General features: G+C 33.7%; 5 protein-coding genes, 1 long non-coding RNA gene and 2 pseudogenes across 13 annotated transcripts in view; 5 read left to right on the plus strand and 3 right to left on the minus strand.

Moving 5' to 3' along the window:
- The first annotated feature begins 4,892 nt into the window (after positions 1-4,892).
- Positions 4,893-9,644, plus strand: LOC107960546 (transcription initiation factor TFIID subunit 6b-like; annotated as a pseudogene).
- A 2,894-nt stretch (positions 9,645-12,538) lies between these two features.
- Positions 12,539-14,273, plus strand: LOC121217006 (receptor-like protein 6). Its single transcript, XM_041092544.1, has 2 exons — positions 12,539-13,763; positions 14,190-14,273. Exons 1-2 carry the CDS (start codon positions 12,564-12,566, stop codon positions 14,211-14,213), a joined length of 1,224 nt encoding a protein of 407 aa, XP_040948478.1. The 5' UTR covers positions 12,539-12,563; the 3' UTR covers positions 14,214-14,273.
- A 161-nt stretch (positions 14,274-14,434) lies between these two features.
- Positions 14,435-15,600, plus strand: LOC121217317 (receptor-like protein 9DC3). The gene is made up of 3 exons (XM_041092842.1): positions 14,435-14,442; positions 14,541-14,972; positions 15,180-15,600. Exons 1-3 carry the CDS (start codon positions 14,435-14,437, stop codon positions 15,598-15,600), a joined length of 861 nt encoding a protein of 286 aa, XP_040948776.1.
- A 3,306-nt stretch (positions 15,601-18,906) lies between these two features.
- On the plus strand, positions 18,907-20,030 carry LOC107961180 (protein PLANT CADMIUM RESISTANCE 3-like; annotated as a pseudogene).
- Positions 20,031-22,403: 2,373 nt separating this feature from the next.
- LOC121217009 (uncharacterized) lies at positions 22,404-23,247 on the plus strand. The gene is made up of 2 exons (XR_005913203.1): positions 22,404-22,445; positions 22,793-23,247. It is a non-coding gene; the product is annotated as an uncharacterized lncRNA (long non-coding RNA).
- Positions 23,248-46,045: 22,798 nt separating this feature from the next.
- Positions 46,046-48,480, minus strand: LOC107902895 (syntaxin-51). Its single transcript, XM_016829001.2, has 5 exons — positions 48,103-48,480; positions 47,055-47,257; positions 46,886-46,986; positions 46,751-46,795; positions 46,046-46,312 (listed from the first exon to the last, which is right to left on the minus strand). The coding sequence occupies exons 1-5, from the start codon at positions 48,315-48,317 to the stop codon at positions 46,181-46,183; spliced, it is 696 nt and encodes a 231-aa protein (XP_016684490.1). The 5' UTR covers positions 48,318-48,480; the 3' UTR covers positions 46,046-46,180.
- Positions 48,481-53,281: 4,801 nt separating this feature from the next.
- On the minus strand, positions 53,282-59,790 carry LOC107903422 (DNA topoisomerase 1 alpha). Of its 8 annotated transcripts, none has more exons than XM_016829465.2 (17): positions 59,578-59,787; positions 58,855-58,963; positions 57,488-58,716; positions 57,167-57,361; positions 56,933-57,013; positions 56,777-56,836; positions 56,568-56,662; positions 56,295-56,451; positions 56,087-56,212; positions 55,448-55,528; positions 55,174-55,264; positions 54,957-55,090; positions 54,588-54,656; positions 54,403-54,492; positions 54,046-54,149; positions 53,786-53,954; positions 53,282-53,709 (listed from the first exon to the last, which is right to left on the minus strand). In XM_016829465.2, exons 3-17 carry the CDS (start codon positions 58,670-58,672, stop codon positions 53,641-53,643), a joined length of 2,706 nt encoding a protein of 901 aa, XP_016684954.1. In that variant the 5' UTR covers positions 58,673-58,716; positions 58,855-58,963; positions 59,578-59,787; the 3' UTR covers positions 53,282-53,640. The 8 variants fall into 8 exon arrangements, with proteins under 8 accessions (XP_016684954.1, XP_016684959.1, XP_016684955.1 ...); XM_016829470.2 differs by having other exon boundaries at positions 57,488-58,686; positions 58,855-58,912; positions 59,578-59,773; XM_016829466.2 differs by having other exon boundaries at positions 58,855-58,912; positions 59,578-59,773.
- Positions 59,791-68,228: 8,438 nt separating this feature from the next.
- Positions 68,229-72,089, minus strand: part of LOC107902160 (probable long-chain-alcohol O-fatty-acyltransferase 5) — a 6,384-nt gene continuing 2,523 nt past the window's right edge. The window contains exon 2 of the mRNA XM_041092843.1: positions 68,229-69,006. Within this exon, the coding sequence (XP_040948777.1) occupies positions 68,274-69,006 (733 nt within the window). The 3' untranslated portion in view covers positions 68,229-68,273. The remainder of the gene's footprint in view (positions 69,007-72,089) is intronic.

Below are 72,089 nucleotides of genomic sequence, written 5' to 3' on the forward strand. Positions count from 1 at the left end.
AATTTCCACATTCATACATATAATGGAAGCAAGAGCAAGTCAATATACTTTGTAATCTCATCACTTCTTCTTCTTTCTTTGGGGAGTTCAAATGAAATACAAATTTTGAGTAAATCAACTATTCATTGACGGTACAAACTAGTTAAAATTTCCAGCATTCATGTCTTTGTTTTCCCTCAAGTAAACGTAGTCAATACTGCAAATGGTGTGGAAGTATTGTACATTGTGGCCCAAATGTCCAAAATTTCCCCATTGCTTGTAAATGAAATTTGGGTGAGAGAGATGGGAGGAAGCAACAGCAAGTGTGAAGTCAATAGACAATTGACAGTCTTTATTCTTTTGTGTGGAAAATTATTTGGGACCAAACTTGACTTGTTATAAGGAAGAAGACTTTGTAATCTCATAAATGTTAATTATTTTACTTCTTTGGTAAAAAAAAAAGTAATCAATTTTATGAATGAAAAATATATGGTAAAGAGGAAGTAGTTGTTGATCACTAATAACATGATGATTGTGGAAATACAAAAATTCCCGTATATGTGTTGAATTCTGCATAATGTAAATGTCCCGCATTGCATGTGAATTCTGCAATAAACTAAACTTTACGTGTTATAGTTCTTTAAACCGAGTTAATGAAAAGTAACCATTCTTATCAAAATTAGTTATACTCCTAATTTATAACAAAGGAAATAATAATTTGAGTTTAACTCAAAGGTTAATATGTCATCAATGGGCGATGGCGTGGTGCTACCATGTCAGCGATTATTTTCTTCTTTGAGTTAAGGTGATTTCACCAATTTTAGGTTACTTTTTTACTTCAATTTAGGTTTATGCTTATTAGCTTCGAAGATTCTAAGTGGGTGCCACAATCAAAGGGTGAGTAAAAAGGGTTAAAAATGATTTTTTTAAAAAAATATTTTTATTTTTTTATTAAAAATTTAGAATTAGAATTAGACAAATTTTGTAAATGTTAAGGCTAACTTTATTGAATTTTTTTTTTCAGAATTTGAACTAAAATGACAAATTTTGTAAAAAGCACTAAATTTGTTGAATTTTTTACATTTAGGATCAAATTGATAGAATGTGTAAATATTAGAGGTTAAATTTGTTATTAGATGAATAAAAAAAACCCACATCAACTTTCCATCACTCATCTAACGACAACTAAAGGGAGAGTGATTAAAATATTTAATTTCAAAAAGTTTAGCAACTAAATTGGAAAATTTAATAGTTGGGTGACTATTTTTATAGTTTACAATTTTTTTGGTCACCTGACTATTAAGTGACACGTTTTAGTTGGTATAATACTAATTTTAGTCCTCAATTTTTATACTTTCTGTCAATTTAACTCTAATTATATAAAATGATTACAAAAGTGAAATTCTTTTTAAATTTTACAAAATTCTAAAAATTAAATGAAAGTAGATAAAAATTTCAAATATAAATAAAGTGAGAGAAAATGAGGAAAATATTATTTTTAAACCCTCCAAATTTTATTTGTATTATCTGTAAAGCAATATCTAATATCCATTCTTTTAGAAAACATAGAAAAAGGTAAAAAAAAGCTTAAGTAAAATTATCTGTATATAATCTGCTTTTATAATTTGGGTTTTTAAAAATAAATTTAAATGAATTGAAAATTTGAATTGAGTTTGAAAAAGAAAATTTTGTGGTATATTTTATATTTTTGCTAGAAAAATAGCATCAAAGTCGATTTCGTAAGCTTTTGTAATATCAGTTACGGATGTTCTTCAAGGGCATAGAACTCAACTTGAAAATTTTACTAATTTGGTTACAAAAAAACATTGAGGAAGCATATAATGATCTAACTTTTTTTTTCTGTTTTTAATTTGTTATGGGATTCTATTGAATGATAATTTTTTTTATTTCCCGTATTTAGTTCTTCAACAACAACATATTCGAGATTTTATTTTTCTAGAATTTTTACATAAAAGTAAAGTTTGTATTTTTAAAATAATTTTGAGTTTTTTATAATTTTTATATAGAATCGAGGTAAATTGGCAAAAAAATTATAAAAACAAAATACTAAAATTGTTTAGTTAAGTGACCAAAACGAAAATCTACCCATAGTTCAGTGACTAATTATGTAGTTTACCCTTCATAATTAAAAAAATAGCTGTTAAGTTTTTCTTGTATTAGATAACATTTTAGATGGTAAAAACCCTCTTTAGTCCCTCTCAATTTTGATATTAAGTAAATTGATCCATTTTAAAAAAAAATCAAAGCAATTTAATCTTTGTTAATTTCGAAAGTGAACAACTAAAGACAATTAATCACAATGTCAATATTTTCCATCAATTGTACATATTTTTATTGGTATAATAACAAATTTAGCTCTCGAAGTTTACACATTCTGTCAATTTGGTCTTGATTTAACAAATTTAGCCCGCAACAATTACATATTCTATTAACATTTACACATAATATATAAACATCGAGAGCTTAATTTGTTATTATATCTGTAATACCCAAATTTTGCCCGGCCCAAGCCCAAGTATCAAAACCCAAATAAAAAATATACATAATAAAAGTCCAATAACATCAGTCCAGATTACAAACCAAATAAATTAAGCCCAAACTCGATTACAAAGTCCAAATTCCCAAGCACAAACTGTTAACCCAACACTCCAGCCCCAAATTATTAGCCCAAAATCAAACCCACTAAGCCTAATCAGCCAACCCTAACCCGAACGGCCCACATACCTAGCCCTAAAACATTTTCAAAAAAACCTAAAGCAACTATTTGCCTCAGCCGCCGCAACAGTAGCCTCCCACACGCGCGCCTCTCATTATCTTGAAGTATCTTTTTGAAATTGATTATTAATTTATGGGGTGCTTAATTATTGATATTAGTATTTGTATGATATGACTAAAATAATTATTGTTATTTGCATTTACCTATTATTTGTTTGTCTTCTTAATGTATGTTTGGGTTGTTATTTATCCTTTTCGTTATGTATTGCTATTCAATCATGTTTCATTTGTAAGAATTGTATTTTTAAAGCACAACAGATCATTCTATTTCATAATTTTCAAAAAGGCCTGATGTTCATAGCTCTCGAGAGAATTGTGCCCTAACTTACTGGGCTTCAATTCTTCTCGATGAATTTGAATAGCCAAGTGTTTATTGTATTAAAACCACACAACTTTTAAAATAAAGTTTTCAAGATTTTAAATTGTTGGATCCTAACTTACTGGATGTGGCATTTTGTTATCCCAATTTTAAAATAAAGGCAATGTTTGACGTTTAAGAACTTCGAGAAATCGAAACCTAACTTACTGGATTCTGATTTCTCATTTGACTTAAATGACCGAATAGCCTTCTCAAAATGCATGAATTTTAAAATTTGAAAATTAAAAAGACATACTTAATTTGACGATTGAATCGTTGCACTCTAACTTACTGAGTGTGGCAATTTATTTCTTTGAAATGAGTGTGTTTTATTATTCAAATTTAAACTTTAAAAGGATCGTATTTTTCGACACTAAGACATTAAACAATCGATTCGGTACCAATTTTGGGCGTTACGAGGGTACTAACCCTTCCTCGTGCGTAACCGACTCCCGAACCTATTTTCTCAAAATTCGTAGACCTAAAATTATTTTCAAGGTGATCCGGTCACACCTCAACAAAAGATCGGTGGCGACTCCCATTTTCATTTTCAAAGTCGATTCCCATTTTTAAAACATAAAAAATGGTTTCGGCAATATCAATAAAAATTATGTACAATTTACAGAAAGCATTAACACAATGATTAATTGTCCTTAGTTGCTCCCTTTCAAAATTAATAATGATTAAATTGCTCTAATTTTCTGAGAGGAACCAATTTGTTCAATATAGAAATTGAGAGGGACGAGAAATGTGTTTTTATCCATTTTAGATACCAACAAGTGTTTGGCGTAGTGGCAAGGCATATTACATTCTCAAGGAGAGAATGCGTATTCAAACGTTGGAGATAACAATGTTGTGTGGGGTATCCACGGATTTGAACACGGACTATAAAACATATATAAAGAATAAAAAGAATAACATCTTAATTTAAATAATTAATAAATTTTAATTTGAAAAAAGTATTTTGAGAAACATAAGTTTTAGTAAGTAGTAAAATTGAATCGATAAAACATGTCCATTATATCAGAATCATAAAAATACAACTTAATTAATTTGAATTTAAACTTAACTCAACTCGATTTTGATTATAAAGAACTGATAATTTGAATCCAAAATGACATGATCTTGAAATGATTTGAATTAATTGTCAAACCTGAACGACAAGACTCGAAATGATGCAATCCAAAAACACAAATAAAATGAACTAAACTATGAAAAAAAAACCTTACACCGACTCAAATCCAAAATAATTTAATCATAAAATAACCCAAATTTTATATAATATAAACTCGAAATAACCCAAAAATTTTTAAATTAAAATTGACCCGACCCAAATTCACACCACCTAAAATCAATCGTAACCACCTAATTAAAAAGCATGAAATGAAATGATGTAAAGAGAAAATTAGAGAAAACCAAATAGAAAGTAACAAGCTTTTTCAGAATTGAAAGCAAATTCCGTACATTCACGACATGCATAAAACAACAATGGTTTATAGAATTTGAGTTTTAGTCCCTGTACTTTAAAAGTTAATTTTTCTTAATTTAAAAATTTTAGTTTAATCATTCATGTTGGTTGTAGTTTCCATTAGCTTAATCAACATGTTAAATTATTAAATTTTGATATAAAATATTTACGAGTTTAATAATTATACTGAGATTTTTAAATAAAAAAGTTGGAAGACTTAATTTCTAACCTTTTAAATATAGGGACTAAAAGCATCTTTTAACTTTGATATTATTATTATAAGCAGGGATAATGTCATCTTTGGCATCTGTACTTTTATAAAATGTCTAGTGGTACAAGTACTTTGAAAATATATAATGTGGCACCTGAACTATCAATATGTGTTATTATTATGGTACATGTACTTTGAAAATGTTTAATGTGGTACCTAAACTATCAATATATATTTTATTATGATACTTGATAAAGATGGACTATTATTGGTAGCTTAAGGGGCTCTTTGTCCCGCCATCCCTGCAAAAAAAAAAAATTGGAGAATTTTGTTTTTTCCTTTAAAATTTTTAGAAAATTTCAATTAAGCCCTCAAAATTTTTGAAAATTTTCATTATACCTTTTAATTTTTTAAAAAATTTTAATTAAGCACTCTTAAATTTTGAAAATTCTCATTAATCTCACAAAAATTTTAATTTTTTTAAAAAAAATATTATTAAACCATTAAAATTTTAGAAAATTTTACCTGCCCCCTCCCCCAAAAAAAAACCTAGTCCCAACCCCTAGGATCCGCCATTGGTACTTGGTATTAACACTGTTAGAAAATTGCTAAATCAACCAATGAAAATTTGACACATAGAACCCTTTTTTTAATTATCAAGTCCACGTGGATAAAATAATAGTGAAAAACTAAATAAAACAATAATTAAATGAAATAAAAAAACAAATAACTAAACATATGGTTAATAAAAAAAAGCCGTACTTTCAAAGATAATAAAAAATATTATTTAAAAATCAATTGAAAATATTATTTTAAAAGGAAAACTCTTTGGAGAAGATGATCATTTGCTTAAATGGAGAATATAATATTTTTGGTTATGCAAGTTTAGTATTTACTTCTTTTTTATTAATCATATGTTTAGTTTTTTTAATTAATTTAATTGTTTTATTTAGTTTTTCACATAATGTTATTTTACACATGCGGACTTGATGAATTAGAAAAAAATATTACGTGTTAAATTTTCATTGGTTGGTCTAATAATTCATTAACGGTGGATTTGTTCTACATTGATGACAAAGATGTGGAGTTTAAAGAAGTAAGAACTTATCAACAATATTCGAGGTTCTGTTGTATGTTGCCTTATTAAAGAAGTCTTCACTTAAAATCTTCTATGTTGCCTTATGTATGTAGGTTCTTGAGTCACCTTTGCCAAAAGCACCACATGATACATCTGTTACATCCCACTGGCTTGCGATTTAAGGCATTCAACCAGTAATTCCAGAAAATGCTTCAATTGAAGGTACCGTCTTAGCTAACCTAAATATTCTCTCGAAGCTATTTGTGTTGAAGACTCTCATGGTTCATGTTCTTTTCTGGTTTTATCACTTTAATCTAATACGAGTTATCTTCATTTCTACATGGAATTGGTATTTTGCTTTCCATGCAGCACCTTCTGATGGTAAAAAGGCTGAATACAAAGAAGATGGGCTTTCCGTTGATGTCAAATTATTTGTTAAACATGTATTATCTAGAGAGCTTCAAGTATGTTGTACATCTTCAGCAACATTTTTATGTTAAAATACATTTTGCACAGAATGATATTAAAAGACTAATTTGGTTGTCATGCAGCTTTACTTTGACAAGATCGTGGACATTACCATGAATAAATCAGTATCAATTCTCTTTAAACAAGCATTACTGAGTTTGGCAACAGACTCGGGATTACATCCTTTAGTTCCTTATTTTACATATTTCATTGCGGATGAGGTTGTCTTAAAGATCTTTCATACCTCATTATATATGTGTGTTGCAAAGAACTTTTGGTTGGTTATCTCAAGCTTACATTTTTGCCACATTTATCTCAGGTTGCACGGAATTTGAATAAATTCCCTCTCATGTTTGCTTTGATGCGTGTTGCCCGGAGTCTTCTCGAGAATGAACACTTACACATAGAACCTTACGTGAGTTTATTATTTCAATCATTTAGAAGTACACGAACTAATGCAAATATGCTAGTGGTTTATTTTCCACCTATCTGATTTTTTAAAATGTTCTTCAGTTACACCAGTTGATGCCATCTATTATTACCTGCCTTGTTGCAAAAAGGTTAGGAAATAAATTCACCGACAATCATTGGGAACTTAGAAACTTTGCAGCAAAGCTAGTGGCATCAATATGCAAAAGGTGAAGATTTCTGTTCTTTTGGACTTATACATGCATATTCGTTTTTATGAATTTCAGGTGTCGAGTTTTTAGTTATAAACTTGGACCTATTCTTCAAATCATGTGTATATCATTTTTATGCTATTTCACACATGCAAAACAAATGGTGCAAGCATGCATGTTATATGCACAGAATTGTTGAAAGCTGGACTGCAATGCAACATGGAGCCAGAAGCATGCAACTGTCGAGACCAGCAGCTATCAAGCTCAGCTCATTTTGCTTGGAGCGCACGAATGGTTTTTGGACCAAATGAAGCAACTGACATTGCTGTTTTGTTTTGATGTAATTTAGTTCAGTTTGATTGTAACTAGCTTTAATAGTTAGTAGGATTAAGTTAGTGATTAGCTGATGTAAAAGCTGATATGGCAGCTCATTTTGTATTTGACTTTAACTTATTTTGGTTGTAAATTAGTGGATGCAGTTAGATTAGTAGGTAACTATCAAATGAACAAATTGTAACTCCTTTTTATTTCAAAAAATTTTGAATGAAACGTAATAATGTTCAGTTACAATTCTGGCTGTACATTCAAGTTTCTTGCTTGCTGCTCTGCTTGTTTTTCTTTTCTGCTTCGTTTACTCTTGCTTCTGCTTGCAAATCTCTTTGTTGCTGCTGCCATTGTTCCAACAAGAATACATAGATTAATTACGTGTGGATCATTAAGAATGCCTATGTATTGGAAATTGGCCAACCATGCTGCTGTTACATTTTGTGTTGAAGTGCATGCAGCTTGATGACATGCTGCAGCACATATGCTTGCTGTAACAGCAAGGTTTCTCTTTAGTTTCATCCTAATTAAACTAGTTGAAAATGAACAAGTTGATGACAACTTGATGCATGAGGTGTTGAATGATTAGTTTAGGTGGCTTGTTTATGTGTACAAGCAATGTTTTAATAGTCCCAATGCTGATTAGTGGGGTTAGTTGACTATTTGGTGATGTATTTGACTATAAATGTATGTTTTTTTTCGTTGAATGAATGAGCTGAATAAGCTATCAGCCATATGCTCCCTTGCTGCACATTTGTGAGCAAGTAAAAATACTTCTTGCATCTTGCTTCATTGTTCTGTGCTCTCTGTTCTCTTCTTTTGCTGCTGCCAATGCTCCAACACTATGTTTGACCATTGTGTGTGGCTACTTTTTTTTTACATGATCCAATTTTCGATATGATATGCTTTGCTTTTAGGTTGAATGCGGAAAAGATTAGAACTTAATTTCCAGCATAATGATTTGTCTTGGATATGCAGATTTTTACATGCATTTCTTACAAGTCAATATTTTATAGATTCGGGCATGTTTATCACAACCTTCAGCCACGTGTGACAAGGACACTGCTCCACGCTTTTTTGGACCCAACGAAAACATTTCCCCAGCATTACGGAGCAATTCAAGGGTTAGCATCCCTTGGACCCAGTGTGGTATAATTCTAATCTCAAATATTTACTAGCAACACAATAAGATACTGGTTTGTGGGATCAATTGGTCAAAGATATTGCAATGATAGCCATCTTTTTAAGTCCATTTCTTTCAGAAAACTGTTTTGTCACTCTTTTCTGCAAGATCCGAAGAAAGAAAGAACTTGGAAATCTATAGTCCAAAAGTGTAAATATGCGGTTTCTCTATAGGTATCTTTATTATGGCATCTGTAAAGTTTGTCTTTCATATGTTTGACTAACGCTTCTTCTTCCATATGTAGGTTCGTTTACTTATACTACCAAATCTTGAAGCGTATTTGCAGCTTTTTGAACCTGAAATAAAAAGACACGAGGCCTGGTGTGTTTATGGGGCACTGCTGGTAAGTTTAACATCAAATTTGGTACCAGTTTATGAGCATCGTTTCATTTATTTGCTGTAGAACTAACAACACTGCATAAAATTTCCACTAACAGCGTGCAGCTGGACTGTGCATGTATGATCGGCTTAAAATGTTACCCAGTTTGCTAGCACCCTCAACTCGTCCCGTCTGGAAAAGCAACACCAAAGTTGCGACAAGTATGATTTCTTCGAACCATCATATTTACACTTAATCCACAAATCTCTTCTCCCCCTTTACGATATTCCTTTTTCTGATCAATCAAGATAAACGAAAAGCAAGCACGGACACCTTGATGCAGCAGCAACCAACTGCCAAGAAAATAGCAACTGAGAGTGCAATAGGTATGATGCCGATAAATTCCATGCAAACTGATTTACAAGGGGCAGTTAGCGGCTTTTCTACCACCGTAGGAGGTTCCAGTATCTGTGTATCATCAATGTCACGGCCGTTATCAAACGATAACATGCTTGGAAGGGAGGTTGGGGGTCGAGTTTCAAAGACATCAACCGTTCTAGCTCAGGCTTGGAACCGGGGAACTTGTTAGCATCATTATTTGAACTTTTTGGTGAAAGTATGTTATCATTTACTCCCAAACCTGAGCTTTCATTCTTCCTTTGATTAAATTTCACCTCCAAAAGCTATGGTTTTTGAAGGAATTTGTGTAATTAATCCCCATAGTTTTTTTCAGTCTTACTGTGTTTATCTTTATAAGTCTTCTTTCTTTTTTTTCCTTGCTCATAAATGTATTGTAGTTATCAAAAAATATATTCTACTTTGGATTTTATTTATATTAAATTTTACGTTAAATTCTGCTATTAGTCTCTGTACTTTACGAAAATGATGGATTTAGTCCTTATACCTTAATTTGATCAATTTTAGTCATTGTATTTTTTGAATTGGTCAATTTTAAACTATGTACCTTTTAAATTTTGAAATTTTAGTCTTGACCCAAATAATAATAATAATAATAATTAAATCTGCTTATTTAAATTCAATTATTAGTTTTGTATTATGTAGACAAATATAGATTTAATCCATATTTTTCAATTGGGTCATTCCAAGTCTTTATACTTTTCAAATTTTGAAATTTCAATATTGATGCAGAATGGGAGTTGTTATTAATTAATTGATTATTTAGCAAGTATATGTAGAAATAACAAGTTGGCATGTCATTATACTTAAAAAAATATATTGGCTTAACCCACCTAAATTATGTCTTTTTTTCCATCTTCGGACCTCAATTTTTTTAGGGTCATAAGTGGTACCTAAACTACTTTTTTTCTCCTTCAAATTAGTATCTTCATTAGTTAAACCGTTAAGTCTATTTAAAAAAGAAAGACTCGAACAACAAATTAATACCTAAAACAATGCTCTTTTTCCCAATGTATCTAATTTTTATTTTGGCCATAAGTACTACTAAAACTATTCTTCCGTTACTCGTTTTACACAAAATGTTATATCGGCTAAAAAGATTGCAACAAATAATAGATTGTATGTCATATAAACTTTTAAAAATAATTATTAATTAATTATTTTTTATATTTTTCTTTCTTATTCCTTTATAATGTTTGACAATGCCGATAATGTTTGAAATTGGCCCACTTGAGGTCGAAACGCTGGTGATTAATTTTGGTTTTGAATTTCACCACCTATTTCTCTGATCTGAGGGGATAAAAAATGTTCTTTCATTGATCAAAACTAGTGTTTTCAAAAACAGACTGATTCAACCGGAAATAGGGGTTGAATCATTGACTTGCGAGCAAAAACAAATCAGTTGAACTAAGCTAAAAAAAACTGGTTGAACTAGTTCTCTCTATTTATATATATAAAAATAATAATAGTCTTTTTTTATTACATGTCAATTTTTATTTGGTTATTTTTTTTTTCATATAAACTGAACGGTTTGACTAATGACGGAGGTACCAAATTATAGTCTAGGTACCAATTTATGGGTTAAGCCTGTTTCTAAAATAGACTTTTGACTAATGGCGGTAGTAACTTGGGAAAAAAAAGTAGTTTATGTACCACTTGTGACCAAAAATAAGTTTAGGTACCAACATCGTAAAATGAGTATAATTTAGATACCGATTTATGAGTTAAGCCTAATATATTTGTAGCATCATTTTTTAAAAATAACAGAACTTAATAAATTTAACGATTATTGTTTGATGATGACTAAAATTTTAAAATTTGAAAAGTACATGAACTAAAAATGACCAAATTAAAGTATAAAGATTAAGTCCACAACTTTTGCAAAGTACAAGGACTAATAGCAGAAATTAACCTAAATTTCATATGGGTCAATTACAAAAATAATCACTAAGCTATTCCTTTGGTTCTATTCTAGTCATTCAACTATAGAGGTGCTCATGAGCTGGGCCAGGTCAGGCCTAAGGATGATATTAACGTACTTTATACTTGCTCAAGCTTGGCTCGGCCCGAAATATGAGCTTAAAATTTCACCTAAACTCATCCATATTTGCAAAAGACTAACGCAAGCTCATTTTAGGCATGCTTATATAATTTTTAGTTTTTGTTTAAATATTTATATTATATTATTTTAATATTTAATAATTTAAACATTTTTTATTTATTGAAAATTTTTATATAGTCATCTAATTAACATTATTTTAATGTTTACATTATAGTATTATTATATATTTAATATAAGTTTATTTTTTAATCTGTTCTAAATTTTATAATATAAAGTATTATACACTTAAAAATGGGCCGGGCTGGGCTCGAGCTTTGAATGTTCAAGCCTGAACCCAGCCCAAATTTTAAACGGGCCTATTTTTTTTACCCAAACCTAATTTTTGGGCCTAATATTTTTATCCAAACCCTCCCAAATTTTGGGCCTTGCCAAGTAGCCCAACTCATTAACAAGTTTACTCAACTATTAATTTTTTCGATTTAGTTGTTAACCTTTTCGAAAGTAAATATTTTAGTCACTCTCCTGTTAGTTGTTGCTAAATGAGTGACGGAAAGCTAATGTGGGTTTTTTTATTAGTCTAATAACAAATTTAGCCCTAAATGTTAACAAAACTTGTCATTTTAGTTCAAATTCTAAAAATTTTAATAAATTTAACCCTTAATATTTTCAAAAATTAGCAATTTAGTTCTAATTCTAAAAATTTTAATATATATTTAAAAAAATATTTTTAATCCTATGTCTCACCCTTTGATTTTTTTAGATGAGCTAAAATCAAAACATATCATTATATCTTTTTGTTTTAATGCTAAAAGAGATAAAAAAAATGAAAAGCTAAAATGACTTTTCGTTTGTAAAGTTAAAAAATGCTAAATAAATCATTATGTCTTTTTAGTTTTAATTTTTTACTTGATTAAAAGAGAAATAATTAACGAATAAAAAATAATTATTCCCAAATAAATTTATCAAAATTTATAATAAATGAGATTTTGAATTTATCAAAATATATATAAGTATACACGTTTTTATGAAATATAAGATTTTGCTAAAAGAAAAAGCATACAAAAGTATACACCTTTTTATGAAACACAAGATTTTGCTAAAAGAAAAATATATGGTAAAAGGAAGACTAAGTGGTGGTTAAAAAATACAAAAAATTTTGAAAATCTAATATCCATAACTTTTCAATGTAAAAGAAAAACAGACTGTAACACCAATGTTGTGGTTTTATTTGTTGCCTATAAATGCCATTCCTATCCTTCATCTTCCTCTACCAACATAACATGGCCTCCTATCTCTTTCTCTGCCTATTCCTCTTCTTTCCCCATCTTTATGCTTCTTTTTCTTCTTCAGGATCTCACTCCTGCTCTTCACTAACCCAGTTCAAGAATTCTTTTTCCATCACTCAGACAGAGGGTGCTTCTTTGTCTTGCAATGAGATTGCTGGCCTTAAATCTTATCCCAAGACAAATTCATGGAAGGAGGGTACAGATTGCTGCTCATGGGATGGGGTCACTTGTGACCACCTAAATGCTCATGTTATTGCCCTTGACTTGAGCTGCAGTTGGCTATATGGCAACTTCCCTCCCAATACCACTCTCTTCCTTCTTCCTCACCTTCAAAAACTCAACCTTGCCTACAATGATTTTAATCTTTCCAAAATTCCATCCGAGTTCGGTGGGTTTACAAGCCTATTCTACCTCAACCTTTCTCATACAGGGTTTGCAGGACAAGTCCCATCCCAAGTCTCCCACCTGTCAAAATTGGTTTCACTTGATATCTCCTCTTCGATTTATGACTATGAGAAATTTACAATTGACAAACATGCTCTGGAGGGACTTGTTCACAACCTATCCGAGGTCAGACATCTGTTTTTGGATGGAATGGACATGTCTTCTGTTAATGCTCATGTCTTCATGAATCTATCCTCTTCTCTAAGGTCTCTCAGTCTTGCTTATTGTGATTTGCAAGGAAAATTCCCAAAAAACATTTTTGATTTGCCAAACCTCAATCTCCTCAACTTGGGAAGCAACCCAATCCTCAGTCTTGATCCTTTGAAGTTGAATCGGAGCAGCAATCTTGAACATTTGGATCTGTCGTCCATGTCCTTCTCTACAGAATTCATTGATTCAGTTGATAATCTACAGGCCTTAAAGTACTTAGATCTATCAGGACATTTTTTCTCTCAACGATTGTCTGTCTCAAAAACAAAATCGGGGTACTTGTTTACTGGAGACGCAAATTTTTTTGGAGGATTGCCTCACTCGATGGGGAATCTTGTGTCTTTGAAGTTTTTAGATCTCTCCTATTCCAACTTATCAGGAACGGTTCCAAGATCACTGGGGAATCTCTTGCAACTCACTCATTTAGACTTGTCGGGGAACCAATTTAGTGGACAAATTCCATCGTCAATTCTAAACCTAACGCAGTTGGAATACTTGAAAATATCTGAAAATTCATTAGAAGGTTCCATTCCAGATGAGGTAACCGCTTTTCCTAATTTAATATATTTATACTTAGATAACAATTTACTTAATGGAATACTTCCGTCATGGTTGTATACTGCTCCCCCTTAAAGAGAATAGATCTCTCTAAAAATCAATTCAGTGGACATATCAAAGAATTCCAATCCAAATCACTAGAATTGATATGGTTAGAGAATAATAAACTCCAAGGTCCTCTTCCATCTTCAATATTCCAACTTCTCAATCTTACCGGACTCCAGTTATCCTCAAATAATCTTAGTGGTGTCATAGAGTTTAGCATGTTCTCAAACCTTCCAAATCTCGAATATCTTGACCTTTCATATAACAGCCTATCCTTAACATCTAATACTACTTCTACTGTTAATCTTACAAGCTTATTTTTGTCATCTTGCAATCTTAGTGAATTCCCCCAATTTTTGAAAGGGCTTAAAAGTTTGGAAAGCTTAGACCTCTCTTGCAACAAAATTGAAGGCAAGATTCCACAGTGGATGCAAGAGGTGGGGAATGGCTCTTTGACTTACTTATATCTCACAACTCTTTGACAGAAGTTGAGCACTTTCCATGGAATAATATTGCAGTTCTTGACTTAAGCTCCAATTTGATCCGTGGAAATCTTCCGATTCCAGCTTCGACCATAAGAGTCTTTTTGATCTCAAATAATAGTTTCAATGGAGAGGTCTCTTCTTTAATATGCAATGCCACTTATCTTCAAATTCTTGATTTGTCCCACAATTACTTGAGTGGATCAATTCCGAAATGTTTTGGAAATTTGAGCTACTGGCTTGAATTCTTGAATCTGAAGAAGAACAAGTTTTATGGGACGATTCCTCCAGCATTCGCAAAGGGATGCCAATTGAGTAATTTCAACTTAAATGGAAATCTGTTAGAAGGGCCTTTGACACCATCCATCCTTAATTGTAGAGGTCTGGAAGTGCTAGATCTTGGTAACAACAAGATCAATGATACATTTCCTCATTGGTTGGGCAGTCTTCCATTTTTGCAAGTTCTTGTATTGAAGGCTATCATAAATCTAGAGAAGATTGGGAGTACAATGTCGTACATGGGGGTGAATTGTCCTGGAAGTGGCTTCTATACCTATTCCATTGGAATTGTTATGAAAGGACAAGATATGGACTTGGTGAAAATTTTCACCATGTGGATGATCATTGATCTATCAAACAATCAGTTTGAAGGGGTATTCCAGAGGTTTTTGGGAAGCTTAACTTACTGAAAGGGCTCAACCTTTCTCATAATAACCTTAATGGTGGTATCCCCACCTCAATAGGGAATTTGACAAGTCTTGAATGGTTGGACCTATCTTCAAACAGGTTGTCTGGGACGATTCCAAATAGATTGGCAGATCTGCCATTTCTTTCGTCCTTCAATGTTTCTGAAAATAAACTCCATGGTCAGATTCCTCAAGGCAAACAGTTCAACACATTTGGAAATGATTCATATGAAGGAAACAAGGGAAAATAAACTCCATGGTCAGATTCCTCAAGGCAAACAGTTCAACACATTTGGAAATGATTCATATGAAGGAAACAAGGGATTATGTGGATTTCCGGTCTCGAAAGGTTGCAACATCATTGAGCCACCACCTCTAAATGTGCTTGAAAAAGATGGCTCAAAATCAAACATTACTTTTGGTTGGAAAGTGGTGTTGATAGGTTATGGATGCGGAGTGGTGTTCGGAATGTCCGTGGGATATGTTGTTTTCCAAACTGGTAAGCCGAAATGGTTGGTGAATTTGTTGAAATCCAACATGAGAAGAAGCGAAGAAGAAAGTCAAAGGATGGCAGTCGCAGAAATGGACGAAGAAGGATCTAGTTAGTGGAAATGATGTTCAAGTGTTGATGTTGTATCTTCATAATTTCTTGTTTTGAAGTCTTTCAATTTTTTCCTATGGTGAAAGGTTGCATTGGCATGCATCTGTCTTTGTTATTGTGACAATTCATCTATATTTCATTGCATTACATAGTATTTGTAAGGGTTTGTTTTAAATGTAACATTTTGTATGGTTCAACTATTTATGTCTTCTTTCATGACTTTCATTTTTGAGTCTCAATAATCTCTGCATTCAAGATTTTGTCAGCTTATTAATTGGTAAAAATTATATGAATAAACTTTTATAAATATAAATATGAATAAACTTTTATAAATATAAAGTGTAATTTATGAGTCGAGTTATTCAATAAGAAAAAAAAACCCTCATTTCAATGTTCAATATATATGAAATTCTACAAAATTAATTTCTTCTAATATTTTTACTTTTTGTGATTAAGTTTAAAATACTTTTCAATTACTAAATCTTAGTCCGAGCCAACCTATTGGCTCGACTAACTATTTAGAAAATATAATATGTTTATATTAAAAATTTTATATTTAAATAAAAATTCAAGACGAGTTGTCTAGAATTTGTGAAAATGCTGTCCACGACCTAGCACATATTGGACAATCCTATTGAACTAGGTAGGTAGTGTGAGCTTGCCTTGAAAGTGCTAATAAATCCAATTGAGTCAAGACTTAAGACTTCTTATTCAACTTTAGACCCAAATTGGGTAATCATATTAGACGGATAGTTTGATACTTAAATATATCTAATCACAATATATATAATTAAATGAGCAAACATAAAACCTTGGTTCTAAAACTCCATGCTTCCTCTTTTGTTAACTTTATGTTTAACTCTTCGGCCAACTTTTTCAAATGTTGTAAGGTTCCCACTGTCAGTATTATACCATTTTGATCTCCACTATTACATTATAATCATATTAAAAAAATAAAAAAATAGAAAAAAATCAGTCAAATGGCATGATAATTTCTTTTCAAAATTGTTCACTTTGATTCTTCATACATATTTAACTTATTTCAAGAAAGTATTGGAAAAAATTATGGCATACAAATATAATACTAACCTGAATATTGTAATGGGAATGGCTTGTTGAAGAAGGTTTTTAAGTGCAGGAAGCATGTCAAGGTCCTTATCAGCTTCATTGTATTTAAAATTAGTTCTAAAAAAATAAGAGTGACATATAATGAAAATTTTAAGGCTAGCAATTTTTGCAATTTTTACACGACATTCACCTCAATAAACAAGTAATTTATTTTATTTTCTTAAGAAATAGGTGACAATATAGAAAGAGAAAAATTGACCGCGAGTCTTAAAACTTGAATTTAAAATAATTTCTAAAAAGTATTTATATGAATATATTGGAAAAAAGTTCATCTTGTCTCAAATTTTAGGGGAAAACTTACGTGAAATAACCCTTCCATCTATATGACAAGTTGGTTCGAATCCCATGGAAAGCTTTTTGAACTTCTGAAAGAATAAAGTAAAATTGCACTCTTAATGGAAGACACATGTCTACTTCTGTGCTAACTATAAGAACCAATACTAAAAAATAAAGTTTTACGCTTTTGATATAACCAATAAAAGAAAAATAACACAAAATCAATTTTACTCAATTGATCAGTTAATTCAATTCTATAGGAACTTATGTTATATGTAGTTTCGAGTTGAAGTAAAATAAGAGGAATGTAAAGAACTAAATGAAAACATGTTTTCCCAAGTCCAAATCTAGCTCATTTTCAGCATTAGGAGGGCGAAAGACAACAAATAGCTTTTGTCAGGAGTAATTATGAGCATTGGTCTTGAAAGTAGCCAAACCGGCCTCGAACTCAAGGTTTTTGCATTTTGCGCTTCAAGTGGTTGCAGCATCAATGAGACACGACCTCCAAATGTGCTGGAAAAGGATGGCTCAAAAGCAAACATTGCTTTTGGTTGGAAAGTGGTGTTGGTAGGTTATGGATGCCGGGTAGTGTTTGGAATGGCCATGGGATGTGTTGTTTTCCAAACTGGTAAGGCAAAAAGGTTCGTGAATTTGGTTGAAGACCAACATGAGAAGAGGCGAAGAAGAAAGCCAAAATATAGCAATCGCATCAGTGGATGAAGAAGGATCTGGTTGGTGCAAATGAAGTTAAAGCATTTGTGCTGTGTCTTCATAATTTCTTGTTTAGTAGTCTATCAGAAAGTTTTTCCTATGGTGAAAAGTGAAGTTTTTCCTATGGTGAAAAGTTGCATTGGTATGTGTCTGTTTTTATGATTGTACCAATTCCTCTGTATTTCATTGCATTTCGTACTATTTGTAAGGGTTTAGTTCGAGTGTAACATCTTGTATGGTGCAACTATGTATGTCTTCTTTCTTGAATTTCAATTTTTAGTAAACATTATACTGCTCACCATAAAAAAAATACATGTAGAATTACAAAAGATTCAATTATTCAAGTTCGAGTTGCATTTATAAACACGTGACGATGAGAATTCATGATGTGTTATAAGCAAGAAGACTTTGTAATCTCATGAATGTTAATTATTTTACTTCTTTGGTAAAAAAAAGTAATCAATTTTATGAATGAAAAATATAGGGTAAAGAGGAAGTAGTTGTTAACCTTTTCGATTTAGTTGTTAACCTTTTCGAAAGTAAATATTTTAGTCACTCTCTTGTTAGTTGTTGTTAAATGAGTGACCAAAAGCTGATGTGGGCTTTTTTTATTAGTCTAATAACAAATTTAGGCCTCCAATGTTTACACATTCTATCAATTTGATCCTAGATATAAAAAAAATCAACAAATTTAGCCCTGAATGTTAACAAAACTTGTGATTTTAGTTCAAATTCTAAAAAATTTAATAAATTTAACCCTTAATATTTTCAAAAATTAGCAATGTAGTTCTAATTCTAAAAATTTTAATATATATATATATATTTTAAAAAATATTTTTAATCCTCTGTCTCACCCTTTGATTTTTTAGATGAGCAAAAATCAAAATATATCATTATGTCTTTTTGTTTTAAAGCTAAAAGAGATAAAAAAAATGAAAAGCTAAAATGACTTTTCGTTTGTAAAGTTAAAAAATGCTAAATAAATCATTATGTCTTTTTAATTTTAATTTTTTACTTGATTAAAAAAGAAATAATTAACGAAAGAAAAATAATTATTCCCAAATAAATTTATCAGGTTTTAGATTTAAATTATGAGGCTATATATATATATAAGTATACACATTTTATGAAATACAAGATTTTGCTAAAAGAAAAAGCATCCAATTTTAAGAATGAAAAATATAAATCCTTTCATTTTGAATTGCAACTTTATCCTGCCTAAATTCCTCAACCATGAACCACCCATCAGGGCAGCCTCAAAATGAACTTCCTTGGTCCACCGGATTCTGCGATTGTTGCTCTGACCTGAAAACTTGTAACCCTTTCTTCTTTCTTCAATATCAGTTGTGTCATTTTAAATATATGAATTAGTTTATCAATTAAATATATGGACATTTCAGGTTGCATTTCATACTGTTGCCCATGCATCACCTTTGGCCAGATTGCTGAGATTGTTGATAAAGGGTCGACTTGTAAGTTATTAATTTCTAAATTGAAATCTTATCATCTTAGGTTTGCAGACATATATATATTTAAAGAGATATTATGTAATTAATAATAATGTTGAAAAACACTGTTGGATGGTGCAGCATGTGGGGCAAGTGGGGCAGTATACACATTAATAATGTTCATCACCGGGTGTGGGTGCTTATATTCTTGCTGCTACCGATCCAAACTGAGAAAGCAGTATAACTTGAAAGGAGGCCATTGTGGCGATTGCATGCGTCATTTCTGCTGCGAGCCTTGTGCTTTGACACAAGAGTATCGTGAGCTCCAGAACCGTGGATTCGACATGTCTATCGGTATGTCTACATACCAATATTATACCCCTTTTAATTATTCTTAATATAACTTCAAGTATATTAATTGAGTAGCTGTAAACAAATATCTCCGAATAAATATGTTAGTAATGATGAGATAAATTATTGTTTGAGGTCATTAATTTTGTGGGGGTATATTTATATATGCAGGTTGGCATGCAAATGTGGGAAGAACCCAGGGCTGGCAATGGCTCCAGCGGTAGAAAAAGGCATGAGCAAATAGATGATGATGATGATCGCTGCATTAATATCGTCTTTATATGTAACACTTAATTCCTTTGCTTTCCATAATTGGTGCCAATTGGATTTCAAGTTATGTATGTTTGTGATTGTCAAAATGTGACTCTGTTAAATAGTAAATAGCATTTTTTAAAAGGGTTCATATATATCGTGATACCTAAAGTTGGCAACTTCTACTTAGTATCAAAATCGGTACATAAACTTGAAAATTGTAAGTCAACTTGGTATTTTTATAAGTATGATGATGTTGGTGTAGTGTGAGGAAGAAGACTTGAATGGGTTTGATTATTTTTAATAATACAGGAATTTACGTATTATAAGTAAATAGACACTCAGATTCTTTATGTATTATAAGGAAGAAGACTAAGTCAATCTACTTTGTAATCTCATCAATCTTAATTTTCTCAATTGTTCAGGGAGTTCAAATGAAATACAAAATTTTGGTAAAAAAATGTATCCAATTTTGTGAATGAAAAATATATGGTAAAAAAGATTTGGTATCAATACTTCGGCGCGGGTATCAATACTCGATACATTGCTTTTGGTTGGAAAGTAGTGTTTGGAATGGCCATGGGATGTGTTGTTTTCCAAACCGGTAAGGCGAAAAGGTTTGTGAATTTGGTTGAAGACCAACATGAGAAGAGGCGAAGAAGAAAACCAAAATATAGCAATCGCATCAATGGATGAAGAAGGATGTTGACACCATTTTTTTGAATGAAAACGGGGTCGACTTGGATTTTAAAAAAAATGAAAACGGGAGTCGCCACCAATCCTTTTTTGACGAGGTGTGATCGGGTCACCTCAAAAAGTGGTTGTTTTTAATAAATGATTTAATTTTATTAAAACAACGATTTTGGTCTACGAAATTCAGAAAAATGAGTTCGGGAGTCGGTTACGCACGAGGAAGGATTAGCACCCTCGATACGCCCAAAATTGGTACCTAGTTGATTAATTAGTGTCTTAGTGTCGAAAATTAAAAATTTGAAGAGTTTAAAAAAAAATACGATCCTTAAAAGAAAATCTGATATCGCGAATTGAAACATAAGATTCTCTCGTTCCGAAGGAATATCACATCCAGCACGTTAGGACACGATACTCTAAACCATCGAAACCAAGATCACCTTATAGTTTAATGAAACCATACTTTGAAGCTTTAAGAGGATATTTGGCTATTTAGTCAAACGAGAAATCGAAACCCAGCACGTTAGGGCACGTTTTCTCGAGTTTCCAAACGCGAAATATTGCCTTATTTAGAAAAATTTTCCTTTTGGTGTTTAGTGTCAATGCTTGACAAAACAATAACGAGTACGACAAGGTGAGCAAAGTAAGGTGAGTAACAACAATGCAATAGGCAAAATGAAATGACGAGGCGATTACATAAACAAAGCATACAAATAAATAAATAGAACTAACATTTAAAAAAAAACACAAGTGTACACGAATAAATAAACAAACACCAAATAACAATGATGACAATAAATACAATTATGTAAAAATGTATATGCATGTATAATTTTAAACCATAAAATAAGAAATGCATATAAATTATAGAATATGAAAACATAGATAAATATATACATATATGTGTAAAAAATAATATTATAAAAAAGGGTACGTATGCATGTATATAAAAAAATAAATGTATTAACAATGAATATAATAAGGGTAAGGAAACAAGTATATACACAATATATATGTAACGTGGTACTAAGGACATATGTATATACAATACGGTATTTAAAATAATATTTACGTAATACAAAATATAATATTAAAAGGTATATGTACATACGTAATATATAAATACATATATAATATAATGTTAAAATATTTATATAATACTAAAATATTTAGGTAATATATGCGTATATTGAAAACTAGTAATAATGTTACCGAGGTATATACAAATATATCAAGTATATATATACGTATTATAAATATATAAATATATAACAAAGCATAAACTAATAAAAATAATAAGAATAATAATAATGATTACATTGGAATATAAAAGAAACAAACATAACATTAATAAAATATTAAAATAAAGTGAAATAAAAATATTAAATATGAGAATATGTATAGGTATACACGTACATAATAAAAATATATACTAATACATAATAATAATAATGGTAATATAAAAATAACAAGGTATTTAATAAAGATATAAAAATCAACAAAAAAAGGACTAAAATTGAATTAAAAACAAAGTTGTGGGGCCAATTTGAAATGAAAACAAAGAAAAGGGACTTAATTGTACGCGCGTGAAACGTTGGGGGACCGAAACAACAATTATTCCTTTCCTTTAAAACGCAGCACATTGGCGGGGACTAAATCGAAAAGCGCGAGAAATTATAGGGCCAAATTGAAAACCATAAAAAACTTAATTGTGAAGCATCAGAAAAGCGGAAGGACTGCGCGCATAAATATCCCATTCAAATGAAAACACGCGGATCCTCTAGCGGGTCGGGTCGAATGGGTCGGGCATGGCCAAAACGACGTCGTTTTGGGCTTAAGTGTAGCCCCAAAACGACGTCGTTTTGGAGGGCTATATAAGGCCTAAACTAACCAAAAAAAATCATTTGGGGAGAGGGAAAGAAAAAAAAAAAAAAAGAGAGAGGGGGAAGCTCGCCGGCGCCGGCGCCGGCCACCGCACGCGGTGGCCGGAAAAGGTAAAAAAATATTTTTTTTATTTTTTTTGTTATTTCCTTTTTTATAAACTTATACTATGTGAAAATATATAATAGATGAGTTTTTGAACAATAAAATAAAAAAACCTTAGATCTGGCTGCCCTTTTCTGTTTCGGATGTTTTTCTTTCTTGAATCTACTTTTTTTTTGTATTCTAAGTAGTATTACAACTGAAAAGAATGAAAGGAAAAAAAAAATCCCCTTTGTGTCGTTCTTGATCTTGGCTTTTTAAAGCCGATTCATTTCTCTTGTTTTTGTTTCTGTTTTGTTTATTTTTTGCCCCATTCCTCGCATGCTTCCTTTTGCTGTTGTTTCTGTTCTTGTTGCAGGTGGTGGCCGACAGTGGTGGGGTGTCAGACGGTATGGGCGTGGTGGCCAAGGCGCTTGGGCGGTGGCAGCTGCAAAGCATGAGGCTAGGGTTTTTTGTTTGGCTGAAACTAGTATAGTTTTGGGCCATTCGGGCCTCATTTGGATTGGGTCTGTTTTTTTGGGTTAATTTTGTTGTAATGGTCTGTTAACTCTTTATTGGTCTTGGTCTATTTGGGTTTTATGGTCTGGGCCCGGGCAAAATTTGGGTCTTACAGCTGCCCCTCTTTGCTCGTTGTCGTGTAACGAAAACAGAGCAAAGACCAAGAAAGACCAAATTTGCCCGGGCTTACCGAGCCTTGGCTTCTTTTGGTGCTTTTCTTCTTCAAGTAGCCTCGTTCTGTTCTACTGTGTCTCGTTGCTTCAATCCACTTCACTGCGCTCCAGAGAAACATGACTTAAATCTATTTTGCTGCAACTCCATGGGGATGAGATTTGTTGTTTTTAGTCTGCTCCACTACTGCTTAGGGGAATAAGATCTGTAATCCTCAATCTATTCCACTGCCAAATACAGGGACAAGATCTGCTTTCTTCGATCTACTTCACGCCAATACGTGAAGACAAGATCTATTTTCTGCGATCTACTTCGCCACCAATATGGGAAGACAAGATCGGCATCTTCGATCCACTTCCTACCAATATAGGAAGATAGGATCTGATATCTTCGATCTACTTCATGCCAATACATGAAGACAAAATCTGCTTTCTTCGATCTACTTCGCCACCAATATGGGAAGACAAGATCTGCATCTTCGGTCCACTTCCTACCAATATAGGAAGATAGGATCTGATATCTTCGATCTACTTCATGCCAATACATGAAGACAAGATCTGCTTTCTGCGATCTGCTTCGCCGTAAATGGGAAGACAAAATCTGCATCTTCGGTCCACTTCCTACCAATATAGGAAGATAGGATCTGATATCTTCGATCTACTTCATGCCAATACATGAAGACAAGATCTGCTTTCTGCGATCTGCTTCGCCACAATATAGGAAGACAAGATCTGCATCTTCGTCCACTTCCTACCAATATAGGAAGATAGGATCTGATATCTTCGATCTACTTCATACCAATACATGAAGACAAGATCTGCTTTAATGACTTCAATCTATCCCACTGTAACTTCAGGGTATAGGATTAGTCTCTTGATCTGTTCTCTGGGAACATGACCTGCAAATCCATTTCATGGACCTATTTATGCTAGTGTTTAGGATGACATGATCAGAATGAATCAAATGCTCCTAACTAGATGTGTATGTATTATATTTGTAGAACGTCATGAGAATGATCCATTTTTAATGCTTAGGTTGTCATTCCTCATTGTTCATCAAGGTTCTATCACTGATGTCTTCTTGTTCAGCCAGTACTTGACAGAAGACCTAAAGAAATAGATGCAATTTGAACTATTCTTCCTCCAATGTTTCCAACCCTTAGGTTTGGTTAGTTCTAAACAATAGTCCTGTTTCAGGTCCTCGTATTATTTAGAAACTTTCAGAGTAATATGCAGACTCCTTCTGTATGTGTATTGTCAGTCCATTAATCGTTATCTCAATGAAAAATGCTTGAAAAAGATTATCAAAATGGACAAAATGAAATTTTGTTGAGAGCAAATCTCTAAACAAATAGATCAAGATAGCAAATTTTGCTGAGATACGAGATGAATAAGATGAAAAAGATTATCACAATGAATAAGATGGAACTTTATTGAGAGCAGAGCTTTAAACAAATAGCAAATTTTGCTAAGATGTAAATAAAATAAAAAAAACAGGTGCTCCAGATATCGCAGCATGAGCTTCTCTGCACAAACTCTGTGTTTAGAAGTCCTAAAAGACTTTGTTGATGCCCCAAGATGTAGCATCTCTCCTTCTTGTTAATTCGGAGAAGACAAAACTACTCTATGCCTCATCTTTGATCGAAAATTTGAATTGCCCATTCCTGGGTTTTCAATTCAAAGCCCCTTTGGTCTCAAGGTGCCCTTCGCGGGTTTTCGCCTTGGTCTCTCCCTTTTCCTTTTTTTCTTTTTTTTTTTTTTTTTTTTTTTTTTAGGCAAAGTACCTCTTCACTGAATCCGAATTCACAGGATTGGGCAAGCTTTTGCCATCCATCCCAGTTAAAATTAATGCCCCTCCTGAAAAGGCCTTTTTTACTACATAAGGTCCCTCCCAGTTTGGCATCCACTTTCCTCTGAAGTCCTTTTGTATGGGAAGGATCTTCTTCAGTACCAAATCCCCTTCATGGAAGTTTCTAGGACGAACTTTCTTATTGTAAGCTCGCATCATTCGTTTCTGGTACATTTGACCATGACGGATAGCTCTTAACCTCCTTTCTTCAATCAAGTTCAGCTGATCATATCGGGCTTGGACCCATTCTGCTTCGTCTAACTTTAGTTCTGAAAAAACTCGGAGAGAGGGAATTTCAACCTCAATTGGTAGCACTGCCTCCATCCCATAAACCAAAGAGAATGGTGTTGCCCCGGTAGAAGTCCTGACGGATGTTCGATAAGCATAGAGGGCGAACGGCAACTTCTCGTGCCAATCTCTATAGGTCTCAGTCATTTTCCCCACAATCTTTTTGATATTTTTATTGGCTGCCTCCACCGCACCATTCATCTTCGGACGATATGGCGATGAGTTGTGGTGCTTGATCTTGAATTGATTACAAACCTCTGCTATCGTGCTATTATTCAAATTTAATGCGTTGTCTGATATGATCCTTTCAGGCATTCCATACCGACATATGATTTCCTTCTTTAAAAACTTGCTGACAGCTGTCTTTGTGACGTTGGCGTAAGAAGTAGCCTCTACCCACTTAGTAAAGTAGTCAATCACTACAAAAATGAAACGATGTCCGTTTGAAGCCTTTGGCGATATCGGCCCAATGACGTCCATGCCCCACATGGAGAAAGGCCATGGGGAAGTCATGACGTGAAGAGGTGATGGAGGCACATGAATTTTGTCTCCGTAAATCTGGCATTTATGGCACTTCTTAGCATACTTGATGCAGTCTCCTTCCATGGTAGACCAATAATATCCAAATCTCATGATCTGTCTGGCCATTGTGAAACCGTTAGCGTGTGTTCCACAAATACCATCATGGACTTCTTCCAAGATCTGCTTGGCCTCCACAGCGTCTACACATCTTAACAGCACCTGATCTTTTCCTCTTTTGTACAGGATTTCCCCATCTAAGACGTAACCACTGGCCAGCCTCCTCAACATTCTTTTGTCATTCTCAGTTGCTTGGTTTGGGTATTCACAATTTTTCACGTATCGCAATATGTCCTGATACCAAGGGTTGTCGTCCTTTTCTTCTTCCTCGTCAATATTACAACAGTGGGCTGGAGCATCATAAACGCTCATTTGGATAGGCTTCACATCCTCTGGTCTATTTACTTTGATCATGGAAGCCAATGTAGCTAAAGCATCGGCCATCTGATTCTCGTCTCGTGGGAGATAACAAAAAGTGATGTCGTCAAACTCCTCAATCAATTCTAGGACCATCCTTCGGTAACTAATCAACTTAGGGTCTCTTGTTTCCCATTCGCCTTTGAGCTGATAAATTACCAATGCTGAATCCCCATATACCTCAAGTACCTTGATTTTGCGTTCCATAGCCGCGCGGATTCCCATGATACATGCTTCATATTCCGCCATGTTATTTGTGCAATCAAAATCTAGTTTACTGGTGAAAGGATAATGATCACCGTTTGGAGACACCAAGACTGCCCCAATCCCGTTGCCCATGGCATTTGAGGCTCCGTCAAAATTTAATTTCCAAGTATTGCCTTCTTGTGTGCCCGTTTCAGTAGTTGCCACATACATCAGATCCTCATTTGGGAAGTCAAAGTTCAAAGGCTCATAATCGTCCAGGGCTCTACTTGCTAGGAAATCTGCTATCGCGCTCCCTTTTACAGCCTTTTGATTCACATAGGTTATGTCGAATTCAGATAGTAGAATTTGCCATCGGGCCATCCTTCCGTTTAGAGCAGTTGACTCCATCATGTATTTCAGAGGGTCTAACTTTGAGATTAACCAAGTCGTATGGTACAACATGTATTGTCTCAATCTCCGAGTAGTCCAAACCAATGCGCAACATAATTTTTCAATTGGCGAATATCTCGTTTCGCATTCAGTGAACTTCTTACTGAGATAATAGATCGCTCTTTCTTTTCGTCCTGACTCATCATGTTGGCCGAGCACGCACCCCATGGAATTCTCAAATACTGCCAAGTATAGTATTAGTGGTTTGTCAGGGCAAGGTGGCATCAGTACTGGGGCGTTGGACAAGTAATGTTTAACTCTTTCGAAAGTTTCCTGGCACTCCTCATCCCATACACCTGGATTGTGTTTCCTAAGAAGGCGGAATATGGGGTCACATTTCTCAGTTAATTGTGAAATGAATCGAGCGATGTAATTCAGTCTTCCTAGGAAACCCCGAACTTCTTTTTGAGTACTTGGCGGAGGTAATTCTTGTATGGCCTTAACTTTGTCTGGGTCAATTTCGATTCCCTTTTCGCTGACTAAGAATCCTAGCAGTTTTCCTGATCTAGCCCCGAAAGTACACTTGGCTGGGTTAAGTTTTAGCTGGAACTTCCTTAACCTCAGAAACAGTTTTCTCAGAACTTGCACGTGTTCCCTTTCTGTTCTGGATTTTGCGATCATGTCATCAACATAAACTTCTATCTCTTTATGCATCATATCATGGAATAATGCTACCATGGCTCTCTGATACGTTGCTCCCGCATTTTTCAATCCAAAAGGCATCACTTTATAACAAAACGTCCCCCACATCGTTATGAATGTGGTCTTCTCCCTGTCTTCAGAAAGCATCTTAATTTGGTTGTACCCGGAGAAACCATCCATGAAAGAGAACAGTGAGTATCCGGCCGTGTTGTCTACCAAGGTATCGATATGAGGCAGTGGGAAATTATCTTTTGGGCTGGCTTTGTTCAAGTCTCTGTAGTCCACACACATTCGCACCTTCCCATCTTTCTTAGGAACAGGGACTATATTGGCTACCCATTCTGAGTACTTGACCACCTGTAAGAAACCAGCATCAAATTGCTTCTTGACTTCTTCCTTTATTTTTAGCAAGACATCAGGCCTCATCCTTCGAAGCTTTTGTTGGACTGGTTTGCATTCCTCCTTTATAGGCAATCGGTGCACCACGATATCAGTACTTAAACCTGGCATATCTTGGTAGGACCATGCGAAGACATCTTTAAACTCTTGAAGCAACTCAACAAGGTCTCGCCTTGTTTCCTTGGCAATGCAAGCGCCAACTTTTACCTCTCTGCCCTCTTCTAAGATCACGACTTCTACTGATTCCTTATAGGGTAGAATTTGTTTTTCCTCTTCTTCCATCATTCTTAACAAATCCGGAGATAAAACGCTGTCTTGGTCACCTTCAAAATCTTGAGGATTATCTATACTCATGTCTTGCTCAAATAGAGACTCTGAATTAGTAACAGAGTCGCTCATCTCGTTGATATCTGAAGACCTGTTATTGGAACAAATGGAGGCCCAAATAAAAGAATCTAAGAATACTTGTATGCATACTATGATTATAAAGGGAATGAAAAGAATGAAAGAATATTTGCTCAAGATGAAACTGAATGATAAGTTTTCACTGAAATTAGATTTTGGACATGTGCCTTTTACAAAAGATTCTTATCGCCCCCAGGCTTAGGGCAACAAGTGTTCTGAATATTACTCTAAATTAGTTCTAAATGTTACAGGGATCTCTTCTGCAGTCCAGTTATTCAAAACACTTCCAGGTTCGCAAGGACGAATGCCCGATAAATTCCTTTCCACCCTTTCTTCCGCGGATATGGCATTGATGTCCAACCTCTCAATCCTTCCTTCTGTAACCTCATCCTTCTCTTCAGGGTAGACAATTCCCCTTGAAACAAAAGTCTTAGATATATGGGGAAAGGTCATCGGTCCCCACTTGACTTCTATCCCGCCCAAATGTGCTCTTCTCTTTTCTTGCTTTCTCTCCATCTCTTTCCTCCTTTCCATCACATTAGGCTTATATCCCAAACCATAACGGTCCTGTTTGTTAACCAGGATCGGTACTCCAACCCTTCCCTGGAGGTATTTTCCCAATCCTCTTCCAGGCAATGCTCCCTTTCCCATCGTTAGCTGTAAGCTCATTGACGTAGCTTTGGATATTTTAGGCTCTGGGATTTTGCTCATCTCGATGACAAATGTGGCATTTACGAATTCCAATGACCGGAATGAGCATTCTATCGCTTCACTATCAGCCTCTATGTATGGCATTTCTTCGGTGACTGATGCAATGATGTCTTCTTCTGCATCTATAGTCACCAATCGACCCTCCATCACCAATTTTAACTTTTGGTGAAGTGACGATGGTACAGCTCCTGCAGAATGGATCCAAGGCCTCCCCAATAGGCAATTGTAAGATGGTTTAATATCCATTACCAAAAAATCCACCTCGTATGTATTTGGACCAATCAATAGAGGTATCTCGATTCTTCCCATCACTTTCCTCTGAGTGCCATCAAATGCTCTCACTATATTTTGGCATGATTTCATGTGAGAACTATCCACAGGTAGCCTGTTTAATGTGGACAGGGGTAAAACATTCAGGGCCGATCCATTGTCCACGAGTACTGCCGGTAGTATACACCCCTTGCAACGGGCAGTGATGTGCAAGGCCTTGGTAGATCCCATACCACCTGGCGGGATCTCATCATCGTTGAAGAAGATGAAATTATCGGCATTTATATTGTTAACCAGGCGATCCAATTTGTTCACTGAGATATCTTTAGCGACATAGGTCTCGTTTAGCACTTTTACCAACGCATTACGATGTATCTCTGAACTTAGAAGTAACTCGAGCACTGAGATGCGAGCGGGTTGCTTATGCAATTGTTCCACCACGCTATACTCGCTATGCTTCAAGAATTTTAGGAATTCTCTAGCCTCATTTTCGGTCACCGGTGTGTTAATTTGCGGTTCAATTCCGGTCGTTTTCGTTTTATTTTGTTCAACCGCCAAGGCTTTTCCTTTTATAGGTTCCCTTTTTGCATTTCCCAGGTCGTAACGTTTTCCACTACGCGTATAGAAACCTGCGTCATTAGCCTCTTCTGAAGCATTTATCGGATTCTCCTCTCCCGTGATCATCACATTGCAGTCGTAATTCCAAGGGACCTTTTTGCTATCCTTGTAAGGAAAGGCTACAGGTTTTTGGATTATGACCCTTGGCGCCCGTTGTATTCCAGATCCTGTACTCGTTGGCCTTGAAATAATCACCACTGGGTGATTTGGGGCCTTTCCCGTAGGCCCCTCCTCCGAGGCGTAAACTTCTCCATTTTCAAGTCCTTTGATCTCTTCATAAAATTCTAGCTCTTTGTTGTTCATCAGATTTTGCACCATGGCCTTGAATTCAGTGCAGTTTTGAATGTCATGGTCTTCTTCAGCATGAAACTCGCAGTACGTCTTTGTTCCTTCGGGCCTTTCTTTTGAACCTTGTTTGATGAGACCTCCTTCTATCATTTGTCTCCAGACCCAACTCAATGGGGTTTTTATCTCTGCAATGTCGGTTTTGATTCTCTTTTTCTCACCTTCGATTATTGCGTTTACCCCTTTATCAGCATGGTTGGGTAACGGATTTGCTGCTACGTTGGGTCCTAATGGGTCGTCAAACTTCACAATCCCCATCTTAATAAACCTTTCCACTGCCTTTTTAAACCCAGTACAGTTCTCAATCGAGTGTCCTGGTATCCCTGCATGGTATTCACATTGGGCATTCGTGTCATACCATTTGGGATATGGAGGTTGCATGGGCTCGAGATAAAATGGGGATACTATGTGTGCATCAAATAACTTCTGATACAGTTCCCCATATGTTATTGGAATAGGCGTGAACTGAAGTCTCTCTGTGTTAGTCCTTGTGTTGGGCCTTGTGTTGGGTTCCTGCCTCGAGGGGGCTTGGTGACTAGTGGTTATCATTTTTGGAGGGCCAACAGTAATCGGTTTTGAATGGCTCTTGCTATATGTGCTTATGTTGTTTACTTCGCCCTCCTTTTTCCTTGGGGCTGGTCTTTTGAAGCTTTCTCCCGTGTCGATTTTACCGCTCCTTACCGCGTTCTCAATCATTTCACCGGACATTACCATATCCGAGAAGCTCTTGGTAGCACTCCCCAACATGTGGTTGATGAACGGGGCTTTCAAAGTGTTGATAAACAACATGGTGACCTCTTTTTCCAAAAGGGGTGGCTGGACTTGTGTTGCCACTTCTCTCCATCGTTGGGCGTACTGCCTGAAATTCTCGCTAGGCTTTTTCTCCATGTTTTGTAACGTAATTCGATCGGGTGTTATATCCGTTACATGACTGTATTGCTTCATAAAAGCTTGCGCCAAGTCTCTCCATGAACTAACTTTAGCACGACTCAGTTGGTTGTACCATTTGGCTGCAGATCCGATCAAACTGTCCTGGAAGCAGTGGATTAACAGCTGATCATTGTTGACGTATCCTGTCATTCTTCGACAGAACATAGTTATATGAGCTTCAGGACAACTAGTCCCATTATATTTTTCGAATTCCGGCATTTTGAACTTAGGTGGGAGTACTAAATCAGGGACCAGACTCAGATCCTTGGCGTCAACCCCGCGATGATAGTCGATGTTCTCCATGACTCTAAATTTTTCCTCTAACCATCTACATCGGTCCTCCAGCTGTTTTGGCAGGTTCATTCTTGTTTTTTCTATTTCTACCACGTCATCGAGGTCCGGGACCACAGGATTAGTGGGATTATCCCCGGGATTAGAACCCGAGCCCATTTGAAAATGCACTGGTACCGAGGCACTAGCCAGACACTGAGGTCTAATGGTAACCGGTATCCTCTGTGGGTACACCTCTGGTTGTGCTTGGATGTTAGTTGGGGTAAAACCTGGAGGATAAACAGGGTCATCGTGATCCTCCCCAGCATCAACCACGGGGTCTTTTCCTTTGTTATTCCCTCCCGCCAATAACTGCTTTAATTGATTCATCACAGTGTTCTGGGATTCTAACATGTCCTGCTGGATTTTTTCCAGTCGTTCATGCATCTGATCTTGCATCTCTCGTTGCAACTGTTCCAATCTTTCCATCCTTTGATCCATTACTTTTGTTTGGCGACGAGTACCGTAGTGATATTTGATTAGATTTTTGTTGGTTTCCAGGGTAACTGTCATAATTTAATTTTATTAGGGTCATTTTATGAAACTTACTGCATATGATGTAATGCAAATGTATGAAATGAATGCAAAAAGAGGCATTGATTCGAATTCAATTTCATTAGAAAACTCAACTAGAAAGCAAATTTCTTTACATAAAATAAATTACATATACGACTTCGCCTTTATACCCAAGGCCTTAACCTTCCTAAGAAGCCAAGCTAAATCTCGACCTCGGCTTGATTCTGACTCATATTTTAAACTCAATACATCGGCCTGAACTGCTAATGTTTGCAGATGATCAGCCACTTCCCGCACTTGAGTCACAGCTTCGCCCATAACGTAATCTCTGTCTCTAATCTGCCTTTGAGAATGATGGAATTGCTCTTGCCATTGATCATTACTCCTCTCAAGAAGCTCCATTCGTAGCTCAGAATTGTGTAATGCGTCCTCAAGCTCCTCTACCTTTTCCTTCAGTTCTTCGATCTTATTTAAGCTTGCTCTTAATTCGATCATGGAGTTGCGACTACGGCACGAGTGAAGTGACTTTTCTAACTCTGTCACCTTGGCTTTTAATCCTGCCTTTTCATTTCGGCACTCTAACAAACTCCTTTCCAAAGCATTTCCTCGAGCTCGAGCATCTTGAAATTTCTTTTCCCACTGATCGGCCCTATTCTTTTCCTCATTGATCTCTTGTCGCCACTGCTCTGACGTTTTGCCTAGACCGACAGTTCTCATCGACAATCGCAGCTTCTTGTAATCTGTTTTTAGACTATCCAGATCCTCTTCAGCTTTGTTCTTTCCCTTCCTTAATTTCTCGGCTTCTAGCTTGTGGATATCGATGTCTAATCCCAAATGCACTCTTTCTTCTTCTAACTGTTCTATCCTCTTTCCCAACTCAGAATTTCTTTTCTCAAAGTCTCGTTTGATGATCTCTAATTCTGACGGAACTACTTGTAGATGCTCCTCTATAGACTGAACGCAGTCTTCCCTCGGCTTAGGGATGTTGTCATTGACTCTTTTACTCCACCACCCATAATATTCTGAAGTTGCCATCGCTCCTATGGTAAATCTTTTCATTCGGTGAACCTGTTTCCAAGCGTTAGATATTTCTCGAGTTTTTCTCTTGTAGTTTTCATCCTTATAAGAAAACTCACATTGAGCCAACCCTTGTGTTGCTGGTATGAACTGTCTCGATCTATATTGTCTTAATACGAGTAAAGGGGCATAACCGATAGCTCCCCAAATTCCGAGTAAAGGGACCCAGTCGAAATTACCACATCGATACAGGATCTCGTCGGGTACCATCCAAGGAGCTTTCCATTCAACGTCATCCTCCTGAAGATTTTGGAGAATCATCATCCATTTCTCTTCCGTGATGTCGTCTCGTCTTGGTGTAGCAACTTGTTCCTTCAACGGGGAATAACCTTCTGAGAAGACTCGATAAGAGACATTTTCCACCTTCCAAAAGTGACTATGGAACCACACCAATAGTAGCTGTGCGCATCCGATGAACCTTCCCTCTCCTGCTCTTCGACGTGCGCTTAGAGATCTGAAAGTTTCTGCCAAGATTGCCGGGATGGGCGTGACTCCCTTACTAAGCCGATCGAGCAAATCAGAGACGGCCTCATCTACGTGCCCTAAAGCCCTAGGGAAAATTACCAAACCATAGATACCTAGAGCGAAGACATCCACTCTTTTCTTCACATCAGGGTGTGCCAATACTAAATCTCGCAAGCTTTTCCAAGGAACGCATTTACTGTCTCCTTTCTGTTGGATCCGGGCAGCGACCCACTGTTCGCTCATCCCTGTAATGCTCATCAATTTTTTTAATAATGTCGGGACACTAGCAGCTCTAGAATAGGCTTTGTCCATTTGAATCTTTGGACACCGAAGCAAGGTCGTATATTCTTCCACGGTGGGCACCAAGTCCACTTTTCCAAAAGTGAAACAACTGTAAGCAGGATTCCAAAACTGGGCTAGGGCTCGGAATAAATGCTTGTCCACTTTGACACCAAGTAGGTGAGGCAAATCCCCGTAATCACAGTAAAACATCTGCTTGGTCCCGTCGTCCCATTGATCCCATATTTCCTTCATTTCTCGCAGATCATTTTGGACTACGCTGATGCGGGTGAAGTCCCATAACTCTGATACGTACCCTTCTGCAAGACTATCGCCTTTCTCTCTCCACATCGTCTCAGCCCATAATCGTACAGCTGCATTGTCTTCTACTTTATCAAGAAACCTCTTTTCCATGATAAGCTTTCTATCTATACTGAACGTGAATCGACACCTCTTTTGAAATGAAAATGCCATGCAATCACAAACAAAGCAAATTAGATCTAGGATGTAAAGCATCTATTCGGTAAGCACTAGGGTCTAGAATAGCTCTATCTCGGCGGGTTCTTATGGCTCGCTATGTGTGGTTTGGTTCTAAAGTGAGGGTACCTGAACCAGCAGATTCCTCGATCCTCACCCATTATAGGCTCATATGGACCGAGTTCAGTTCAGGGGAATACATTTCCCTATGGCCATGCGGAGATGAAAATATCACGAAGACATAGGTACGGATGTATCCCGGAAGCGATTCACTATCCCATGCGGAGGTGAAAACCTCACGAAGGCGTAGTTTCTCACTCCCACTTAAAAGGTGTGACCAACGGTCATGCAATGGAATGTGCGGAGGTATAAAATAAAATACAGAACACGATAAAAATGTAACTCAAAACAAAAGATGAGAGGATCGTAAATTTAAATCGAATTTTCAACTTTCGACAAAAGACAAGAAATAATCAACACGTGGCTTGACTCTCTTATGTTTCCCCAGTGGAGTCGCCAAGCTGTTGACACCATTTTTTTGAATGAAAACGGGGTCGACTTGGATTTTAAAAAAAATGAAAACGGGAGTCGCCACCAATCCTTTTTTGACGAGGTGTGATCGGGTCACCTCAAAAAGTGGTTGTTTTTAATAAATGATTTAATTTTATTAAAACAACGATTTTGGTCTACGAAATTCAGAAAAATGAGTTCGGGAGTCGGTTACGCACGAGGAAGGATTAGCACCCTCGATACGCCCAAAATTGGTACCTAGTTGATTAATTAGTGTCTTAGTGTCGAAAATTAAAAATTTGAAGAGTTTAAAAAAAAATACGATCCTTAAAAGAAAATCTGATATCGCGAATTGAAACATAAGATTCTCTCGTTCCGAAGGAATATCACATCCAGCACGTTAGGACACGATACTCTAAACCATCGAAACCAAGATCACCTTATAGTTTAATGAAACCATACTTTGAAGCTTTAAGAGGATATTTGGCTATTTAGTCAAACGAGAAATCGAAACCCAGCACGTTAGGGCACGTTTTCTCGAGTTTCCAAACGCGAAATATTGCCTTATTTAGAAAAATTTTCCTTTTGGTGTTTAGTGTCAATGCTTGACAAAACAATAACGAGTACGACAAGGTGAGCAAAGTAAGGTGAGTAACAACAATGCAATAGGCAAAATGAAATGACGAGGCGATTACATAAACAAAGCATACAAATAAATAAATAGAACTAACATTTAAAAAAAACACAAGTGTACACGAATAAATAAACAAACACCAAATAACAATGATGACAATAAATACAATTATGTAAAAATGTATATGCATGTATAATTTTAAACCATAAAATAAGAAATGCATATAAATTATAGAATATGAAAACATAGATAAATATATACATATATGTGTAAAAAAATAATATTATAAAAAAGGGTACGTATGCATGTATATAAAAAAAATAAATGTATTAACAATGAATATAATAAGGGTAAGGAAACAAGTATATACACAATATATATGTAACGTGGTACTAAGGACATATGTATATACAATACGGTATTTAAAATAATATTTACGTAATACAAAATATAATATTAAAAGGTATATGTACATACGTAATATATAAATACATATATAATATAATGTTAAAATATTTATATAATACTAAAATATTTAGGTAATATATGCGTATATTGAAAACTAGTAATAATGTTACCGAGGTATATACAAATATATCAAGTATATATATACGTATTATAAATATATAAATATATAACAAAGCATAAACTAATAAAAATAATAAGAATAATAATAATGATTACATTGGAATATAAAAGAAACAAACATAACATTAATAAAATATTAAAATAAAGTGAAATAAAAATATTAAATATGAGAATATGTATAGGTATACACGTACATAATAAAAATATATACTAATACATAATAATAATAATGGTAATATAAAAATAACAAGGGTATTTAATAAAGATATAAAAATCAACAAAAAAGGACTAAAATTGAATTAAAAACAAAGTTGTGGGGCCAATTTGAAATGAAAACAAAGAAAAGGGACTTAATTGTACGCGCGTGAAACGTTGGGGGACCGAAACAACAATTATTCCTTTCCTTTAAAACGCAGCACATTGGCGGGGACTAAATCGAAAAGCGCGAGAAATTATAGGGCCAAATTGAAAACCATAAAAAACTTAATTGTGAAGCATCAGAAAAGCGGAAGGACTGCGCGCATAAATATCCCATTCAAATGAAAACACGCGGATCCTCTAGCGGGTCGGGTCGAATGGGTCGGGCATGGCCAAAACGACGTCGTTTTGGGGCTTAAGTGTAGCCCCCAAAACGACGTCGTTTTGGGAGGGCTATATAAGGCCTAAACTAACCAAAAAAAATCATTTGGGGAGAGGGAAAGAAAAAAAAAAAAAGAGAGAGGGGGAAGCTCGCCGGCGCCGGCGCCGGCCACCGCACGCGGTGGCCGGAAAAGGTAAAAAAATATTTTTTTTATTTTTTTTGTTATTTCCTTTTTTATAAACTTATACTATGTGAAAATATATAATAGATGAGTTTTTGAACAATAAAATAAAAAAAACCTTAGATCTGGCTGCCCTTTTCTGTTTCGGATGTTTTTCTTTCTTGAATCTACTTTTTTTTTGTATTCTAAGTAGTATTACAACTGAAAAGAATGAAAGGAAAAAAAAAAATCCCCTTTGTGTCGTTCTTGATCTTGGCTTTTTAAAGCCGATTCATTTCTCTTGTTTTTGTTTCTGTTTTGTTTATTTTTTGCCCCATTCCTCGCATGCTTCCTTTTGCTGTTGTTTCTGTTCTTGTTGCAGGTGGTGGCCGACAGTGGTGGGGTGTCAGACGGTATGGGCGTGGTGGCCAAGGCGCTTGGGCGGTGGCAGCTGCAAAGCATGAGGCTAGGGTTTTTTGTTTGGCTGAAACTAGTATAGTTTTGGGCCATTCGGGCCTCATTTGGATTGGGTCTGTTTTTTTTGGGTTAATTTTGTTGTAATGGTCTGTTAACTCTTTATTGGTCTTGGTCTATTTGGGTTTTATGGTCTGGGCCCGGGCAAAATTTGGGTCTTACAAAGGATATAGTTGGTGCAAATGAAGTTAAAGCCTTTCTGCTGTGTCTTCATAATTTCTTGTTTAGTAGTCTGTCAGAAAGTTTTTCCTATGGTGAAAAGTTGCATTGGTATGTGTCTGTCTTTATGATTGTACCAATTCCTCTGTATTTCATTGCATTTTGTACTATTTGTAAGGGTTTAGTTCGAGTGTAACATCTTGTATGGTGCAACTATGTATGTCTTCTTTCTTGAATTTCAATTTTTAGTAAACATTATACTGCTCACCATAAAAAAAGATACATGAAGAATTACAAAATATTCAATTATTCAAGTTCGAGTTGCATTTATAAACACGTGATGATGATGAGAATTCATGAACATAAGGTATGGTTTGAGCCCTTTTGCCATATGCATTTATGTTGCAGGCGTTCAAACATGGAATAATTCAACCTGCCTTTGTGTATTCTTAATTTTGTGCCAAACCTATATATCTATCGACAAATTTAAGAGTCATATTTACAATAGCATTGCAGAGTAACATATTTAAGATTGGATTACACTGTCAAAAGATTGCAGCAACGATGAGATTAATCCAATTACAGGAATTGGTATCCTAAATGGCTTTTAGGTACGTAGCTTCATTGACGGTACAAACTAGTTAAAATTTCCAGCATTCATGTCTTTGTTTTTCCCTCAAGTAAACGTAGTCAATACTGCAAATGGTGTGGAAGTATTGTACATTGTGGCGCAAATGTCCAAAATTTCCCCATTGCTTGTAAATTAAGTTTGGGTGAGAGAGATGGGAGGAAGCAACAGCAAGTGTGAAGTCAATAGACAATTGATAGTCTTAGCCCTTTTTGTGGAGTTAAAGTGTAGTCAAATATAGACAATTGATAGTCTTTATTCTTTTGTGTGGAAAATTATTTGGGACCAAACTTGACGTGTTATAAGGAAGAAGACTTCGTAATCTCATGAATGTTAATTATTTTACTTCTTTGGTAAAAAAAAGTAATTAATTTTATGAATGAAAAATATATGGTAAAGAGGAAGTAGTTGTTGATCACTTTCAAAGATAATAAAAAAAATATTATTTAAAAATCAATTGAAATTATTATTTTAAAGGGAAAACTCTTTGGAGAAGATGATCATTTGCTTAAATGGAGAATATAATATATATTTTTGGTTATGTAAGTTTAGTATTTACTTCTTCCTTATTATTCATATTTAGTTTTTTTAAAATTTAATTTAATTATTTTATTTAGTTTTTCACATAATGTTATTTTATACATGCGGACTTGATGAATTAAAAAAAAAATTACGTGTCAAATTTTCATTGGTTGGTCTAATAATTCATTAACGGTGTTAATATTAAGTACCATAACAAAACATATATTGATAGTTCACGTACCACATTAGACATTTTTAAAGTACAAATACTACATTAGACATTTTATAAAAAGTACATGTACTATGATAGAACGTACATATTAATAATTCAAGTACCACATTAAACATTCTATGAAAGTACCGTTACGAAATGTGAAATTATCTCTTACAAGTATTTGATGAATAGGTATATAAGGACAACCAGAACGACAATTCCAATGACAGCTAAAGGCATGCACATACACGACCATCCGCCATTGATGTGCTTGTTCAGAATTCTCGTGTTTTTCTGCACTCTCTGATACAACAAAGAAAAAAAAAACACAATACAAAATTAAAACTTTTCTGGCCAGAAATGATCCGAAAATTTTAAGGGTAAACTATATTAGTAGTCACCCAGCTATTAATAAATTTCTTTCTTAGTTACTTGACTATGAAAAGATATTTTTGTATATTTTCGAGTTTCAAAGACATCAACCGTTCTAGCTCAGGCTTGGAAGGAAGACACAGACCCGGGGAACTTGTTAGCATCATTTTTTGAAATTTTTGGTGAAGTATGTTATCATTTACTCCCAAACCTGAGCTTTCATTCTTCCTTTGATTAAATTTCACCTCTAAAAGCTATGGTTTTTGAAGGAATTTGTGTAAATTATCCCCATAGTTTTTTTCAGTCTTACTGTGTTTATCTTTATAAGTCTTCTTTTTTTCCTTGCTCATAAATGTATTGTAGTTATCAAAAAATATATTCTACTTTAGATTTTATTTATATTAAATTTTAGGTTAAATTCTGCTATTAGTCTCTGTACTTTACGAAAATGATAGATTTTGTCCATATACCTTAATTTGATCAATTTTAGTCATTGTATTTTTTGAATTGGTCAATTTTAAACCATTTACTTTTTGAATTTTGAAATTTTAGTCTCGATTCAAATAATAATAATAATATTTCTTTTGAAAGTTTGAAAGTTATAGAAAAATTATAAAATATTTCTTTTGGTACAATAATTTTTATAAATTTTTTTTACAAAATTTATATTTATTTACATTTTATATAATTTTCTTATGACTTTATAAAATTTTATAATTTTTTATATTTCTATTTTTTGTATAATTTTCTTCTGCGTGGAAAATAAGTTGGCATTATGCCAAATTCCACATTCATACATATAAAGGAAGCAAGAGCAAGTCAATATACTTTGTAATCTCATCACTTCTTCTTTCTTTAGGGAGTTCAAATGAAATACAAATTTTTGGTAAATCAACTCTTCATTTTTATGAATAAAAATTATATGGTAAAAAGGAAGTGGTGTTAATAATAATAAAAAAGATCAACAATAGAAAACTAATAAAGCAATTTAGTCTATGATCTGCATAATATATTACTACAAATGTACCTACAAAATATTGAAAGAAAACTAATAAAGAAATCTGAAATTTTAATAAGGTTCCGCAAATTATTGGACAATAGACAAAAACTAAAATGTTGCGTTAATTTGTTTGGAATTATTGGACATTCTTCTGCAATGCTTCGAAAATTTTAATATATGTTTTATTTTTAAAATTTTAAAATTTAAAAATCAATTAATTGTTTATATGATATCGATATGTATGTTTCGTCAATAAAGTTAACAAATGTTAATTTTTTCATCCATTTTTGGATGATTTGATAAATAACGCAAATTTAAAAGCACAAAGAGTTGAAATATTAAATGGAGAGTTAAAATGACTCTTTTTTTAAAAAAATAAAATTGAAGGACCATATAAGTGATAATGTCAAAATTTTTTTACAAAATTTCATCTAAAGAAGAAGATGCAGTTTACCGGATAGTTTTCTTGCTGTTAATAGAAAATGACATATTTAATGGCAACCAATTAAAGTTTTGTGGAAAATATGCTTCTTGGATAAAATTATTCAACATACATGCCTTGAATTTTGTGCAATAAAATAAATCAATATAGGCCACACATGCTTTGAATTTTTAAGTAGTGCACAATTTTGTTCTTTTGTGTGCAAATATAAGAGTAACATTTACAATAGCATTGCAGAGTAACATATTTAAGATTGGATCACACTGCCAAAAGATTGCAGCAACGATGAGATTAATCCAATTACAGGAATTGGTATCCTAAATGGCTTTTAGGTACGTAGCTTCATTGACGGTACAAACTTGTTAAAATTTCCAGCATTCATGTCTTTCGTTTTCCCTCAAGTAAACGTAGTCAATACTGCAAATGGTGTGGAAGTATTGTACATTGTGGCCCAAATGTCCAAAAATTCCCATTGCTTGTAAATCAAGTTTGGGTGAGAGAGATGGGAGGAAGCAACAGCAAGTGTGAAGTCAATAGACAATTGATAGTCTTAGGGTGAGTTTGGATGGGCGGTGCGTTTATCTGTGGTTAGTGTAAAAATAGTGGTGGCGGTGAGATTAGTTACTGTAGCAACACTGTAGCGTGAGACAAAAAATAGGCTAAACGCACTGCACCACACTCAATCGCCCATCCAAACCCACCCTTAGTTTTAGCCTTTTTTTGTCGAGTTAAAAGTATAGTCAATAGACAATGAATAGTCTTAGTCTTTTTTTGTGGAGTTAAAAGTATAGTCAATAGACAATTGATAGTTAAATCTGTAGCAGTCTTCTTCCTCTTTATTCTTTTGTGTGGAAAATTATTTGACACCAAACTTGACTTTTTATAAGGATATTTGGCTAAACGAGAAATCGAAACCCAGCACGTTAGGACACTTTTTCTCGAATTTCCAAACACAAAATATTGTCTTAATTTAAAACTTTTCCCTCTTTTGAATAATTGTGAATACAATACCTAAACGATGTGTATTTTGTTTATTTAGGGGTAACATAAAACGGTTTATTATGGGTAGACCTGTCCATGGGCCGGGCGGGTCGACCCTGCAGGACGGCCCGCCCGAAATATGGGAGGGTTCGGGTAAAAATATAGTCCCGAAATATGGGCTTGGGTAAAAAAACGAGGCCCATTTAAAAAATGGGCCGGGCTCGAGCTCAACTTTTTTAGCCCGGGCCCGGCCTGGCCCAGCCCGAATATAATAAATATATATTTTTAATTTTTAATTTTAAAATACTTTAAATATATATTTTTTTATTTTTTTATTTTTAAAAGATTTTTTGTGTTTTTTAAAAACCGGGCCGGCCCATGGACAGGTCTAATTATGTGTATATAAAATACATTAAGTACCATTTTGGAAATGATGGAATGATAGGATGCTTATATAGAACATAGAATGACAATTTATGAATAAAATGTTACAATAATGAATGACAAATATGCAAAAACAAAAGAGCACATAATGTATATCATTTTAATGCTAACATTAACCATCGAAGCAAACAAAACAAAATATCATGCAAATCAATTCAAAGTAAATAATAATTTAAAATAAATAATTTACAAGAACAATTCAAAAATAAATAATAAAAGGCTTCAAATAAACAGTTTATAAAAACTTAAAGTGAATAATAATAGTTTAAAACAAATAAATAAAGGACATACAACAGTTTTTTTTAAATAATATATATATAAGAGTTTAAAAGATTATGTACATATAATGGTTTAAAATGAATAACTTATTAAGAGAATTAAATAAATAGCATATAAAACAGTTTACCATAAATGATAAATAATAATAATAATAAAAGAGTTTTTGGAATAAAAAAACAAATAAATAAATTAAATGGACCAGGGATGATACTGAAATCGAATTAGAACCTAGGGGTTTAAACCATAAATAAATAAGAATTACTAAGGACCCAAATAGAACGCGCTTAAAGGAGGGACTGATTGGGAAAATATTCCCACGCCCTGTGCGCGGCGTTCCATCTTGGACCAAAGTGGAGCAAATAAAAAAAAATTACATCCCGAAATTAAAAAGAAAAAAATAGTGAGGACTCAATTGCAAAGCTTCACGAAAGTGGAAGGAACACAACGGTGAATAGCCCATTTTATTCCAGAACGTGCGGACCCTTAGCGGGTCGAACTCGGGCGCGCGGGTCGGCCACCCTCGAAACGGCGCCGTTTTGGCATCTGGGGGGGCCGAATTGAAACGGCGCCGTTTTGTTTTTATTACTCAAACCAAAAGTTTTTTTAAACCCTCATTTGCTGCCCCTGTTACAAAAAAAAAAAAACTGGAAGCCCTTTCAGCCCCCTCCCATTATCCGGCCATGGTTTGGTTTTGGTTTTGGCCATTTGGGTTTGTACTTGATTTGGTTTTGGTTATTTGGACCATATTGGGTGTAATTTGGGCCATTTGGGTTTGTAATTGATTTGATTTTGGTTATTTGGACCATATTGGGCCCCGGGAAAAATGGGCTTGTACAATGATCTAACCTTTTTTTTATTTTGTTCTGTTTTTAATTTGTTATGGGATTATATGAAATGATAATTTTTTTATTTCCCATACATATTAGTTCTTCAACAATAACATATTCGAGATTTTTTTTTCTAGAATTTTTATATAGAAGTTTGTATTTTTAAATTAATTTTGAGTGTTTTTTATAATTTTTATATAGAATTGAGGTAAATTGGCAAAAATATATATACAATAACAGAATACGAATATTGTTATTATAGCAACTAAAAAGTGTCATTTAACAATAGGGTGACCAAATTGTATCTTTTTTAGTTAAGTGACCAAAACGAAGATTTGCCCATAGTTCAGTGGCCAATTATGTAGCTTACCCTTTCATAATTAAAAAAAATAGTTGTTAAGTTTTTCTCAATTTTGATATTAAGTAAATTGGTTCATTTTAAAAAAATCAAAGCAATTTAATCTTTGTTAATTTCAAAAGTGAGCAACTAAGGACAATTAATCACAATGTCAATATTTTCCATCAATTGTACATATTTTTATTGGCATAATAACAAATTTAGCTCTCAAACTTTACACATTCTGTCAATTTGGTCTTGATTTAACAAATTTAGCCCGCTACAATTACATATTCTATTAACATTTACACATAATATATAAACATCGAGAGCTTAATTTGTTATTATATCAATAAAAATTATGTACAATTTACAGAAAGCATTAACACAATGATTAATTGTCCTTAGTTGCTCCCTTTCAAAATTGATAATGATTAAATTGCTCTAATTTTCTAAGAGGAACCAATTTATTCAATATAGAAATTGAGAGGGACGAGAAATGTGTTTTTATCCATTTTAGATACCAACAAGTGTTTGGCGTAGTGGCAAGACATGTTACATTCTCAAGGAGAGAATGCGTATTCAAACGTTGGAGATAACAATCTTGTGTGGGGTATCCACGAATCTCGAACACGGATTGTAAAACATATATAAAGAATAAAAAAAGTAACATCTTAATTTAAATAATTAATAAATTTTAATTTGAAAAAAGTATTTTGAGAAACATAAGTTTTAGTAAGTAGCAAAATTGAATCGATAAAACATGTCCAATATATCAGAATCATAAAAATACAACTTAATTAATTTGAATTTAAACTTAACTCAACTCGATTTGATTATAAAAAACTGGTAAGTTGAATCCAAATCCACATGATCTTGAAATGATTTGAATTAATTGTCAAACCCGAACGATAAAACTCGAAATGATGCAATCCAAAAACACAAATCAAGTGAACTAAACTATGAAAGGAAAAAAAAACCTTACACCGACTCAAATCCAAAATAATTTAATCCTAAAATAACCCAAATTTTATATAATAAAAACTCGAAATAACCCAAAAAATTTTAAATTAAAATTGACCCGACCCAAATTCATACCAACTAAAATCAATCGTAACCACCTAATTAAAAGGCATGAAATGAAATGATGTAAAGAGAAAATCAGAGAAAACCAAATAGAAAGTAACAAGCTTTTTTCAGGCATGAAAGTAATAATTGAAAGCAAATTCCGTACATTCACGACATGCATAAAACAACAATGGTTTTTAGAATTTGAGTTTTAGTCCCTGTACTTTAAAAGTTATTTTTTCTTAATTTAGAAATTTTAGTTTAATCATTTATGTTGGCTGTAGTTTCCGTTAGCTTAATCAACATGTTAAATTACTAAATTTTGACAGAAAATACTTACGAGTTTAATGATTGTACGGAGATTTTTAAATAAAAAAGTCGGAAGACTTAATTTCTAACCTTTTAAATATAGGGACTAAAAGCATCTTTTAACTTTGATATTATTATTATAAGCAGGGATAATGTCACTTTTGGTATCTGTACTTTCATAAAATGTCTAGTGGTACAAGTACTTCGAAAATATATAATGTGGTACTTGAACTATCAATATGTGTTATTATTATGGTACATGTACTTTGAAAATATTTAATGTGGTACCTAAACTATTAATATATGGTTTATTATGATACTTGGTAAAGACGGACTATTATGGTGGCTTAGGGGGCTCTCTGTCCTGCCACCCTTGCAAAAAACAAAACAAAAAAAAAAGTTCGAAAATTTTTTAAAAAATTTCAATTAAGCCCCCAAAATTTTTGAAAATTTTCATTATACCTTTTAATTTTTTTTTGAAAATCTTAATTAAGCACTCTTAAAATTTTGAAATTCTCATTAATCTCACAAAAATTTTAAAAATTTTTATTAGACCCCTAATTTTTTTAAAAAATCTTATTAAACCCTTAAAATTTTAGAAAAATTTACCTGTCCCCTCCCCCCCCCAAAAAAAACCTAGTCCCAACTCCCAGGATCCGCCATTGGTACTTTGTATTAACACTAATAGAAAATTACTAAATCAACTAATGAAATTTTGACACATAGAACCCTTTTTTTTAATTATCAAGTCCACGTGGATAATATAAAAGTGAAAAACTAAATAAAACAATAATTAAATGAAATTAAAAAACAAATAACTAAACATATGGTTAACAAAAAAAAGCCCGTACTTTCAAAGATATTAAAAATCAATTGAAAATATTATTTTAAAAGGAAAACTCTTTGGAGAAGATGATCATTTGCTTAAATGGAGAATATAATATTTTTGGTTATGTAAGTTTAGTATTTACTTCTTTCTTATTATTCATATGTTTAGTTTTTTTTTTAATTTAATTTAATTATTTTATTTAGTGTTTCACATAATGTTATTTTATAAATGCGGACTTGATGAATTAAAAAAATTACATGTCAAATTTTCATTGGTTGGTCTAACAATTCATTAACGGTGTTAATATTAAGTACCATAATAAAACATATATTGATAGTTCACGCACCACGTTAGACATTTTCAAAGTACAAATACTACATTAGACATTTTATAAAAAATACATGTACTATAGTAGAACACATATTAATAATTCAGGTACCACATTAAACATTCTATGAAAGTACCGTTACGAAATGTGATATTATCTCTTACAAGTATTTGATGAGTAGGTATATAAGGACAAGCAGAACCACAATTCCAATGACAGCTAAAGGCATGCACATACACGACCATCCACCATTGATGTGCTTGTTCAAAATTCCCATGTTTTTCTGCACTCTCTGATACAACAAAGAAAAAAAACACAATACAAAATTAAAACTCTAAACAACCCAAAATTGTTTCGAGCAAGAAATGATCCGAAAATTCTAAGGGTAAACTATATTGGTAGTCACCCAACTATTAATAAATTTCTTTTTTAGTTATCGACTATGAAAAGATGTTTTTGTATATTTTTTATGAAGATTTGTTTTGTTTTAGTTTTTTAGGTGAAAGGGTCACAAAAAAAAAAGAGATCAAATTACACAATGCATAAGCGTTGACGCAACGTATAATGTTGAGGTTAAAGTTGCTATTATGCTAATTTTAAAAGCTGTCATGCCATCTTTCCATTAGATATTTAATGGTTGATGATCAAAAAAGAAAAAAAAATCAAATAGTTGGATGATCATTTGGTTGAGTGATAAAAAAAAAAACTTATCAATAGCGAAGTGTTTTACCTGTAGGTGAGAATCGGTGACATCGACATGTTGGCCGAGGTCGTCCTGCATGAGAGAGCAGAAGATAATGTAATGTTCATCGAGTATGAATTGAAGGTTCTCAATAAGACTATTGGAGAAAATACAAAAACATACAGTTAGTGTGGTATGCAGATCAAGTTCTTCGCTGACCGCTAATGCGATGTGCTTCGTGCTTACGAGCGTTTCCTCCAACTTCTCGAGACCCTCATCTTGCTCTGCTCGTAAACTCAGTATCAAAAGTCGGAGCAATTTCACAAAGCTAGGATGAAGTAAAATAACTTGCCTTTCATTATTTGTCGTTGAAGACCGATAAGGCCGGAGTTATCCAAACCGATTGTTCTACTCATAGTATCTGGCTTAGTTTCTGGCCCTAGTAAGCTGTCTCTATTAGCAAAGTTCGACATGTTGAATGCCGAAGCCATTTGATTCGATTTTGATCTCAAATTCGTGACCATGTCTTTGCGCCGATTCATCTCCTTATCTGTTCTGTAACCAACATATCAAGCATCAACAAACAGTCAAAACTGGTTTATCGAACCAGTGTCTTATAAATACCCTTGAAGACATATATGATCAAAAAACAATAATCCAACATCAAAGCCAATTTATCATCCATATTAATTTGTATTTGAATATGTAATCGAATATCGCAAAGCCAGTTTATGGTTCACAATAAAGTCATTCGAATACCCAAATCGAACATCGAAATATTGTATCTTATAAACACCCTAGAATACTTATAGGTAAAAAGATCTCTCCAATCTTTTTTAATTTTGAAATAGAGCAAATTGGCTTCTCAATAAAATTAGAGAAATTTAATTCCTGTTAATTTTGAAAGTGACCAACCAAGGACAATTAAGCACAATGTTAATGTCTTTTGTCAATTGTACATAATTTTGATTGGTATAATAACAAATTTGGCCTTTGATGTTTACATATTTTTTCATTTTGACCTTAATTCTAATAAATTCGGCCCCAACATTTACACACTTACACAAATATTGAAGGATAAATTGCTTTAATTTTTTTTAGAGAGGTCAATTTGCTCAATTCCGAAATTCAAAAGGACTGGAGAAGCCTTTTTACCAAGACATAGGATCGAAAAACACTAATCCAACATCAAAGCCAACTTATCATTCATGTTAACACGTATTTGAATATGCAATCAAACATCGAAGCAACATCAAAGCCAATTTATAGTTCATGATAAAGGCCATTCGAGTACCCCGATGGAACATCGAAGTATACCTGTGATATAAACACCCTAGACGATATATACGATCAAAAAACACAAGATCCAACATCAATTCACTTCAACTAAGGTGACTTACAATGGCTTCCCAGTAGGTTTAGACAAGAGGGATTGCAATCCATCGAGTCGAGTCCCTAAGATCGTAATCTTCCTTCGAATAGCTGAAGCGTGACGCTGTGTTTCCGGTCCGGACGAAGGCAAGGAACCCTTGCCGGATATCATGCCATTGATATCATCTGCAATTTTTATTGCATCATTGTATTCTTTTATCCATGTATGTGAAGGAGATGCCATTAAAACCTTAAACAATAACAATAACCAAATCAATAGACTGATTCTTAAGGACCTATATCTAATAATAATAAAGAAGAACAGATAAGAACTGACTTAAGCTACATTTTTAGCTTTAAAATTTAACAAAAAAAGCACTTGATTGAAAACCCATTAAGAAATGAAAAGTTTCAAAAAAACTCATACCATAAAAATGTTAGAAAATGATTGAGATTAGCTAATTTTTCTTTAATTGAAATTTGGAATGTTGATTTGGGGAATGAAACGAATGCTAAGCGACAGAGGCCATGGCGACATTAACAAAAGGCCAGTCCAGGAATTATTTGCTTTCTTTTCTTTCTTTTTTTTTTTTCTAAAGTTTGTTCCATTTCTTTTTTCAATTAAATAATTTTAGGTGTTTAATTATTAGTTTTAGATTAGATATTATAAAAAAATTCGAAACTTAAGATTATGAACCCAATGTGCTTAATTATCACAAGGATATTCCGAAAATAGGTAAAAGTAGGTTCCTCTATTGGAAGTCAGATTATATTTTATCTCATTTATTCAAAAAGTAGGAAAATTAGTCAATGTACGTTAAATCAAAGATTGATATTCTTTATTAAAAAATTCATGTTCTGGAACTTGAGTTTGCTGGAGCAAAAATTAGCTAAAAACACTCCAAATCAACTCCAAAAATTATTATATCGTATTGACAAGATTCAAATCAATTTTAAAAGATAATCTAATCTTATTTAAATTCAATTTTAAGTCATACAAATATTCAACTCGAATCAAGAACCAAAGATTAACTTAAAATATCAAAATAGTTTCAAATGTCCATGGTTATACAAGCCAATATACTCATAATTACTAAGACTAGCCTAAGCCTTTGTATAAATGTCAAAATACTAAGAAGCAAATACAAATCCTCAATTTACAACCCTTAAACCGAGTCGATGATGCAACCCTCCCAAGATACAATCTTAAGCTTCTTAGAAAAGCTTTCCACCTACACATTTAAACAACTAACGCATTAAGCTCAAAGAGCTTAGTAATTACACTCGAAAATTTCCTACTTAATCCTTATCTCATATTAGTGTTGAGCTTTTATTTTTAAGTATTGAATCTAAGTTTGTTTATATCACTTAGGGTCAAAGTTCTTAAGCACAATTTCAACTAATTAGTCACTTCATACACTAGAGGAGTTTACCATTAGCTAGGTTTTTCATTCTTTTATTGATCAATCACTTGGGTCACCTAGTCATTAGTTCTACCAATTACATTATGCACATATACCACTTATCCCCACATGCTTATCTATTTCATTAGAGTCATAATAGGTTTGCTTGCTCTTCACTAATCATTTCAATATCAAATTCTTATTTAATTGTTTTTAACTTGTAATTCTTAAATTTGCTCACATTTAATTCCACTTATACCCAATTTTTCATTCTTTTCACATTTTAATCAAGTCACTTTATTTATAGACATTTTAGCATATACCATTTCTATAAGTTCATTTATCAACACTTATAAACACTTAGCCCTACTCTAGTGGAATAGGACATGGATACTCGAGATTCCAACCGATCACACCATATGTATTGCACTAATTGTGCATATAAACTAACACACCAAACACATAACAATCTAAGGTGCACCGAAGTGCTATTTCATAAGGCATCACATTGTCAAACCAAAGCGCGCACTAATTCCTATGGCATGCCAATTGTACATAATTTCCTAACTGTTCTACCAATCTTACTAAGGTAAAAATTATATTGTTGTTCATAGCATGTTTTCATTTTCACACATGTACATATTCATATATATACATACACATGCTCAAAAATCCCTATGTACTGCCACATTCATTTCTAGGGATGGAGCAGAACTAGTGGGATGACTTTCGTGGTTTTTCATCAACAACTCATTATTTTGTTCAACCACCTAAAGGTATGAGATTAATTCAAACTATTTCTTAAAATCCTTTTCATGATATTGTTGTTGCAAGAGCATATTAGAAGTGTGAAAGGTTGAGAAAGTTTTCTTTAATAAATCTGTATCAGTAATTTTCTATCCACACAAATTTAATTGAGAGGTTATTTGAATAATTCAAAGTTATACTCACTAATTTGAAATCTTGCAATTTGAGGTGCATCCAATCATAACAAACTTTAGGAAGGTTTACCTTTTTTTATGGTCATATCTTTCTTTCAAATCATTCTACAATTCAAGTGGATCTTTTATGTTCAAATATTCTGCCTTCTACAATTCAAGTGGATCTTTTATGTTCAAATATTCTGCCTTCAAGATGACGACGGAGGAAGATCATAGCTTTGGTTTTGTCTTGAGATTCCTGATTGCCAATATATTTGAAATATATATATATTATTTTTCTAGAAAGAAATATAAAAATAAAAATAAAATTTATCAAAAAGTTTGAAAGAATGGTGATGAAAACATACCAGATGATACACTGGTTATATAAAATTTCTAGCATAAAATAGTTAGAATCTCTGAAGTAGGCTGCAATGAGACAAAAGATCTTCTTTCTAAAGAGATTTGATTCGAAACTATTATATGTCCAAGGTCCAATATTGAAATAATTTCAGAGGTTTTTCTTGACTTTATCTGTGTCAGCACACCATTCGAAATGCTCGACTCTTTTTCAAATTTGAATCTATTCATTTAGAATCTGGATTTTTCTATTTTATTTTTATTTACTTATTTATTAGAGGTGATCATGGGCCTGGCTGGTTGGTCTGGCCCAGCGGTCCGCCTGAAATATTAGAGAGTTTAGGTAAAAATATAGGCCCAAAATATGAGTTTGGGAAAAAAACGAGGCCCGTTTAGAAAATCGGCCGGGCCTCGGGCAAAATTTTTTTGGCCCGGGCCCGAATATAATAAATATATATTTTTTTAAAAAAAACAAATTTCTCATTTCCCCTCCCCATTTCCCATTTCCCATTTCCCTAAGCCCGTATATTTTGAAATTTATTTTTTTATTTTAAAATTTAGAAATACTCTAAAATAAAAATAAAAATTCTTTTTTTAACTCTTTATAATTTATAAAATTTTAAAATAGTAATGGTAAAATTACATTTTGCCCCTCAAATGATAAAAAAATTAATTTAATCTTTTAAAAACGGGCCAGGCCAAGCCGGACTCGGGCTTAATATTTTTCCCCGGGTCGGGCCTGGATAAAATTGTATGCCCATTTTTTGGGCCGGGCCAGGCCCGGGCATAGGAAGCGGGCTGAAATTTTTTCTAGGCCCGGCCCATGATCACCTCTATTTTTATCTTTCTTTTTTTGACAAAAAGACTTGATTTTTCCAATCCAATTAATATAATAATAACACTATCTTCTTATCCTGGAGTCTAAAATCATCTCATACTCCTACCACTGTTATATCTTGTTTTTACTCTGATGGTTCCCTCCAGCCGTAGCCTGTGCCACCTTATTGGCCAACTTCTCTTGCAATACCTTTGCATCTCTGCTCATAAGACATAATTTATAAAACCACAAGTAGAAAGCGAAGGCGCAAAATTCACACAATAAAAAAAATTATAAAAAGGAATTTAAAGAAAGAAAGAAAGAAAGAGGGGACCTTTCATGGTGCTGCTAAGGGGCTAACGCCTATTTTTTTATAATTTTTTGAGTATTTTATATATATATTTTAAATTTTTATGTATTATAAGATTTTTAAATTTAATTATATTTTTTAATTTTTAGAATCATGACCAAATTGGTATAATGTGTAAATACTAAGGGTCAAATTTGTTGTATTTTTTTAATTAGGAGTAAATTAATTAAAATGGGTAAACATTGAGGGCTAATTTTGTTATTATAACAGGCAACGTCAGCATTCCATCTAGTGATAAAACTCATTTTAATGGTAGAGTGACTAAAATTGACAACTTATCAAACATGAATAACAAATAATAAAATTTTAAAATAAGTGACCAAGATAAAAATACAAATAAACTCAGAGGACTAAATAGGTAGTTTGCCTTTTATATAATCTCATTAATTTTCTTTTCTAACTATTTTAAAAAGCAAGATGGGTTCACCTTTGTCTTTCTTGGGGTGGATTCTTATTGGATTTCTGAAGCTTGTTTTTTCATGGTAATGTATATTATTTAAGTGTGTGATTGGGTTAGTGTCATGAGTTAATTTGGTATTAATTTAATTAAGAAAATTATTAAAATAGTCTTACATATTTTAAATAAGTTATATCGTTATAATGATACTTTTGTCTTTTTATTTATTTAAAGAAAAATTCCTAAAAAGTTTATAAATATTGAGTTTGAACTGTATACCACTAACATTTATATTATCTCATTTTACTATTTTAACCAAAGTTTTATTTTTATATTTTTATATATTTCGATGTAATTGCACAATTTTTTTCATTCACATTATTTGTATATATTATTAATATTATTGATTGAGTTAGTGTCACAAATTTACTCGATATCAACTCAAAAAAAATCATTTTACTCACACTTTAAACTAATTTTTTTAATTTTAATTTCGTACATATTACATATATGTTGTTGTTGTTGTTATTATTAGTTTCAAACTTTACATTTGATTGAATGTTAAAACGCATGATGACAAATTTAGTCTTTAACAATTACACATTTATCAATTCGACCCTTACTTTTTCTTTAACTAAATTTGACCTTCTAAAATTTAACCATCAAACCTTTCAACTCCTTAAAAATACTGATTAAAACATTAAATTTTTAAGTATGGAAAGCTTGCATAACAATCGATGATGTATACTTCATGTTTTTTTGTTTTTCCCGATACCTTAACCAATTTCCAGTCCCCAATTAAAACCCCCTTTTTTTTCTTTTTTTTAATTTAAAAATCCCACTCCATGTGTACCATCAGTGAAGTCAATAAAACTTGCCTAACAGTACAAAATTTGATAACTGGTCTCTTTTACACCAGGAATTGAACATGATAAAAGTGGTAAGAAGAAAAAGGGAGCAAATGTATAAAATTTAACTCTGTTTATGAAACATTGTTGAATGTATATCCAGTTCGACATTTAACAGTTAGTAGGGAATGTTGAAAAAGCAAACAATTTCTTTAGCAACAGGGATGGATAAAAGAAATGGGCCAACCAGCCCTTTGATTAGATTAGATCGACATATAACATGAATTTTTCCCTCTAAACCCGACAAAAAAAAAACATATGGAAAAATGGATCATCATTTCAACAAAGAGGGGAGTTTTGGTTGTTCCTTTCTCCCCCCCTTTTTTTTTCCTGGGGACTGGTAGGTCGGAGTAAGAATTTAATGGCGCCAACCTGGTTCTCGTTACGGATTATTAGAATCTGAAATCCGGATCCACATCCATTGCCCAAGCAAACTTTGCCAGAAGTGACTTGTTGAATATCTGTGAAACAACATCATACAATCAAGAAATTGAATAATGTGTGTCATTCTGATAATTATAACAAACATGGTTTTACCTTCTCGATGGGAACTTCATGCCGCTTGCACCATGCAACCGTGATTCGAGGGTCAAGGTAATTGATTTTGGATGTGCCCAGTGCTACAGTTTTTAGATCCTCTTTAGTCTGCATGTCCCGTTCCATCTTCTCAATCTTTACATTTGTTTGAGCTATCTTTTTCTCTATCCTGCATCGAAAATGAATCCATAAAAAGAAGTTCGATTGTAAAATTTGCATGGAAGCCTTTAAGAAAAAGAAAAGGGAACAAGCTATATTACGCTTCAGGGGTCAAGTTCCTCTTCTGCTTCCCATCAGCATCCTTCAATGGCGGCTTCCCTTTCTTAGCCCTGTCCAAATCAGTTTTTAGCTCTTTTAGAACACCCTACAAGCAACAAAAAAAGGTCAGTCTGATAGATATGGGATGGAAAAGCACCAAATTGTAAGGAAAAGCCAAAGTGACTATGTTGCTTCGACTCTACATTTTCTTCAAGTACCCATGTTTGAACCCAACATATATTCATAAAAGGGTGCAGGGATATGATCCTCCGAATACATGTAAAAGCTTAGAAAATTCAACATACTTGTGCCGGACACATCTATTGTTTTCCAAGAAAATTTCTAGCGAGAGTTATTACCTTGAGTTCTGTTATTTTCTCGGTCAGCCTTGACATTTGCGCACTATGAGATTTTGAGATACTGCGCTGATGATTACAAATGATTGCAACCTGCAGGAAAAACAATCAAACTTCTAGATACAAGAAAGTTAAGCAGAAAATAGATAACTTCATCAGCTCAGCATCTAGCCAGAAACAGTCCTTACCTCCTTGTTTGCACGCTGATAAATTACTACTTTTTCTGCTACATCACCATCTTCGGTTTCTTGATTTAACTGCATTGAAGAAAAGAAAATCTAAATAAGCATGAAGCTAAAACTTTCTTTTAAAAAATTAATCCAACCATATCACACAAGTACAGACACTGCAAAAAGCAAATTTCCATGCACAGTATTGACACTCCTAATCTTGTTACTCACTACATTGAAAGTTCTCCTAAATATATTTTATATATAATTGTAATCGTTACAGTCCAATATATTTGTCTCATACACTTATTGATGACTTGCAACTAGGGTATGCACACAAACAATATTAGAGTAAAATGCATGCAGGTCATGCATAGGTTGACATACCATATCGTCCAATGTAATGGAAGCATTATAGGTACGGAAGACTTTCGCTGTAAGACCAGGCATGAGTTCCTTCAAATGAGCATTTAGTTTACTCGTATCAAGCTCATCAAAAAGATCATCACTTTTGCTTTTCCCTGCATAAAAGAGAGATCACACCCTTTGGCTTAAGTCATATCATATATGTCTCAATTCTAGTCACAGGTAGTCAACAACTTACTAGTTTGAAACTGTCCAATTGCCTTGTATACAGGAAGCTCAACCTCTACCGTGTTCACGTATTGGATCGAATCTTTACCGAGGAAGTCAAACTGAATGAATAAAACAAGGACAAAAATGTTGACAACAGTCTCAGCTAGCAGATAAATGACTTGGCTTCCACAGAATTCAACAAAACTAACGAGTTTTAACAGGCAAATTCCCAGAAAAAATAGGCCCATTCTAACAGTTACCAAAGAAATACTATCTTTTCTCGGAGCATATTCCAACCTTACCTTCAATTTATTTGGAGGAATACATTCCACATTTCCTACTTTAAGCGTGCAACAACCAACGGTATCAGCTTCATCATCATCCTGCAAATGGCCAACCATAACATAAGGAATACCCCAAAAAAAAGAGGGTTGTCTGAAAGTTTTCTTCGTAACTAAAAGTTAATAGGACCCAGCAACTTTCAAGACAAACATAGATTATATATTGGTTATCAATATCTTTCAACCTAAAAGATAAAACAAGACCTAAGTAAAGACTACTACATGAAGTTGAAAGAGTTAAAAGGTCAAGAGAGAAGGAGACCAAAAAGAACTAAAAAAAAATAGAAAAGCAATAGTTCAAAATGATTCAGTGGAAGATGCAATCAACTTTAACCCTTTACCCTTTAGCCTTTCTGCCCTTCTGCTATTACTAGGAGCAGCCACTAACATTTTCCATAAACATCAATAGAATGCACATAGGACCACCAAATATAATACCTGACTAACACAAAAAGCCTAATAAACTACATCAGCTCGGACATTTTATTTCCTCCATTGAATTCAATCCTACCCACACAATTAATGTACAAAGAGATGTTAACGCACTTGCACAAGTAAAAAGAAACACAAATTAGATTATCCATGGTAAACATGATATACCTTCTCATTACCCGCCCTAAGAGCTAATTTGTCAATTAGATAGGTAGCAACTGCTATTTGCCTCTTTGTAACATCTTTCGCTGTAAAATCCTTCGTATATGCTGCTCTGATGTTCTTGATATAGTCCTGCATTTAAAGTGCAAACATCCATTTATTTATATAGGGTTAACTAAATAAAAACTAAAAGCACCATCCTATTGCTTATTACCTTCAGCAGCCTTGCTTTCTCATATTTCTCCTTGTCACTTTGCCCTTTCAAAGAACTGCTAGCAGCCAAAAATACATATTTGAATTCTTTTGGATTAATGGGATCATTCCAGAAAGCTAACCATGTAACAGTATTGTCATGTTTTATATCTTTCCATCTGCCAGTCAGACAAAAAAAGAAATCTCAAAGTTAAGATCATTAGATTGAAAATAACCTTCAATCTTTATGTATATTATAGAAAATAAATGCTCTTCTTGTCTCTTAAGTCTTAACCTTTCACCAGGGATTGGACATTCTGGAATTGGGGCATCCTTTCCGATATTAATGGTAATGTCACATGGACGAATACGTCTTTTCAACTTTCCCATCTGAAAGCAACAATAAATAGAAAGAGCGTCATATAAGAATCCTATAAATGGAACTATGCGACTAAAGCATAGAGTTTTTTGCGACATTAAAGTTGTCACACATGTCATCAATACCTTGGGATGCTCTCCTCGACCTCGGAAAAGTCCAGGTGGTTCAACTCTGAAATTTCCTACCTGCAGTTAAAAACAATCATCTGAATTAAATCCAGAAGAAAAGAAAGTAGTTTTAAATGGGATAAATCAAATTCTACATTGAAGCTAAATCTTCACCTTCTCTTTGACACCATCTACAATAGCCCACATATACTTTTCCTCCTGCTTCAACTTTTCTTCTTTCAAAGCCTTCTTCTCCTACAAACAGTAACCATCCTTAATGATTGTAAAACCTTAAGATAGAATTTACTTTGAAGGAATAATACGAGAACAGATATCTAGGTTCTAAGATAGATGTCATAGAAAAAGCTATAGTATATTGAAGCCAAAAATTATTTACAACCAACTTACTTCAGAACTCATTTGTTTCTTCTTCTCTTTCTCCTGCAAATGCCACTCATAGATTGGAGTGAAATCACATTTGTCCAAGCTCTTAATGACATGGTTTCTACCCAGTAATTTACTCCAATCCTCCCAGAAATTCTTCTTGAACTGTGGTTTACTCATGTAATCGGTCTCTTGCATTACCGCAAACATTGTTGCCACCTGCAGAATGGAAAGATCACATTAAAATATCCACTAAAAATCTTGCAGACATTGGTCCTCACGAAAACACACGAAAACAGAATTGACATATAAACATCAAATATATTTAGAGAGTGAAAAAGAGACCTCCTCTTGTTCAGGAGTTAGATCCACTGGTTGCCCATCATATAGCATCTTAACCCCATGAGGCTTGTATGGAGGAGGGAATATGACACCATTGTGAACCAAGGTACTCCATTTTTTCTGTCCATCACCAGAACTAGGCGACAGCTTTGTTGACTTGCTATATTTAGATTTTTTCATATCTTTCTTCGACTTATTTATCTTTTTAAATGATGAAGATACAACCTTGGTTGCCTTTTGCTTCACGGATGATGTTTTACTGACTGATGAAACCGACTTTTTTATCCGTTGGGAAATTGGAATATGATCATCTTCATCATCTTTTTCTGCTTTCACAGTAACTTGCTTGGTTTTCATCGTTGTAGGAGTATCTGAAATCTTTGGCTTCTTAGCATAAGACTGATCTGATGAATTGCCTTTATCAAGAGGTCTCTTATCTGATAACACGGAACACTTTTGCTGCTTGTCCTTCATGATAGAACCATTCTGCTGAATTTTAGAAGGCAGAGGTTTCTTCTCATGAGATCCATACGGCTTACTGCTCGATGTCCCAGTATTGGACTTCATGCTGAACCTCGCAGACAAAGGAGCATCATCATCTGGATCTTCAGCAGATCCTTTTACCTCAATTTTTGGTACCAATCGCTGTGACTGGGCAGGAGTTGAAGTGCTCACCCCTTTATTGCCCTGGCTTGAGATCCCCTTAAGCCTTGCACTCAAAGGTTTTGAGTCATCGTCGTCGTCATCGCTGTTTGTTTCATCAGTACATTTAATCAGGCTTTTCTCTTCCTTGACAGCAGTAAACTTATTCTGCTTCAATGCTTGTTTTGACTGATCACTTAATGAAGTCGATGCCTTAGAACTAACCACTGGTGACCTCACTGGTGATGCCTTGGCGGATGAATTAGATGATTTCGGGCTCAAAATAGGTGATCTGGTGGGAGGTGACTTAGACGGCAGGATTGACTTGTTGGTCCGGGCAACGGAATTTTGACCATTAGGAGATTGTAAACTGGAGGCCTGTCTCCCAGACTGTCCATCAGACCTTTGAGATGATGCCTTCTTTACTTCTGAGTTTAACTGATTTTGCTTAGAGGACGAGGTATTACTCCTCTTGAAAACTACGGGCCCATCGTCATCCTCATCATCATAGTCATAAACATGTTTGGAAGGAGCCTCAACAGCCATTATCCAACCACAAACTGTGTTGGCATGTATATCAAATCAAATATCTGATTAAAACAGAATTCCAATTACTTTGGCAATAAAACATACTTTACATCTAAAACCCTTATAAATTGACAATAAATTAATTGAACAGATTATAATTACTGTACAAGCTTAATTGCTAAACCAATTATGCAACATACCTAAAATGCCAACCCAATAACTCGAAGAACCGTCAGAATCCCCACAAATGAACAAAGCCTACCATGCATATCCACATACAAAAAACCATCCCCCCGGCGTTAAATCATCCTAGCAATGAAATTAAATGGCTAACAATAATGGCGTAAGCTCGAGGAATGACCAGCAAAACAAACAAGAATTCCAAACAAATTCCATTAGATACAGAACACCCATTACTCCAAACACCCCAAATTCAAAAGGCAACCTAATAATAAGACCAATAATAAAAGAATCCACAAATGAAAAAGGCGTTTTCCTCCAAACCCATATGCATACACATGCAAATAGTCACCAATAAGAGCAAACTAATAACCTTCTAAGTTCAACCTAACTTACAATGCCAAAAAATTAGGCAAAAAGCTTCAAGCAATGATAAACCTAAGCAATAACAATGGACCGATTGAAGCTTATAATCTTTGCTCCTTTCCCCCTAAATAAAACAGAGGTTTTTGCTTAAAAAACTTAACCCAAAAAAAATTCCAAAACAGTGAGCTAAGGTATATAACCTAACCCAAGAGAAAATTATCGAATTTAAAACATTGAAGCAATAAGAAAAAAAGAAGATTAACAAAACAAAAAAAAAGTTCCCAATTTTGAGTGGAAGAAAACCCTAAACATGAAAATTTTATGGGAGGCCAAAACAAAAAGAAGGGTGCTGAAATTAATGGGGGAAAAAGGGTTACCTTTAAAACAAAAAGATCAAAGCTTTGATAAGAGAGTGTAGATCGATTCAACCCTTGCTTTATTTCTTTTGATTTCTTAGTTCTTCTATTTATCAGCGGTTTTTTAAATAAAAAAAATGGAAATTTTTTCTTTGTATTTTTTTCTTTTTCTTTTTTCTCAGATTCTGAGCTGTGTGTTAAACTTCAACCGATAAAGTTTAACATATAGACAAAGTTGTGCAGTTTTGGTAGGAGAACAAAAGGTAGCTCAATGGGCCTTGGGCCTTGGGCCTCTTTGGGGATATTATGGGCCTTGTGCCCATATGATTTTAAATTTTTATTTTTACTTTTTTATTTGATGTATTTTTATGTATGTAATTAATATAAATACGGTAAACTACACTGATAATCACCAAACCACTAGTAATTTTTCCAGCCACTCAATTATTAGGAAATTTCTTTTTTGATTACCGAATTACGAAAGTTACAATATAGTCACTCAGCTTTTCAATTTTATCTTTTGTCCCTATCAATGAGCTAACGGTGGTAGGTTTAAAAATTAGCATAATAGCAACTTAACCTTTAACATTTATAAATTATGTCAATTTAGTCTTGATTCTAAAAAATTTAACCCTCAACATATACACATTGTGCAATTAAGTTGTGTTTTTTTTTTTTGCGGTTTTATTTTTCTTTGTGACGTCAAGGGTTGATTTTAAAATAATGAGAAAATATCAAAATTACTATCTTGGGATTTTTGGGTTTTTCATTTTTTTTTTGTATAGTTTCAATCAAATTTAGTTGATAATTTTTTTAGCTTTTTAGGTGAAAAAAAAAAGAATAAAAAAGAATAAGAAGATTAAATTACACAATGTGTAAATGTTGAGGGTTATATTTTTTGGAATTGAAACAATGCATAAATGTTGAGGGTTGAAGTTACTATTATGCCAATTTTAACTATTCTATCCATTTTGGGGTGATTTGGTAAAAAATACAATTTTAAGAACTAAAAGAGAAAAGAAATTAAATGAAGGGTTAAACTGTGATTCCATGTCATCCATATCCCTTTCTAATAGGAAAATGAGAAATGTCATGTTTTTCCTCGTGATTTGTATTAGCAATTTTTAGTTGAATTTGAATATTTTTCAAGAGGAAAAAGCCGAAATTTAGGAGAAAAAAATTTGATTTGTCATTCTCCTAATGAAAAGTAATAGAGATTATGTGAAATCACAGTTTCATACCATATTTCTCCCATGCGTAAATAGTTTTCTAGATTTATATATTTTATATAAAAAGATAAAAATACACTCATAATAAGATTTTAGTCATTTCTCAACTAAATTAATATTCAATAAATAAATAATAGTATTGTTTTTATTAAAAAATAAAAATATTTTAAAAATTTTCAAATTAAATTAATATCCTTCTGCCATTTCCATGGTTGATTACCAAAAGAAAGCTTCGTGTTCAACTATTGGATTTGTGTATATAAAGTCAAAATTGAAACAATGATGGATGAAAAATTCAGGTGGATTGACAGGATTCTCGATTTCTCTAAAATAAAATTTTTTTATTTAAATCTATTTATAATTTATAAAATTTTAATAATAAAACTACACGTTGACCCTCAAAATTAATAAAAAATTGATTTAATTCTTTAAAAATTATAAAAATATAAACTATTAAAATAATAAACTTTAATTTTTATTATCATAAAAATATATAATTTAATTTCAACTCAAAAAAATTTTCTGACTTCACCAATGCTGAAGTTTAGGCTCACAAAGAGTTGTCTAAATACAAGATGGAGTTTTCTTTTCCTTATATCCTAGACCACCGAAAGGATCTAACCGCTTGACCAATCTTATATCATTCTTTCCCCTAGTCTTATTGAAAGGCTTATGGAAACTATCGGCTTTTTTGAAATAATCATTTGTCTAAAAAAATTTCTTAATTTGAAGTAAAATTCAAATAAAAATAATTAATCATGTCCGTCTTTGGATATAGACGGGAAAAAGAGCTCAGAGATTGAGTTCAAATATGATATAAATTGTGTTATACATCAGTAATTACCGACTCGAGCCCTACTAGGAATCTGAGTCTTTGACCCGTGACCTGGATAGGTCCCACCAGAAGATTGAGTGTGAAACAAGCCACGAAGAGGACAACAAGGCGAGTTTACGGAGTTAGCTCGCAAGGCAAAGCCAAGAACCTAGCTCGTAAAACAAGGCCACAGATCCAGCTTGCAGGCCCAAGGAAGGTCACTGTCTCAGTTCTCATACACCCATGGAGCTCGTAAAAAGGGTCGCGTGCTCCACAGGCCACCTAGACACGTGTCCACCAAGTATGAAGCCAGCCCAGAATGTTAGTCCTGGGAACATAAAAGACCGCGTGCTTCGTAAACACGTGCTTAGGAAACCTAGAGTTCTAAGAGAATGTTAGAACTAGGGACAGAGAGTGCAATTGCCAGTACCAGAGGCAGTGGAGTCAAGGCAAAATAGTGGGGCCCTATCATGAGCTATAATAACATCTATAACTATAACACCCCCTACCTGTATCCGTTGTCGGAATAGGGCACGAGGCATTACCGGAGTTTACTGAACGTTTTCAATAATTCTGAGTTATTTATTATTCATATTCTGAAAATAATCATAACGTCCCTTTATTGGGCCTCGAAGCCCAAAACATTCATTAGGAACCTACTGGGATTAAATCAGAATCATAGGGAATTTTTGCAAAATCCTAAATATATATATATAGATTTTAGAATTTTTTTATTTTCGAATTAGGTGCAGGATTCATATGGGCGTATCACATAACAAATCTTTTCATAAGAAATTGCATAGCTGAAACCTGTTCACTCTTTTATAAGCTCAATTATATTTTTATCTAAGCACTTACCATTCCAATGCACCTTATAATTAAACATATTACCATTCAATAGTAATTTGGCACTTGCCTAAACCTCAAGCAACAACATTGGTTAGCGTACTTTAATATTGACAAACTTATTTTCTCGCCATGTCTCACTTAAATTTATTACTCGTCTTAATACACATAATTTTCCTTGTATCAACGTATCAAAGAGAGTCTCACATTTACATGTCATGATACATATCATTTTCTTGTTATTTCTTATTAAATATAAATCATTCAATTCATTATGACAATATTTCATGTACCATAATTTTTTTTATAAGTTCAATGTCTATTTATTCCAGTAGCAGTTCATAATCTTGAATATGCATAATTATCAGGCAAGTTTCACATACATGTATTTTCCATATCATATTTTTGTATATCAAATAATTATCATTTCTATGTATTTCAAGTTTAATTTCATGATTTTAAGTACTTATCATTTCCTATTTTTATCCCGTTAAATTTCTCGAAATTTTGATGGATTTTCAGGGGTATACTTTAGTGTACAAATTCGGGTCCGTCAATTCATATTCATGTGCGCACATTTTCCAATTCAGAGAGCACACTCCCGCGAACCTCATTTCTTACAGCGGGATTACCAGTCCAAGCTAAATCCCCTGCAAGATAGCACACTCCTGCGAACCTCATTTCTTACAGCGGGATTACCAGTCCAGGCTAAATCCCTTGCAACGACAATTACTCTAATGAGCTTGAATCTGAATTATCAGTCCAGGCTAAATTCAGACCCTAATTCGGATTACTCGTCCGGGCTAAATCCATTTTCCACATATTCTTCGGGAGGCCTATATCAAGATCACCTGTCCGGGCTAGATCTTTTTCACACATATTCTTCGGAAGGGATATATCAGGATAATATCACCTGTCCGGGCTAGATCCTTTTTACCGTCAATTCCTTTTCAAAGATCCATCGAATTTTCCTTCCATTCAACCTGGATTTCTTCCCCTTTTTATCAAATTTATCAAGGTTTCATCAATTTTCATACAATAAACATTCAAATCATATTCACATCAATAACATACATTTCAAGCATTTAAGAATATAATTCAAGTTACACGAACTTACCTCGTTACTTGTTAGTGTTTACAATTTCACTAATCCGATGTCTTTTTTTTTCCACGTTCAAGTCTCGTATTTGAGTCATTCGGATCTTTATAAATAAATAAATAAACAATCCATTTCATGCAATTTGATCATTTTTGACATTTTTACAAAATTACCCTTACAGTTTTACTTTTATTCAATTTAGTCTCTTAGCCTAAAACGTGCAAATTATCCATGCTACCTGAATATTCATATATATATATATATATATTTTTCTTTCTCCTCCTCTCCATTCCACATCCTTAATTTATATAACATGCTTATAAGTAACATTATCTATGACTTCACTATTTACTTGTAAATTTATTCTAAGCTGTCCATTTGAGTCATATTCACTAAATTATTTTTATCTTGAGCTACAGAACTCCAAATTAAGATCCTCTATTTTTTCCTGAAACTAGACTCACATATATTCTTACCATAAAATTTTCAGAATTTTTGGTTCAGCCAATAAGTACAGTTTATTCTTTAAAGTCACCTCCTTCTGCTTCTGACAGTTCCGACTCTTCTTCACTAAAACTTAATTATCTCCTCGTACGGGATTCGAATGATGTTACCGTTTGTTTCTATTGAAAATAGACTCATTAAAGATTTTAAACATATAAGTTTAAGCCCCTATATATTTTTTTCAATTTTTTATGATTTTCTGAAGTCAGAACAGGGGAACCCGAAATCATTCTGACATTGTCTCACAAAATTTATTATATCTCATAATTTACAATTCCATTACTTACACCGTTTCTTCTATGAGAAACTAGACTCAATAAGCTTTAATTACATATTCTTTTCATCCTCTATTTAAATTTCTACTATTTTTAGTAAATTTTCAAATTTAGACTATTGCTGTTGTCTCAAAACTGTTTTAATGTAAAATGTTGATAACTAAATTTATAATACCCTCATTTCCTTTCTCTTCAATATTTTCCATCACTTTCTCTTATTTCCCTTTACTAACATAACAAGAATAAGAACCTTATATAAGGAAACTCTACATTAACATTAATTTCCTACTTTTTCAATAATATCAAACTCAAAAATATATTAAAATCTTAATGTTCTTACCTTGTGGTATTGATTTCAATCTTTAACTTGATTTTCTCTCTCCTCCAGCTTCTATTTCTTGAATCTAACTTGATATTCTAGCTCCCTATTGTCTCCTTATTATTTTTCTCTCTTGGAAGCTATGGAAATTCTTTTGATTTCTAAGTGAAAATGGTGGATTTTTGGTAAAAATGACCAAATTGTAAAGAAAAGAAAATTTTCTTTCTTTCTTCTTCTTCTCACGTTGATGCATGGGAAAGATGATGAATTCTCTTCATCTTTCCTCCCTTTTATATTAATCATTTAATAATAAAATAATACTAAAAATCTTAATAAAATATTAATTAAATAACATTTATCTAATTAATTAATTAAAAATATCACCAACATCATCATTACCTTCTAGAATTCTCTCTCTCTAATTGACCATTTTGCCCTTCATTATCTTTTGAAATTCCATCCTCGTGTCATCACTTAATTTGGTAAAATTGTAATTTAGTCCCTCAAAATTCTTCACAATTTCAATTTGGTCCTAATTCATTCATTTTCCTTAGTTCTAGATTATTCCACCCTTAAAATATTTACACTACTTGTCCTTCAACTTTTTCATATTTACACTTTAACCCCTCAAATTTTGATTATTTACTCTTGGGTAACAAAACTTTTCCCACTTTTGCAATTTAATCCTTTCTTGAATTAATATGTCATAATATACTTCCCAATGTTGTCATAACTCAAAATTCTCCTTTTTGTCACTTTATTTCCTTACTATATCAAAGATAATATCTTACTGTCAAAAATTTTTGGGGTATTACAGTAACATGTATAAATACTCGAACACTCCTATTAATAACACACGAGAAAATATTACTCAACAAATCAAAATTTTATTTCAATTGAAAATATTTTATTATTACTGTAATAGCCCAAATTTGCCTGGGCCCAGACAAAAAAAAACCAAACAGAAATAAATGATAATTGTCCAGTCCAAATTACAACCCAAATTACAAACCCGTTACCCAAGGCCCGATAAGCCCAAAACCTTAACTAGTTTCAGTAAAAAACTGAAACCCTAACCCTAATGCGCCGCACCCCCTGCTACTCCCATGTCCGCCGTTCCTCCTCGAGTGCACCGCCCGCGCCTCGTCCCGAGACCTACCCCTTAATTTGCTCAGCCTTACACCAAAACAGTAAACTTCACATCTGCTGACCACCTGCAAGAAAAGAGAAAGAAACAGGACTACCGAATAGAGGCCAAACAATGCTAAACAGTGCAAAACAGTATAAGAATAATAATAAAACACAATTTGTAATTGGCTATAAAAGCCTAAGAATGGATTAATGTAAGGAGTTTTTTCTTTGAATATAAACGAAACAGAGAAAAAGAAATAAACAAAAATTAAAAAAAGGTGATTACCTTGATTTTGATTTAGGGTTCTTCTTTTTTTTTTTTACTTTATTTTTATTTTATTTTAAGCATGAAGATACAAAAAGGAAAGGGAAAAAGAACTCACCGGAGTGATTCTGTGTTCTTGTCGGAGGCTCCTTCTCCGGTGACAAAATCGATTGTAGGAGAAGGTTGATGGTCCTTTTCCTTGGTTTTTTCGGGTGTTTTGAGGCCGGATTTGAGCTCAGGGGGTCAAGATCTTAAAAAAAAACTTTTTTATCTTGCCGGCCACCGTGCGCGACGGCGCTGACGTCGACGATCGGCGGCCAGCATGGTGGCCATCGATTGGAGCTTTGAGAGGATGAGAGTGGTTGAGAGAGTTTGGCGAATTTTTTTTTAAAATAGGGCTGAAATTAATTTTTTGGGGTTAAAAAAATTCTATTTATAGTATAGCCCATACACGTTGTTTTGGGCCCAAGCTTCAAGTGCCAAAACGACGTCGTTTTAATGTTGCCTGATTACTCGACCCGCTCCATGGCTAGGATCTGCGATTTTTTTAAGCGGAAGGGCTAATTGCGTTTTCAGCCCTTCCGCTTTCGTGATGCACTTCAATTTAGTCCTTTGTCGCCTTTTGGTTGTTTTTTTAAATTTGGCCATTGATTTTTTTCGTGTTTCAATTGGGTCTCCAGTCTGTTGATCTGCAGAGGAAAGGACACGTGTCCTGGGATGGGGCTAATTACTTATTTAGTCCCCGCTTGTTTTTGCGCATTTAATTTTAGTATTTTACTTTATTTGATTACTTAATCTATTTATTTTATTTTAATTATTTACTTTAAATTTTACTTAGATTCTGATTTAGTCCCTTCTTTCAATCTTTTATTTTTTTCTTTGTATTTATTTATTCATTTATATTTACACTTTTTTTTCTTTCTTTCCATATTTTTTGTTTTTTTTTTTCATTTACTGTTTGTTTCTTTTACTATATTTATTATTATATCTATTATTATTATCTATTTATGCATTTTATTACAAATCACACCTACGATTTCATTTACATTTTAATTAAGCCCGTCATTTTCAATATTATATATAATATTTTTCTCTTTATTTATTTACATATTTATTTACTTATTTCTTTGTCTTCATTATATTTAAAAAATTGGTATTGTCATTTCATATGCATATTTTGTCATTAGAACTATCATTTATTTTATTATTGATTATTTATTTAATTAATTATTATTTTTGAACGTTAATATTGGTATTAAAGTGATATGTATTATGAATTGCTTATTAGAGCATCTATGTTATTACCGTTCATTAGCGTAACATTTTATTCATATATCAATTTTAATATTACATTAATTTTTACCCAAATTCGTAAAAAAGAAAATTTCGAAAAATAAAGGTAATATTTCATATTTAGAAATTCGAAAAGTTGTGCCCTAACTTACTGGTTTTCGATTTTTCTCGCGTTAAACCTAAATAACCGAATATCCTTTTAAAACTAAAATAAATGTGTTTTAAATAAAAATAAAGGCAATATTCCGTATTTAAAAATTCGAGAAGTTGTGCCTTAACTTACTGGGTTTTGATTTTTCTCGCGTTGAACCTAAATAACTGAATATCCTTTTAAAACTAAAATAAATGTGTTTTAAATAAAAACAAATGCGAGTTTATTCTCGAAAATACGAGGTGTTGTGTCTTAACTTACGAGATGTAACATTTAGTTTCTTCGAGATAAGGAGACATTTTACATATTACAATTTATCCTAGTAATTTTTAATTAACATTAATAAAAAAAGATCGTATTTTAAGTTCTTTTCGAGTTTTTAATTTTTGATATTAAGACACTAATTAATCAACTAGGTACCAATTTTTGGGCATTACGAGGGTGCTAATCCTTCCTCGTATGTAATCGACTCCTGAACCCTTTTTTTAAATTTTGTGGACCAAAATTGTTGTTTTAATAAAATCAAATCGTTTATTAAAAATAACTACTTTTCGAGGTAACCCGATCACACCTCATTAAAAAAAATTGGTGGCAACTCCTATTTTCATTTTTGTTTTCAAAATTAAAGTCGACCCCTTTTTTTAAAAAATGATTTTGACAATTACAGTACGAAATCAATTCTCAATTAAATCCAAAGGAAGGAATTAAAATAGCTCGATTTTTATTTATAATAAAATTGAGCCTTAGATATTTAAAAAAGAAAAAACTGACTTTTTTAAATTAAAATATATTCAAAATGTAAGCAAACCCTTTAAAAGATCCATCAACTTGCAGTACTCTCCTATGGCCTTCTCATCTACACCATTCCTCAACAACTGCGGAAGAAACAACCAAACGGCAGTCACGGCCAGAAATCCCATAGCCAACGCCCCGGAAACCACTGGGTGCAACCTCATTTTCTCAGGCACCACCTTCTTTACCACCACTTCCGCCGCCACCGCAACCCCATGTAAGATGAAAAACCATGTCATCTCCCAAGTAGGAGCCACACGAGTCACGTAATAATACATCAATTCATGCATCAAGCCGGAGACGACAAACACGGTGATGATCGCCGGCAAAGAAGTCCACCTTGATCCGACCAAACGAGTAGAAATACGACGCATTGGGTAATATACGATTGGTCGTAGAATACTAGTAACGATAAGGTTCCATCTACGACCCCAGAAATCTTGTAAAGAGGTAGTTAAGAAGGGTTCATTGAACTGTGGCTCGATCTCGAGCCCAAACATGGCTCGAGCCGGGATTGCGGCCAAGGCTAGGGTGAGCTCAAGCTCAATGTACATATGGACACCGTACATTGCTAGAACTACATTTTTATGGAGATTTCGTTTGTAGTTATAACAATGGTAAAGCAAAGCTAATATTAGAACTTTTATAGCAAACAAGATTGATCTTTGGGGTGGTTTAGATTTGTTTTGAGATGAGGTTTTTTGTTGAAGTTTAATGGGAAGAGACGCTAAGGAAATTGTTGCGCGGAAGCGTGTGAATGAGTAAAATTATTGTACTGAAAAATCACACTAAGTTCAATTCCCAGGAAAGAGAGGTGGATCACGAGGATCGCTTACATACCAGATCTTTCCTAGCCAGAATATCCCTCTATCGTAATTTAATAGCACAATAAATCACTACAATGACACTTGCAAAATATGCAGAATAAACAATAAAGAACACTAGAATTTTAACGAGGTTCAACAAATTTTGCCTACGTCCTCGGGCACTACCAAATATGTTTCACTCCAAAAATACAAGTGAAAGTTTACAAATAGGGAGAGAGAACAATTGCCTTAAGTAGAGAATGGCAAGTGTGGGATGAAGAAAGTAAGAAATGGTTAGGCCTATTTATAGTTGAGGTTTAAGGATCAACTTGCAATGTCCCTATACAATTAGGGACCAAAATTGCAATTATCTCATGCCAACTTTTAACCCAACTTGCCAACCAATTTTACTTTCTACTTTCGGTGCCCACCCTTTTTGACTTTTCAAACAATGGGTGGGTTCCAATAATCTCCACCTTGAAGATTTGATTAGGATAATCTTATCTTCACACAATTCTTTCTGCCTTTGACAACAATACTTGATAGTGCCTTCTTCAACTGTTAAACTTGCAGGATATTAATCAAGTTCAAACAATGTTCGAACTTGGTTGCTGTTACCACCTTGGTCATCATATCTGCGGGATTATCTGCAGTCTTGATCTTCTGAAGACAAATTTTCCCCTCTTCAATAATTTCCCGCACAAAATGGAATCGTACGTCGATATGTTTTGTACGTGCATGATAGACTTGATTCTTTGCTAAATGAATAGCACTTTGACTATCACAATATACGTTAATATGCTCCTGAACCAACCCCAAGGTTTTAGCCATACCTTGTAACCAAATAGCCTCCTTTACAGCCTCTGTTACAGCCATGTACTCGGCTTCTGTGGTTGACAATGCAACTGTAGACTATAGTGTAGACTTCCAACTTATTGGTCTTCCAGCAAGTGTAAACACATAACCGGTGGTTGATCTTCGCTTGTCCAAATCACCGGCATAGTCAGAATCAACGTACCCAATAACACCTTTACCAAGTGTATTATCCTGCTTGAACAGTAATCCAACATCCACGGTCTTCTGAATATACCGTAGAATCCATTTCACAGCTTGCCAATGTCCTTTTCCAGGATTATGCATATACCTGCTCACTATACTAACTGCCTGTGAAATGTCAGGTCTTGTACACACCATTGCATACATCAAGCTACCCACTGCATTAGAATACGGAACTTGCAACATGTATTCTCGTTCCGTATTCGTCGAAGGAGATAGTTGTGCAGAAAGCTTGAAATGAGAAGCCAACGGGGTACTTACAGGTTTTGTCTGCTCGTTCATGCCAAACTGCTGTAGTACCTTTTTCAAATACTGCTTCTGAGACAAGCTAACTCTATCATGAGCTCTATCTCTCCATATTTCCATGCCGAGAATCTTTTTAGCTTCTCCTAGATCTTTCATCTCAAACTCGAGATTGAGTTGAGTCTTCAATCTTTCAATCTCAACTTTGCTCTTAGATGCTATTAGCATATCATCAACATATAAGAGCAAGTATATGAAAGTTCCTTGTTGTAGCTTCTGAAAATACACGCAATGATCAAATTTACTTCTTGTGTACCTTTGCCCTTTCATGAACTGATCAAATCGCTTGTACCACTGCCTCGGAGATTGCTTCAATCCATAAAGCGACTTTGTCAGTTTGCAAACCCAATTTTCTTTTCCAGTAACCTTGAATCCATCTGGCTGAGTCATATAGATTTCCTCTTCCAAATCACCGTGTAAAAACGCGGTCTTCACATCAAGCTGAACTAGTTCAAGATCATATTGCACAACCAAGGCTAGCAAAATCCGAATAGACGAATGCTTCACAACTGGAGAAAACACTTCATTGTAGTATATTCCTTCTTTCTGAGCGTAACCCTTTGCTACTAATCTAGCCTTGTATCGAATTTCATTTTTATCAGGAAATCCTTCCTTCTTTGTATATACCCATTTGCATCCAATTGCCTTCTTTCCCTTGGGTAGTGTCACCAACTCCCAGGTCTTATTTTTATGAAGAGACTGCATTTCTTCATTCATTGCTTGCTTCCACTTTACACCATCAGGGTTACTTATTACTTCTGTGTAAGTAGAAGGAACATCATCATCTGTAATTGGAAGTGCATAGGCCACTATATCATCAAAGCGAGCAGGCTTACGAATCTCTCTTCTTGGCCTTCTATATGCAATTGAATCTTGTTGCTGTAGAGATTCTTGGGTAGGAACCTCTTCATCATTTGTCCCTTCAATATTAGCTGGATCATCGTTAACCTTTTCAAGCTCCACCTGCTGCAAAGTACTACTGGTTTTGTCATCCTTTTGTGAATCCTTGTACTTCAACATGGTTGATTCATCAAAAGTCACATCTCTACTGAAAACAATCTTCCTTGTATCAGGACACCAGAGACGATATCCTTTTACTCCATCAGTTATACCCAAGAATAATGCTTTCTTTGCTCTTGGGTCTAACTTAGATTCTTTTACATGATAATATGCAGTGGAACCAAATACATGCAAAGAATCATAATCAGTAGCAGATTTACCAGTCCACATCTCCATAGGAGTTTTTCCATTTATTGCAGCTGATGGCAAACGGTTAATTAGATGGCACGCATATGTAACTACCTCAGCCCAAAATTCTTTGCCCAATCCAGCATTGGACAACATACATCGAACTTTCTCCAGTATAGTTCGATTCATTCGTTCTGCCACCCCATTTTGCTGTGGTGTATCCCAAACAGTGAAGTGTCGCACAATGCCCTCATCTTGGCATACTTGTAGAAATGGATCGTTTTTGTACTCAGTACCATTATCTGATCGAAGTCGTTTGACCTTTCGACCAGTATGAGTCTCCACCATCTTCTTCCATTTCAGAAATGCATCCAAAACTTCACTTTTTCTTTTCATTAGATACACCCATACTTTTCTTGAATAATCATCAACAAAAGTAACAAAATAGTGCATACCTCCCAA

The sequence above is a fragment of the Gossypium hirsutum genome, chromosome D05 (assembly GCF_007990345.1).
Source record: "Gossypium hirsutum isolate 1008001.06 chromosome D05, Gossypium_hirsutum_v2.1, whole genome shotgun sequence".
Classification (NCBI taxonomy): Eukaryota; Viridiplantae; Streptophyta; class Magnoliopsida; order Malvales; family Malvaceae; genus Gossypium; species Gossypium hirsutum.

Bases quoted from the DNA above. Each gene is read 5' to 3' on its own strand.
- LOC121217006 (XM_041092544.1), top strand. From the start codon at position 12,564: ATGGCCTCCTATCTCTTTCTCTGCCTATTCCTCTTCTTTCCCCATCTT. The intron at 13,764-14,189 runs GTAACCGCTTTT...AATTTTTGAAAG, and splicing joins AAGGTTCCATTCCAGATGAG to GGCTTAAAAGTTTGGAAAGC.
- LOC121217317 (XM_041092842.1), top strand. The intron at 14,973-15,179 runs GTTTTTGGGAAG...CTCCATGGTCAG, and splicing joins TTTGAAGGGGTATTCCAGAG to ATTCCTCAAGGCAAACAGTT.
- LOC107902895 (XM_016829001.2), bottom strand. From the start codon at position 48,317: ATGGCATCTCCTTCACATACATGGATAAAAGAATACAATGATGCAATA. The intron at 46,796-46,885 runs GTATGTTTTTGT...TCTCTCATGCAG, and splicing joins ATCTGCATACCACACTAACT to GACGACCTCGGCCAACATGT. The intron at 46,313-46,750 runs GTAAAACACTTC...TTGTTGTATCAG, and splicing joins TCACCGATTCTCACCTACAG to AGAGTGCAGAAAAACATGGG.
- LOC107903422 (XM_016829467.2), bottom strand. From the start codon at position 58,672: ATGGCTGTTGAGGCTCCTTCCAAACATGTTTATGACTATGATGATGAG. The intron at 53,955-54,045 runs GTAATATAGCTT...TTTTCGATGCAG, and splicing joins AGGAACTTGACCCCTGAAGC to GATAGAGAAAAAGATAGCTC. The intron at 53,710-53,785 runs GTAAAACCATGT...GTTGTTTCACAG, and splicing joins ATGAAGTTCCCATCGAGAAG to ATATTCAACAAGTCACTTCT.